This window comes from Crotalus tigris, unplaced genomic scaffold (genome assembly GCF_016545835.1).
Source record: "Crotalus tigris isolate CLP2741 ecotype Arizona unplaced genomic scaffold, ASM1654583v1 scf7180000019143.106728444:792265, whole genome shotgun sequence".
Classification (NCBI taxonomy): Eukaryota; Metazoa; Chordata; class Lepidosauria; order Squamata; family Viperidae; genus Crotalus; species Crotalus tigris.
Window position 1 is genome coordinate 21,508 of NW_024097400.1, and position 69,483 is coordinate 90,990.

The 69,483-nt window shown below is 51.0% G+C and overlaps 3 protein-coding genes across 13 annotated transcripts in view; 1 reads left to right on the forward strand and 2 right to left on the reverse strand.

Moving 5' to 3' along the window:
• Positions 1-3,393: 3,393 nt before the first annotated feature.
• Positions 3,394-37,278, reverse strand: VANGL2 (VANGL planar cell polarity protein 2). Of its 2 annotated transcripts, none has more exons than XM_039359910.1 (9): positions 37,184-37,278; positions 27,208-27,394; positions 16,166-16,439; positions 13,846-13,966; positions 11,836-12,443; positions 10,712-10,848; positions 8,446-8,581; positions 6,832-7,063; positions 3,394-4,936 (listed from the first exon to the last, which is right to left on the reverse strand). In XM_039359910.1, exons 3-9 carry the CDS (start codon positions 16,234-16,236, stop codon positions 4,676-4,678), a joined length of 1,566 nt encoding a protein of 521 aa, XP_039215844.1. In that variant the 5' UTR covers positions 16,237-16,439; positions 27,208-27,394; positions 37,184-37,278; the 3' UTR covers positions 3,394-4,675. The 2 variants fall into 2 exon arrangements, with proteins under 2 accessions (XP_039215844.1, XP_039215843.1); XM_039359909.1 differs by lacking the exon at positions 37,184-37,278 and adding an exon at positions 36,853-36,992.
• LOC120315498 (protein FAM71B-like) lies at positions 35,913-58,279 on the forward strand. 7 transcript variants are annotated; one of them, XM_039359918.1, is made up of 8 exons: positions 35,913-36,068; positions 46,427-46,476; positions 51,048-51,215; positions 54,076-54,275; positions 55,434-55,677; positions 55,806-56,140; positions 57,193-57,251; positions 58,104-58,279. In XM_039359918.1, the coding sequence occupies exons 3-8, from the start codon at positions 51,072-51,074 to the stop codon at positions 58,226-58,228; spliced, it is 1,107 nt and encodes a 368-aa protein (XP_039215852.1). In that variant the 5' UTR covers positions 35,913-36,068; positions 46,427-46,476; positions 51,048-51,071; the 3' UTR covers positions 58,229-58,279. The 7 variants fall into 7 exon arrangements, with proteins under 7 accessions (XP_039215852.1, XP_039215846.1, XP_039215848.1 ...); XM_039359912.1 differs by lacking the exon at positions 35,913-36,068 and adding an exon at positions 45,207-45,547 and having other exon boundaries at positions 51,052-51,215; XM_039359914.1 differs by lacking the exon at positions 35,913-36,068 and adding an exon at positions 45,207-45,547 and having other exon boundaries at positions 58,104-58,276.
• Positions 58,280-68,704: 10,425 nt separating this feature from the next.
• NHLH1 (nescient helix-loop-helix 1) overlaps positions 68,705-69,483 on the reverse strand; it is an 8,169-nt gene continuing 7,390 nt past the window's right edge. For all 4 annotated transcript variants that reach the window (XM_039359968.1, XM_039359967.1, XM_039359969.1 and 1 more), the window contains one exon: positions 68,705-69,483. This exon is cut by the window's right edge and continues 579 nt beyond it. In XM_039359968.1, the coding sequence (XP_039215902.1) occupies positions 69,456-69,483 (28 nt within the window). In that variant the 3' untranslated portion in view covers positions 68,705-69,455.

Here is a 69,483-nt window from a genome sequence, read left to right on the forward strand (position 1 = left end):
GAGGTCTTCTAGTCCAACCCCCTACTCAGGCAGGAGACCCTATGTCAGAGGTAGGCAACCTTGGCTCTTTGATGACTCGTGGACTTCAACTCCCAGAATTCCTGAGCCAGCATGGGGGAACTATGGCCCCTTCATGACTCGTGGACTTCAACTCCCAGAATTCCTGAGCCAGCATGGCTCAGCTTGGAAACCTCTCCCTTTCCCCTCAGCATGGCTGGCTCAGGAATTCTGGGAGTTGAAGTCCACAGTCATAAAGCAGCCTAGGCCTAGGCCAGGGGCAAGGCCTTGGCTGTTTTATGACTCATGAACTTCAACTCCCAGAATTCCTCAGCCAGCAGGCTCAGCTTGGAAACCTCTCCCTTTCCCCTCAGCATGGCTGGCTCAGGAATTCTGGGAGTTGAAGTCCACCAGTCATAAAGCAGCCTAGGCCTAGGCCAGGGGCAGGCCTTGGCTGTTTTATGACTCATGAACTTCAACTCCCAGAATTCCTCAGCCAGCAGGGCTCAGCTTGGAAACCTCTCCCTTTCCCCTCAGCATGGCTGGCTCAGGAATTCTGGGAGTTGAAGTCCACCAGTCATAAAGCAGCCTAGGCCTAGGCCAGGGGCAGGCCTTGGCTGTTTTATGACTCATGAACTTCAACTCCCAGAATTCCTCAGCCAGCAGGGCTCAGCTTGGAAACCTCTCCCTTTCCCCTCAGCATGGCTGGCTCAGGAATTCTGGGAGTTGAAGTCCACCAGTCATCAAAGAGCCAAGGTGGCCTACCCCTGCCCTATGCCATCCCAGACAAATGGTTGTCCAAATTTGGTGGGCCTCTCCTCTGTGGCCAGGGATGCTCTCAATTCTAATAAAAACCAGGGACGATTCCCCAGCTGGACCAGCCCCCACAAGCGCCCCCGGCCCCTCCCTCCCTCCCTGAAAACATCACCAGGCCAGGCAGAACAGAAATACCCAAAGCTCCAAAAGATGTTTATTTAATTTTTTTTTAGAAAAAAATGTACAATTTTACTTCCTATTATTTATGAAAAAAACCCTCGACTAACATTATTGTAATGCTTAGTACCACTGCAAACGGTAAAAACAAAATTTTATATATTAAAAAAATTTACATTTTACAATTTTCTACATGCATGCACAAGGTTTCTCTGCTTTTATTTTTTGGGGGGAAAATGTCAGAAAATGGGTTTCCTAAATTCGGTGTGCATGTGCGTATGTGTGTTTGAGCTAGGGAGAAGAAAAGTGGTCTCTGTCTTAACGCTTCCAGCGTTAAGAGGGGAGGATGGGCCCTTGAACCCTTTTCTCCAACTCTGAAAATCACATGGAAAGGGAGCAAAGAAGTTACTTCTCAGAGACTAGGTCTGGATGTGCTTTCAAATTTAAGAGGGTCAAGGGTGGGCAACAAATACAAGACCCCCTGCCCCCCCATGAAGATTAGAAAGTTTCTATAGTCCTCGAATTATGACCACTCATTAGCGACCACTCCAAGTTACAACGGTGCTGCTGAACGACCGCCTGACAGCCCTTGCACTTAACACTACTGCAGGGTCCCGTGTCCGAGGGAGTCACAATCCCGCTTCTTGGCAACCAATTTGCATGTGCAAGGGGTGGCAGAGTCCTAAAGTCACGTGATTCCCAGTTGTGACCGTCCCAGCTTCTGACAAGCAAAGTTGATGGGGAAGCCGGCAGGGAAGGTCGCAATTTTGCCCGTCGTGTGACGCCTCCCTTAACAAAGACGATTCCATTAATGGCCATGGCAAGAAATGTCATGAAAGTCAGACGTGGTCATGTGATGCCTCACGACGAATTTTCCCAATTGTGGTTGTAAGTCAAGGACTACCTGTGCTTGGATTTTCCCAAGTGCAACTGATTGGGGGAACTCCTATTCTGTTATCAACCTGTATCCTCTAATGCAGTGGGTTGGGACCCCATTTGGGGTCGAACGACCATTTCACGGGGGTCGCCAAACAACGCAGTCCGCCATTTTTTCCCCCTTTTCCTTAGCTGTGCTCCTCCCTTTTATTCTATTGGCTTTTGAAAGCCAATAGAAGAGACTCTCTTGAATAGAGTCTAATTCTATTGGCTTTCCAAAGCCAATAGGAATTGTCCAGGCTGTCTCTGCCCTGCTGAGCCCGCCAAACGTCCCATTCTGCAAACGGTGCTGCACCAGTCGAGTAGTCCTCGACTTACGACCGGTTGGGGGTCGCGGCATTAAAAAGGTTGAGAACCACTGCTCTAACGGCCACCCAAAAATTCCTCCAAACTGGGGGGGGGGGATTCCCAAGCTTGGCGACTTCGGAAGACTTGTGGACTTCAACTCCCAGAATTCCGCAGCCAGCACAGCTCTAAACCAAGAGACCACCCTCCAAAGTCAAGAGTGGATCGCTGGTGGAGCCCAGAATTTCCATCGTTAAGACAGTTAAGTGGGTTGTGCCTCATTTTACGACATTTTTTGCCACAGCTATTAAGCCACCGCAGTTGTTCAGTAAATCATGTGGTCATTAAGCAAATCTGGCTTGGTCCACTGATTTTGTTTGTCAGATGCCAGCTGGGCAGGTGGTGATCATGTGACCTCAGGACAATGTAACTGACATAAGTACATGCCAGTTGCCGAGAGCCCCATTCTGTTTATGGGATCATGGGGATGCTGCAACGGTTGTGTACAAGCCGGAGATAAGCCACTTTTTCAGTGCCGCTGTAACTTCAAACTGTCACTAAGCAGCAGTAAGCCGAGGACTATCTGTAGCAGAAAGCTCTCCTCAAAGGAGCTCAGGCTAGTCTCCATCAGTCGCTCACTTCAGGGAATGTTAGGGGAGGAATGAAGAAAACGTATAAATATATAAATATAACGCAAGCTCCAATGTCAGCACTGATTTGTTTTTAAAAGGCATCACCCTCCAAAGCCAAGGCCATGATTTAGATAAAGGCTTTAAGACCATTTGTTCAAGGCAAAACCACCAATGCAATTTCAATAGGTTGCTTACGGTGGCTGGATCCTCTCCCAGGAATTAAAATTATTTTAAAAAGGCGAATCACAGTGATATACCAGGAGGCCTCTCCCCCCCCCCTTCGATGCAAGACCCCCAACTGGAACAGCAGCCCCAACACCAGCTGAACACCCTATTTGCAACCTCTACCAGATTTTTGTTCAGAAAGTCATTTAAACAATAACAAAAAACCCACATTAGATTAAAAAGAAACAGCTGTCAACAAAACCCCAACATAAAAACTGGGATATTATGGTGACATTAAAAAAAAAAAATCATGAAAAACGAACAGCAAAAAAAGTGTCTTTTTAGGACCTCAAAGTCACCTTAAAGTAGTGTTTCTCAACCTTAGCCACTTTTAAGATGGGTGGACCAACTCCCAGAATTCCCCAGCCAGCCATGTCGCTGGCTGGGGGATTCTGGGAGTTGAAGTCCACCCATCTTAAAAATGGCTAAGATTGAGAACAGTGGCCTCAGAGTGATGCCATCACTCTACTGGTGAGTGATTGGTCCTCAGCTGATCAGTAACTTGGGGGGTGGGACAGGAAAACCCTCTGCAAGCTGCTTTGTGCTGGGTGGGGGGGGGCTCTGAAATTTAGGGACGGGTAAGTCAGAATGCAGATCTTCCCACAGGAATCTTCCCAAAAAGAACAGCCGGATCGAGTTTCTGCACATGCAAAAGTGCAAAAAAGAAAAAGAAAAAAAAAGTCCTGCTGTCTCAAACGCAGGAAGCGGGGACCTTGCTCACCTCACCCCTCATGTGCCACCCCCACCCCCACCTCACACCAAAGCTTGCTCAAACCACAGACCAATGACAGAGCGAGTGACTCAGAGGAAAAGTATTTACAACACACGGGACTTCTCTAAAAAGCACAGAGATCTTTTAACAAAAAAGCCATCCTCGTCTTAAACAATCTCCCACCCTCTTCCCCCTTCCAGCCTTTAAGTACGTTTTGTGATTGACCTGTTGAACTTCCAGCTCAAGACCTCGAGAGGCTGAATCGATGGCTCCAGGGCAGGGGTTGGTTCTCTCTCTCTCTCCCCTTGGACCACCAGATCTTCCTGGGGGATCCCCCCAAACCTTGTGCAGTTGGACCTCAGAGACCCAGGGAGACGACAACAGCCTTGAGCGACGACGTTGTGTTGACGTTGGGCTTGGGTCTGGGTGTGCACGTGCCGGCGTGTAGTTTTGTAGAAAACGACATTCACAAAAGTTCCATAGCCCAACTATGTTTGCAGGTGCTGGTGAAGAGCGCCAACAGAGTTAGCCCTTAGAATTTGGCACAGGTAACTTCCAGCAATTCCTCAGGGAGGGAGGGAGGGGTGATGCTGTCCTTGTCACCCACACGCCTCCTCAGTTCCTGGGGCGGGCTTTGCTACAAAGGAAGGAAGGAAGGAAGGAAGGAAGGAAGGAAGGAAGGAAGGAAGGAAGGAAGGAAGGAAGGAAGGAAGGAAGGAAGGAAGGAAGGAAGGAAGGCCCCTGCCCTTCCCCTCAGTTGGGGTCATAAAGGGGAGGGGGGAGAAGGAGGGGGAAGCTCTGGCATCCAGAGACGCCCTGGAGGGTCTCCCACCGAGCCCAGGGACCCTCTCAAACCGGAGAGATGCAGGCTGGCACCAGGCCGTTGTCCCCCCCCCCGTCCTGGCGGGGCACCTCCTCCCCTGGCCTCCAAGCCCCTCAGCTGCGCCGCCGTGGGTCACACTGAGGTCTCCGACTGCAGCCGCATGACAAACTTGTGCGATTTGGGGTCCACAAACTGCTCCGAGAGCTTAAAAAAGGGGATCTTTTTGGTGCTGACCACGAGGCTGAAATCCTGGCGTTTCAGGACGAAGACCACCCCGTCCTTCAGCCCGTCGGTCACGGGCTCCTCGCTGACCAGAGTCCACTGCTTGGCCAGCCAGCGGTCCTTGTGGTACTGGATGGTGGGGCCTGCGCTCAGGTAGCGCTCCAGGAAGGCCTGCGAAGAGGCAAGGAGAGCAGAGGCGCATCAAACAAGACCACCCGGGGTTTCCAGAAACGTTTGCAATCCAGAGCGGGAACGCTCAACCAAAGTCTATTATTTCCAGGGCCCACATCCCCAAAGCTGTAGCTCAGCAAACATTTTGAGTTGATAACGATAGAGGGAATCCTCGACTTACGTCAATTTGAGCCCAAAATTTCTGTTGCTAAGCGAGACAGTTAAATGACTTTTGCCCCATTTTACAACCTTTCTTGCCCTGGTTCTTAAGGGAATCACTGCAGCTGTTAATTTACCGTAAATGCCGGCGTATAAGGCGACTTCCGCGAGCGCTGAAATCGGCGCCAAAGACGGGGGTCGTCTTATACGCCGGAAATACTGGTAGTTTCCGGCATATAAGACGACGTTCTAGGAATGCGGCCCAGCTATAGACGGGGGTCGTCTTATACGCCGGGTCGCCTTATACGTCAGCATTTACGGTAGTAACCCAGTCGTTAAGTGAATCCGGCTTCCCCGTTGACTTCGCTTGTCAGGAGGTCGCAAAAGGGGATCACGTGACCCCGGGAGACGCTGCAACCGTCATAAATATGAATTAGTTGCCGAGCGTCCAAATTTTGATCCCTTGACCCTGAGGAGGCTGCAAGGGTCGTAAGTGTGAGAAACGGTCATAAGTCACTTTTTCAATGCCGTTGTAACTTTGAACGGTCAGTAAATGAACAGTTGTAAGTTGAGGACTACCTGAAATAGTTAACACCAACAATAATATTTAAAATGAACCTAAAGATTTGCTAAAATCTGGTTATCGGATGGCTTGAGTTAAATATTACCCATTTCACCCTCTTTTTGATTAGGTCCTTGGGCGCCCCCTGGTGGTGCTGTGGCTCCCCTGGCGCCCTTGAGCACGGGCCTTAAGTTAAATTGCATGCTGACTCCTAAATATGTTAAATCTTTGCACTCCAAACGGAAACACTGGCAGTCCTCAACTCACAACACAATTGGGGCAGGAATTTCCGCTGCTAAGCGATGCGGTCATTAAGGGGATTCGTCGTATGACCGCGCCCAATTTTACAATCCCCTCGCCACAGTCATTAAGCGAATTCAGCTTCTCCCCCCCTCCCCCCATTAACGTTGCTTGTCCGAAGAACCCCAGGAAGGTCCAAATGGCTGTTGTGCGAGCGAGGGGACACCGCGAGTGTTGTGAGAGGACTGGTTGTACGTCACGGACTATCTGCACCAGCAGGGGGAAAAAAATCTTAAACCGAAACTAAGAAGCCAATAATTCTGACTCCACAACAGTTCCAAATTCAGGACGGTTCACTATCCTGCTTTAGTGCATTTGAACCTCCATGTTCAAAAGCATTCTACCTTGGACTATCAGATGAGCTGATTTGAAAATCTGCCCTGCAGCTTCTTCCCAAATATCCTCTCTGCCTGGGCAGCTTCACTGGTGTGCCTGCATTTCCCCATCGTGCTGAACCCTGCACACCACGGCCTGGGCCTCACTGGCAGCACCGACTGGAAGGTGGGGAGCCAGAGGGGACTCCCACCCACCCACCCGTCCAAGCTACCCTATCATTAAAGAAGCAAGGAGCACCCTGATCCTGTCAAAATTCTCTTTTCCTTTGGAAGAAAACTCCAAGAGCAATCCCCAAGATCAACTGGATCATGGAACAGTTTCTCAGGCTGTAAAGGAGACACGGGGAGATTCGTCCTTTCCGACTTGCAAGATTCTGTTAATGTAGCCTTACTTGGCCAAGTTTCCTGGCTGGCCTACCTGGTAAGGCTGATATTCTTTCTGCAGAATAATTCAACTGAACCAGAGGACCTGCGATGGAAACCACCATCTGCCTGCAGCCATGGTTCCCTTCCCTCCCACCCCCTCCCCGCCCGGCTACCTTAGGCGTCATGTCGTGGGTGATGCAGAACTCCAGGTGCTGAAGGATGCTCTCCATCGTGTGGTACGGCTGTTGCTTGGTGGTGCGCAGGTACTTCTGCATGGCCCGGGCCATGGAGGCGAAGATGGCCTGGGCGGCCTCCCGAGGGTCCATGATCTCCCGCGGGTTCTTCTGGTCCTCCTCCTGGAGCCGTTTGATGTGCGTGAAGGCCTCTTCCACAGCCACCACCAACCTGCAGAGACGGAGGCCTCGTCACAGCAAGCCACGGTCTCCAAAGCGTCCCCTCCCCTTCCTCCTCCTCCAGGGCCAACCAGGATGGAGAAGAGGACGGAGGTCCATCTTCAGCACAGACTAAGCTGCCCACCAGGGCTCACACATTCACAACCTCTCATTTGAGGTTTTGCCAGCACAGGGGAGGAAGTAAAGGACCCTAAAAGGGGCTCCCAAACAAGAGGAACGGAAGGAAGAAGGAGGGGGGGATGCTGGGGGAGGGCCATCTGCACCCTAACTTCTCTAACAGATTACCTGCACTCACTTCGCCCTCCAGTTTGGACCCCGCCAGGATTTCCAGCACTTTGACGGTGCAATTTGTCTTTCTGCATTCTAATCTGCTTACCGGGTACTTACAACTGTGATGTGGAAAGCACATTACTCTCTCCTAAGCTCGTTAATCCTATTACTGAGGATGGCAGCCTATATGAAGCTCGTAGGGGCAGAAGCTGTTTCAGTCAGGACTGAATCTGTTTTCCAAACTGACAGAAGAGAATATTTTCAGCTTGGCTTTGAACTGTAAGGGCCTTGCTGCTCCCAGAGATTGGTGGATTTTTTGCAGTTTTCTCATTACCCAGTTAGGTAACATCATCAGTGTTAAAGGGACTGGGGCTTGAGGAGGAGGAGGAGGAGGAGGAGGAGGAGGAGGAGGAGGAGGAGGAGGAGGAGGAGGAGGAGGAGGAGGAGGACGACGACGACGACGACGACTGTGGGATCCTGGGTGCTCTCTAAGCCTGCTGGTTTTCTTGCAGACGTTTCATGATCCAACTAGGGAACATCATCAATATTAGAAGGGAGGGGGTTTTGTGGAAACAGGAAGAGGAGGAGGAGGAGGAGGAGAAGGACAACGACTGTGGAGTCCTGGGTGCTCTCTGAGCTTGGTTGTTTTCTTGCAGACGTTTCACGACCCAACTAGGTAACTCCATCAGTGCTAGCAGCAACTAGTAGCTAGCTAGGTAAGGAAACGTCTGCAAGAAAACAACCAAGCTCAGAGAGCAACCAGGATCCCCCAGTTTTCCAAATCAAATTCCAAAGCTGAAGCCAATTAACATTTGGGGGTCATTGGATACAAGATGGGCAGCAAATAAATTTCATAAATGGGACACCTCCAAAACCAATTTGGCTATTCCTTGGAAGTGGAGTTGATCCGAGGATTTTTCTCCCAAACCAACTCAAGAATTTACACACCTACAAGGGTCCAATTTCAGCTGTCAGGAATCTTCCCTCTGTGGGAACCTGAGCTTGTTTCCTTTCTCAGTTAGGAAAGACTCATCACTCCTACACACACACACAAACACACACACACACACACACACACACACACGCCCTTTTGATGGGACGCACCTTGCTCGCCGTTTGCGCACCCGGCGCTCATGTTCGGCTTCCTCGTAGTAGTACTCGTTGTGGCTGTTGTCCCGCCTCCGGGCAGCTGCAGCAATAACAGCTCGCGATTGGCTGGTTGAGTTGTTGGTTGTGTTCTCTGGACGGAGGAGAGAGGGAAGATTCAACGGAGTTATTGAGATGCCTCTAAAACCTGATGTCCTCAAAGTGGAGGATCATAAGCACCATCATTACAAGCAGGGGGTTGGACTAGAAGACCTCTAAGGTCCCTTCCAGCCCTATGATTCTAAAGGAAGAGTCTGTCTCTTCACTTAGGTGGAGAATAATGTGCCTTGCTAAAAAATACAAACCACCCCCAAAAACTGGGCCGCCAAATTCTCTGTTTCATGCTCTACGTCAGCGTTTTTCAACCTTAGCAGCTTGGAGATTTTCGGACTTCAACTCCCAGAATCCCCCAACTTATGATCACAGTTGAGACCAGAATTTTGGTTGTTAAACAATGCAGTCATAAATCAAGTCACCATGTGACCAGAGTCAATTTTACAAGCATTTTTACCACAGTTGTGAAGTGAATTGGGCTTCTCCCATTGACTTAGCTTGTAGGAAACCAGCCAGGACGATGAAAAGTCGCGCTCACACAGACATAAATGCAAGCTGGTTTGCCAAGTGCCGAAATGTGATCACGATTGCAGGGATGGTGTAACCGTCATAACTTGGAGGATGAGCCTAAGTTGCTTTGTCCATGGCTGTTATATCACCAAAGTATTGTTGAACAGTCACACGTCGAGACTTTAGACCCGCAACGAGTGGATAAATTTCCAAGTGAACTCCCAAATAGCCAGTCCACGTTTGATCTCGGGGGGGGAGGGGGAGAGGACATGGTGGCTGGGGAATTCTGGGCGTTGAAGTCCACACATCTTCAAGCAGCCACGGCTGAGATCGACTGGTTTAAAGCAATCAACATTTCTGTCCAGCTGGGGTGATCAGCTGCCCATCTAATCTACCGTTCACAAGAGAAGTAAGAACGCAGCACCCTTTGCTGGGCTGGCACAGACATCAGCACACCCTTCCCACAGCCTGGCACCCCCTAGACAAGCTGGGACTGCTCTGCCGGCAGCTGGGAACTCCAGAATTCGCATTGTAAGACATCTGGAGGGCACCAGGCTCGGGATGCCAGCAAAATAACAGTTATCAGTTGGAAGGGACCTCGGAGGTCTTCTAGTCCAACCCCCTGCTAAGGCAGGAAACCCTATCCTATTTCAGACAAATGGTTGTCTAATCTTAAAAACCTCCAGTGATGGAGCACCCACAACACCCGAGGGCCAGCTGTTTCACTGGTTAATTGTCCTCACCGTTAGGAAGCTTCTCCTTAATTCCAAGTTGCTTCTCTTTCCATCCACTGCTTCTTGTCCTGCCTTCTGATGCGTTGGAAAATGGGTTGAACCCCCCACCCCTCTTCTTTGTGGCAGCCCCTCAAATGCTGGAAGACTGCTATCGTGTCACCCTGGTCCTTCTTTTCACTAGACCAGACAACTGTTGTTCTTTGTATATTTTAGCCTCTAGCCCAGTGGTTCTCAACCTGTGGGTCGGGACCCCATTTGGGGTCGAACGACCATTTCACGGGGGTCGCCAAACAACGCAGTCCGTCATTTTTTTCCCCCTTTTCCTTAGCTGTGCTATTCCCTTTTATTCTCTTGGCTTTTGAAAGCCAATAGAAGAGACTCTCTTGAATAGAGTCTAATTCTATGGGCTTTCAAAAGCCAATAGGAATTGTCCAGGCTGTCTCTGCCCTGCTGAGCCCGCCAAAAGTCCCATTCTGCAAACGGTGCTGCACTAGTTGACTAGTCCTCGACTTACAACCGGTTGAGTAGTCCTCGACTTACGACCAGTTTGGGGGGGGGGGAGTCGCGGCATTAAAAAGGTTGAGAACCACTGCTCTAGACCCCCAATCATCTCTGTTGCTCTTCTCTGCACTCTTTCTAAACTCTCAATGTCTGTTTCATATCACGGCAATCAAAACTGGATGCAGTACCCCAAGTGTGACCTTATCAAGGCATTATAAAGTGGTACCAACGCTTCACATGATCTTGACCCAGATCACACTCGCCCAGGACCGAGAAGGACCCGGCAATCGAGTTAGCTCTCCAGGAGACCTGGTTGAAGCATCTTGGAAGCTAAGCCCAAGAGCTGGAGGAAAGGAAATTCTGGCCTCTGGGCGGAGGGTTGAGGACTGAACCCCACAGCGTGGGAAGGGGCTGCCAACGCTTACCCTCCCCAAGGGAGTAGACCTTGAAGCCAGACATCTTCTTGGAGAGAACGGACTTGGGCAGGTTGAGCAGGGCCGGGTTGTAGACGGGGAAATCGTGGTAATAATTCTCCAGGATCCACACAGCGGCTCTCTGGATGCTGCGGAGAAAGAAACGTTAGATGCAGCTTTAGTTGGACACAACAAGGTAACCGGCGCGATCACCGAGGGATCCAGTTACACAGCACAATAAGGCAGAATGTAGCTTGTTTGCTTTCAGCATGATGGGCTTTAGTGTCCCTTTTATATGGCTGAAGGCTGGGCATGAGGGAGGCCACTCTGGCTTCTTCCACAAATGCAATGCAAACAATAATAACGATAACAAAAAAAAAAAAAATCTGGATAGTGGACTTTGTAATACTGGAGACCAGGGAAGAAAAAGAACTGGAGAAAAGGGGCAAAATACAAAGAGCTGCAAATACAGATAGTCCTCAACTTACGACCACAACTGAGCCCAAAATTTATGTTGCTAAGTGAGAAATTTGTTCAGTGAGTTTTGCCCCATTTTACGACTTTTCTTGCCCCCTTTGTTAAGCGAATCAGTGCAGTTCTTAAATTAGTAACACGATGCTTAAGTGAATCTGGCTCCCCCATTGACTTCGCTTGCCAGAAGGTCACAAAAGGGGATCGTGTGACGGCCCCTCCCCGGACGCTGCGACCCATCATAACTGTGAGTCAGTGGCCGAGCGTCTGAATTTTGACCACGTGACCCTGGGGATGCTGCAACGGTCCTAAGTGTGAAAAATGGCCAAAAGTCGCTTTTTTCGGTGGCATCGGAACTTGTTACAACAGCCACTAAATGAACTGTTGTAAGTTGAGGACTCCCTGTAGAAATGAAACGACTGTGGCAGAAGCGGGCAAAGGTGGCCACAGGCCCCCTAGGGTGCAATCCCAAAACACCCAGAGGCAGCCTCCACCCTGGGACGAGACCTTCAACACTGAAGCCCAAAGACCACCGACATCCCCTGAAGACCACTCAAGGGAAGCCCCCCACGAGCTTAGAGAATGAACCTCAACCTTTAACAGCATCCAGCCACAGCCTCTGCCCATCCCCGACTGCACCAAGGCACCCCGCCCAACCCACTTACCTGAGGTGTCCCACGTTGTAGAAGCGGCTGGCCCCGTCGGTGGAGCGTACCACCTTGAGGGTGAAGTGGGGCTGCAGCTGGCGCAGCTCCAGCAGCACCACGGCCAGGTAGTGGACGAAGAGCAGGGCGTCCACCAGCGAGACGGCGTACTGGACAATGCCCTGGTAGTTGGTGTCGCGGGAGTCCAGGATGCGGACGCCGTAGAAGAGCCAGTAGGAGGCCACCAGGAGGAAGACCAGCACCATCAGCAGGGCGCGGAAGACGAAGACCCGCGGGAGGAAGGCCTTGGGGCGGCGGAAGAAGAGCGCCCAGCTGCCCAGCAGCAGGATCAGCAGCTTGAAGGCCACCGAGATGAAGAGGCCCTCACAGGGGGTCCCGCAGGGGCTCAGCTGCTCCCCCCACAGCAGCTGGGGCAGCAGCATGAAGGCGATGGGGGTCAGGAAGGAGAGGAGGGCCAGGGCCCCCGCCAGCGAGACCCCCAGGTGGCGGGAGCAGTCCAGGTGGGCGCTGTCCTCCATGTCCTTGGTGATGCGTGTGATGTCATCGTGCGAAATGCTGTGCTCGGACGTGCCGGTCACCACAGTGGTCGTCTCGCCCCAGTTGTCATCCTGCCGGGAAACAAAGGCCACGGGGGGAGGGGGTCAAGGGGGGGGAACTGTCCCCTCCAGTCGCAAAGGTTCTGGAAAGGACCCCTGGGTTGAAGGTGTCCTGCAAGGATCCCAAATAGACAGAAAGCAGAACTGTGGAAACCCTCCTACCCACACATTCAGGCTCTTCCCCCTGCTGGATGATGATGATGATGATGATGATGATGATGAGAGAAATAGAGGGAGGGAGGGAGAGAAAAGGAGGAGGGGGGAGATAGATGGCTGCAGGGATGGAGACAGAGAAATGACAGATGTTAGAGCAGACATGTCAAACCCAAGGCCCGGGGGCCGGATGCGGCCCGCAAAATGGTTTCATGCAACCCACGAAGCCATCCTGGAAACAGTGAGGGAACGGCCCCCGCTGCCTTGATCCTGGCCCAGGCCAGCCGGGAGCCAATGTACAATTTTGTGGTGGCTATCTAGGCTGAAACGCATTCAGTCTTAGCTCCACAAGGCCGTCTGGAAACAGCCAGGAACCAGCCCCTGCCGTGCCGTGCCCCCCTGGGTGCATGCTGGGGAGGGGTCACCCTTTGTGAGGAATGAAGAAATGGACCATCGCCTGGAAGTGGCGCCCCACTTGGAGAGGGAATGCGCCTCCCTCTGACTTTGCCCTCGTACCCATCATGAGCAACCTGGCTAAGGAGAGCAAGCACAGCAGCAGCAGCCTTGAGGAGGAGGTAAGTGCACCTGGGTGACCCCTTGGGGAAGTGGGGCTGGGCTTGGTGCCACGGGTGCTCGAGAGCCAGGCTGGGTGTTTGACCTCTGCTGTCCAGGGCTCCAGGCAGCCCGTACCACCATCCAGCCCTCCCACATGGCCTGAGAGGAACGGTGAGGCTTCTCCAGTGGACCATGCCTTGGCACTTGCCCTGGTCCCTCCCCCCTTCTGCAGAGACCCTCAGATCTGTCCCACTCCTGCCCAGGCCCCCACAGGCACCCTTGACGCGAACGATGTAGCCACGCCCAGCCAATAGGCCACACCCACTCCCTCCATGCCCACCCAGTAGGCTGCATTCCCCCTGGCCACCCCCGCAGGGCAACCGCAATGCTGATGTGGCCCTCAGTGAAATTGAATTTGACACCCCTGTGTTGGAGATAAGAGAGATGAAAGATAAATGGATGGAGGGCAGGCAAAGGAGGAGCAGGAGCAGAATTCAAGCCCGCCACACAGGCGCCAGAGGTGAGACCACCTGCTCTTCCCGCTTCCACCTCAAGCCCAGGCCGGAAAGACATCCGCACAGGGAAGCCTCCCCAAACTCCACCGAGGGACCCTTTCACTCCATCCTGGGGGAAAAGCCGTACCCCGGAGCGGACCCGGAGGCCAGAGGGGGGGCCAAGCGGGGTCCCGGCCCGTCTGCTCGCTCACCCTTTCGTCGCCTCGCGTCGACTCGTTGTCCAGCAGGGGCTCTCCAGGGGCCTGGATGGTGACCGACTTGTCGCCTCGGCTCCCGTCTCGACTCTTGGAGCGGTGCCGCTCTCGGCGGTCTCTGCGGGGCGAGAGGGGGGGGGTCCCGGGAGTTAGGGGGGCTGCTCCGTTGGCAAGCACTGCAGCACCCACCTCCTCCCTAACCGGCTGCTCCATGGGGACGGGGAGGCGGGGTCCCCCCTCCAGCTGCTGCTCGTGGAAGAAAGACGAAGTTAAGGATCTGGCAGGCAGGCAGTCCTCGACTTACAACAGTCTGTTTAGTGACTGATCGAAGAAAGTGACCTTTGATCATTTTTCACAGTTAACAACCGCTGCAGCCTCCCCCAACGGTCACGTGATCAAAATGAGGACACTCGGTTCTCAGTTATGACGGTTGCAGCCTCATGTGCTCACATTTTGTGCCCTTCTGACAAGGGGACAAGTCATGGGGAAGCCAGACCCGCTTCACAGCTGGGCTACCAATTTCATAACGGCAGTGATTCACTTAACAGCAGTTTCAAAAGAAGGGGTTAAAAAGGGGTAAAACTCGCTTAACAAACGTCTCGCTTAGAAATGGAAATTTGGGGCTCAGTTGTGCTCGTAAGTCGAGGGCTGCCCATCACCCTCTTTGGAAGCCTCTGTCACAGATTTTTTTTTTCTCTTCTCTACCGCCAAACAGCAAAAACCCTTCCTTACACAATCCACAAGCCCAGGGGTGGCTCCGAGAGTCACAAAAAGGGGACTTGAGGTATCCCTTGCATGGAGTCGTAGGCCAAAGAATTTGAATCCAGGACAGCCGGGATTACTCGTCACACTACACCCTGGGGGTCTCCAAACTTCAGAGCTGAGGAACTGGCAATCAGTCAGTCGAGTTTCACACCAGATTCAGCCATATAGCGCAGGTCCTCAATTCAGCTTTCTGACTCCCGAATATGTTGCAACGTCATTATTGCAAACAAGAAGGAAGCCTCCAATGCGACAATCCATTGTTCGGTACAGCGCAAAGAATTCACAACCCTCAGACAAATCTCTGTTCTCAATCTCAGCAACTTTTAAGACGAGTGGATTTCAAATATGGAGCGGCAGGCGGGGGAATTCTGGGAACGGAAGGAAGTTGCTGAGACTGAGAGATACGACTGAGAAGTTTGCTGAGTTTAAATTTTAGGCTTCTTCCTTTTGCCCTCCAGAATGAACTGACCCTTGGAGGGTCTCCGGGCGCCCCCTGCGGAAAGGGGAACATTTCCGAGCCGGACTGAGAAGGAGGCCACCAAGTCCAAACCGCAGCGTTCCAGATCATCACTAGGTGGCAGCAAAGACTTCCGGTTCTCTGGCATTCAAATTTTGAGCCAGGCGGCTGTTCCCAGCGCCTGTGAAGCTGTTTCCATTCTAGTGTTAGCAAACAACGGCCATAAAGGGGAATATTTGTGGCTCTGGATTGAAAGGAGAGGTCTTTGGTGCTCTCTGAAGTTGGTGCTCTTCCTGCAGACGTTTCATGACCAAACTAGGCAACATTGATTAGTATTAATGATGTTACCTAATCTGCAAGAAAACCACCAAGCTCAGAGAGCGCCAAGGACCCCTTGCAGCAAGCAATACTGAACAGAATAGAAGACCACCAGGGTTGGAAGGGACCTCAGAGGTCTTCGAATCCAACTCCTTGCTCAAGCAGGAGCCCCTATGCTGGAAGTCCCCAACCTTTGGAGCACCAGGGACCAGTTCCGTGGAGAGAGGTTTTTCTGCAGACCGGAGGGGGCCCGGTTTCATGTACTGCCTGCATCCCGCAGATGGGGCTGTGCTCGTTTGTGTGGACCGGTTGCTGGCATGCCGCAGCCTGGTGCCGGTCCACGGACAGGGGGTTGGGGACCCCCATCTCCAGAGATGCAGCACCCACAACTCTGGGAGGAAAGCTGATCGATCGATCTATCTATCTATCTATCTATCTATCTATCTATCTATCTATCTATCTATCTATCATCTACCTATCTATCTAGCTATCATCTACCTACCTACCTACCAATGTATCTTATTTATCTCACAGAATCACAGGAGGTCTTCTAGTCCAACCCCCCTCCCAATCAGGAGACCGGATACCATTTCAGACAAGTGACTGTCCAGGTTCTTCTTAAAAACCTCCAGCGATGGAGCGACTTCTCAAGGTAAGGCCCCTGACTGATATCCTTGCTGAACCTCTACCAAGGTTCTCCAGATCTTTCCAGTCCCCCCCCCCGGGCACCTCCTCCTCCTCCCCCTGCCCCAAACACAGCCCGGCTGGCCAGCTCACCTGGGCTTCCTGGAGCTGCGCGAGTGCCCCGACTTGTAGGAATACCCTGAATATTGCGATTCGTTGTCCATGTTGTCTGAATGCCGAGCCTTGTAGCGATTCACGCTGCTGGATTTGGATCTGGCCGGCCCCGGGACAGCCACCAAGGCAGCCGCGGCCTCCTTCAGAGTCGGCTTCTTTAGGCCGAGGGGCACCTTCAGAAAGTCAACTTTCACCTTGAGGGACTCTATTTTGATCGGCTGGCTGGGCACAAGCTAGAAGAAAAGAGACGCACCTGTAGGGGAGGAAGGCAGAACGGGTTAGCCCCCATCACCCAACCCACCAAAAAGGACGACCCAAAAAAGGAGCTGAGGGACCAGGAGCCAGACTGACTGTGGGGTGGCAAGTAGAACAGCAGCACCGCAAGGAAGCGAAGCTGCAGCCTTTTGTCCTGGCACACTAGCTTTCTGCATGCAGGGATTTCTAATGCATCTTTGGGGCACATTATAACTTCACACGCACACTTTCTGGAGAATACGGGTAGTCCTCGGCTTACAACCCATTCATTTCGCAACCATTCAAAGTGACAACAGCACTGAGAAAGTGACTTACAATCAGTCCTCGCACTCACAACTGCTGAACACCCCCAGGGTCACGTGATCAAAACTGGGGTGACTGGCAACTGGCCTGCATTTACAACGGCTGCAGAGTCCAGGGAGTCACGTGATCCCCATTTGCGACCTTCTGACAAGTCAATGGCGGGCAGCCGCATTCGCTTAACGACTGTGTGATTCACTTAATGACTGCAGGGAATTGCTTAACAAACATGGCAAAACAGTCGTAAAATTGGGCATGGCTAACTTAACTGCTTCACGTAACAACAGAAAATTCTGGTCTCAAATGTGGTCATAAGTCCAAGTCAATCTTTACCTGTGTGATGCTAGTTCATTTCTCCAAAAACAGCCCTGTGAGCTGTCTCTACCGTCTTTGGTTTCCCCTTCCTAAATCCCACCCCCTCGCTTTTCAGAAGGAAAAAGGGAACTTTTCCCAGAATTCCCCTCTTCCCAGGACGCCTGCAGTTCCCTAGAAAGAGAAGACTGGGGATGCTCAACTCTTCCGCGTCACGGTGGTTGTCCCCAAGGTTTTTTTCCTTGTTTTTTTCCCCTTTTCACTGCTCATCCGGGAAGCTTCTTCAATTCTTTTTTTTTTTTCTTCAGCTTCCCTTCAGAACTGAAGAAGCTTCTCGGATGGGAAGTGAAACGTTTTCAAGGGAAAAACCCCCCAAGAAAATCCAGGTGCCTTTCGGACAAAGCACATTTCATAGGCAGAGAATTAAGCACCTTCTGAGCGTCTCTGCCTGGTTTGGGCAGGGAGAAACTGGGCGAGAGATCACTCAGGATCCCTTCAGGGGAGGGAGAACTTCTCTAGCAGGTTTCCAGGGCAGGGATCCAGATCAGCCCCATGGGACCGAGCACAGAGACATTCACACGTATCCCTTAGCTGCCTGGTCACACGTGTGTGCCAAAACTTAAGTGTACATTTATAACTATGGAAGTGCAAAGAATTTCACACTCCACCCTGCAGAATTCCACCCAAACCCTCTTCATTGGGCAACTAACTTTCTGAAGTGACTTCTCCAAATTGTCCAATGTGGGAACCTTATTCCAAAATAAAATAATAATAAAATTAAGGGATCTTGGCGGTCTTCTAGTGCAGTGGTTCTCAACCTTTCTAATGCCGCGACCCCATAATACAGTTCCCCATGTTGTGGTGACCCCCAACCACTTATACATCACTGGGTGCCAGGGGCGTGGCCAAAGAAAAGGGGGGAAAAATGGCGGACAGCCTTGTTTGGCGACCCCCGTGAAATGGTTGTTCGACCCCAAATGGGGTCCCAACCCACAGGTTGAGAACCACTGTTCTAGTGCAACCCCCTACTCAAGCAGGAGGTCCTATGTTGCTGTTATTATAACAACAGGAACAGCACAACATTAATGCAGACCGTAAAAAAAAAAAAATCCCCTGTACATTTTAATTCTTGTTTATCCTATCAGAGAAGTGTTTTCCTCAGAGACTCAGGGCAAGCTTTCTCCAGCCACAAGGATCAACTAGCCACATTCCTGGTGGAAGAGAGGACCTGGGCTGGGTCTTGGTGGTGGAAGAGGACAAGGAGTGGACCAAGCAAGAGGCAGAAAACATCCTGGCCAGATCTAGAAAGTCAGTCTGAGCAGGGTGCCAAAATTTCACCCAGAACTGCACGGCACTGCATCCTCCTGGAGGTCTCCAGCAGAAGAACACCAAGCACCACTGATGCGCTCATTAAGGATCCGCTCTCCTCCATGTTCAGCACCTCAGAGAGAGAAGCCAACTGGCAGATGGTTCCTCCTCGTGCGAGGCTGGAGCTTGCTCTGCTGGCAGGGCGTCAGGACTCTGTCAGAACAAGTTGGGCACAACCACTGACTCGGCAAAACTCCGATCCTCCCCAAAGGAAAGTCCCAGATCCGGTTCTCCTGGGGGAGAGGGGCAGGGCCAAATCTTGGCACCACCAAGTCCCGGATGAAGGAGGTTCCCAGACTGCCAAGCGAAGATCCTGCAGGGTCCCCAGTTCCTCCTCCACTGAAACATCTCCTGGGGTCTAGACAGCGGTTGGCGCATTCAGAAGCCACATGGCGCTGGGGGATTTCAGCTCCTCTTCTACGAAAGAACCAGCCAAGGTGGCTAGAACAAACGAGAGGAGCCAGGATGCAGGCCAGCAGGGAGAAAGCTTAGTGGAAGTCAGTTCCAGCATTGGGCGCCACATTTTTGCAGACTTACAAGAGTAAAAATGAGCTCAGACATCCTTTAAAGCAGGGGTTCTCAACCTTGGCAACTTTAAGACTTGTGGACTTCAACTCCCAGAATTCCTCAGCCAGCTTTACAAAGCTGGCTGAGGAATTCTGGGAGTTGAAGTCCACAAGTCTTAAAGTTGCCAAGGTTGAGAACCCCTGCTTTAAAGGATATATATTTTATCCTGGTCCACATTTACAGACTTACAACAGTTTGTTTAGTGACCATCCAAAGTTACAACAGTACTGGAAAAAGTGACCTACGACCATTCTTCCACTGCCGCATCCCTAGGGTCACGTGATCCAAATTCAGGAGCTTGGCAACTGACTCGTGACGGTCGCCGTCTCTCTCGGGGTCACGTGACCCCCCCTTTGCCACTTCCTGACAAACAAAGTCAATGGGGAAGCCGGATTCACTTAACAACTGTTCAGTGATTCTCTTAACAACTGTGGCAAGAAAGGTCGTAAAATGGGACAAAATTCACTTGACCACTGTCTCACTTAGCCACAGAAACTCTAAGCTCAGCTGTGGTCATAGGTGAGGGACCACCTGCACTGATGGCCGGAGAAGCCGCCTTTGGACCTGTCCTGGTTCAAAGAAGGGGATCCCGGTGCTGTTGGGCTGTATCACCCCATCATTTCATTCTGGAGGAAGATTCGCCCATTTCTTCAAACGCCCAAACCTCCTTCTGAATTCATTAGCGGTCGCTAAATGAGCGGTGGCAAGTTGAGGACCGCCTGCACCGCTTGCAGATTACAGACACCCGCCTATCAGCTAATGTTTGGCCAAGCTCCAAGAACTGCGAGGGCAAAGGACGAGAAGCCACAGAAAAATCAAGGGAAGCCAAGTAGAAGCCGGGTATGGACAACGTGGACACAAAGGAGCTCTGCCCCCTTTCCCCAAATGCTAGAACAGTGGTTCTCAACCTTTTTAATGCCGCGACCCCCCCCCCAACCGGTCGTAAGTCGAGGACTACTCAACCGGTCGTAAGTCGAGGACTACTCAACTGGTGCAGCACCATTTGCAGACTGGGGCTTTTGGCGGGCTCAGCAGGGCAGAGACAGCCTGGACAATTCCTATTGGCTTTTGAAAGCCAATAGGATTAGACTCCATTCAAGAGAGTCTCTTCTATTGGCTTTCAAAAGCCAATAGAATAAAAGGGAGCAGCACAGCTAAGGAAAAGGGGGGGGAAAATGGCGGACTGTGTTGTTTGGCGAGCCCCGTGAAATGGTCGTTCGACCCCAAATGGGGTCCCGACCCACAGGTTGAGAACCACTGGGCTAGAACCCAACTCGGGGGTCTCCACCCTTGGCACCCTCAAGACTTGTGCCAACCCCCAACTCCAACTCTGAGATTGAAGTCCACAAGTCTTAAAGTGGCCACGGTGGGAGACCCCTGACCCAACCGAACTGCATCCTGGAACAAACCGAACCGACAAAAGGAACTACTTTTTTTTTTATTCAGTGTGTAAATTCCGCTCGGAATCTGCTGCCAGATGCGATGCGGCTACCAACTTGGCTGGCTTCAAAAAAGGGCTGGACTGACTTGTGGGAACCCTGTTATTAAGCGATTAGCCTCCGCAGTGGCACGCCTGCCTGCGAAGGCTGGGAGTCTAGCAGGCTTCCTGGTGCAGCTGGCTGGCCACGGGGAAGACAAGGGCCAGGGGTCCGATCCAGCAGGGCGCGGCTTATACAATCATGGAACTCTAGCTCTGAAAGGGACCCTCGGAAGGCTTCTAGTCCAGCTCCCTGGCCAAAGTCATAGAATCTCAGGGTTGGAAGGGACCTTGGAGGTCTTCACAACTGCAACTGGAAGGAGCTACAGTCCCCCCTGCCCACAATCACCAGAATCATAGAATGTCAGGCTGGAAGGGACCTTGGAGGTCTTCTACTCCAACCCCCAACTCATAGAGTCATAGAACAACTGGCTGGAAGGGACCGTACAGGTTTTCTAGTAAGCCCCAAGTCACAGAATCATAGAATCACAGGGCTGCAAGGGGCCTTGGAGATCTTCTAGTCCAGTGGTTCTCAACCTTTTTACTGCCACAACCCCCAACCGGTCGTAAGTCGAGGACTACTCAACTGGTGCAGCACCGTTTGCAGAATGGGACTTTTGGCGGGCTCAGCAGGGCAGAGACAGCCTGGACAATTCCTATTGGCTTTTGAAAGCCAATAGAATTAGACTCTATTCAAGAGAGTCTATTCTATTGGCTTTCAAAAGGCAATAGAATAAAAGGGAGTAGCACAGCTAAGGAAAAGGGGGGGAAAAATGGCGGACTGCGTTGTTTGGCGACCCCCGTGAAATGGTCGTTTGACCCCAAATGGGGTCCCAACCCACAGGTTGAGAACCACTGTTCTAGTCCAACCCCCTGCCCCAGATGTTCATCCATAAGATCAGGAGAAGGGGCATGGGATTGAGAGATAGCGAAAGGAGGACGCCACAAAGTGCTTTGAAAACTGCACTGCTTAGCAATGGAAGTTCTGATCCGAATTACTGTCGTAAATCAAGGACTACCTGCATTTGTGAAGCAGTCCTAGAGACAGGCCAGCGCACTACGCCAACTGGGTCATGCAGTCAAGCTGCCATCCAGGTGGCAGCTCTGCTAGCCACACACGGATGGCACCCAACCGCTGCTTATTAACATCTGCCAGGCCTCCAGGTATTCCGAGCGCAGACGTCTACCTGGGCAAGGTGGGAACTGCTCAGCTTCCTCCTCCCCCCACCTGCAGGCCAGGCCCCAAAGGACAGCCCCAGACACCCTCTCTGTATAGACCTGACTGCATAGCCCTCTGCTCTCCGAAACTCCGGAGACAGATCCTCACCACACCCTGCACTGTGAGCACAATTTCACAGCCATCACCAGCCTTTCCCTGTGGCCACCAGCTCAAAAACTATTTCAATGCTTTGTACATGCCCAGAAGTGACAACCATTTCGGAGGGTGGGACTTCAAAGATTGGACCTCTGGCTTGGCCTGCCTGCAGAACGAGGACATCCCAAATCGGTGTTTGAAGAAGGACCTCATTTGCAGCGCTGAAGCACCACACCTTCACACAATGCAGGAAGCATACAATTACAACAGGATGAAGCTACAATCTACCAAGAGTAGTAGTTTGGAAGCAAGGGAGATGAGTTTTTTTTTCAACCTGTGGTCACTTTAAGATGGGTGAACTTCAACTCCCAGAATTCTGGAAATTGAAGTCCACCCATCTTCAAGTGACCACTGTTGAGAAACACTGTCCTAGCCTATGGCTTCAGTTCTTGACCAGTTTCTCCACCCAGAAGTATGACCCAACTGGTCAAATCACAAGAAATCAAAGATTAATTTGCTGGTTTTGCTCACCCAACAATTGTAACACCGATTGTTGTCCATCACACCTTTCTTCCCTCAAACCCAGAGTCCCCCAGCCTTTCCCCGGCTCCTTCCCCCTTAGCCCCCCCTCCTTTGCAAGGAAGGCCCTAAGCCTGTAAGCCTGGGCTGAGCAGTCCTCTTCAAAGAGAGGACGATGCCTGTGAAAAGATAGAACGCTGAGAGATTCATTCTCTCTCTCTCTCTCTCTCTCTCTCTCTCTCCCCCCCCCCCCATTCTGTTTTCGGAGAACAAGGCTTCCTTGGAAGAGGTTTATGGAAGACTGGAGACAGGGGAGGGGACCAGAATAAAAAGAGAGCAGAAGGCAGTCTAGTGTCCTCCACGGGCAATCAACACGGAGGCTCAGAACAGAGGAGACCATGTCCCAAAGGGGCTTTTCCAAAAGGCAACTGGGCTTTTGTAGGTTTTTTTCTCTGAAAAACATTTCACACAAACATTAGAATTGAAGATGCTTCCTGGATGACAAGTGAAATGTTTTCAAAGAAAAAAAAACTAAGAAAAGTCCAACTATCTTTTTTGGAAAAGCATCTTTGGGACAACTGTGACCTGTCCTGGATGATTGAGAATCTCCACAGAGATGGCCATGATTGTGTTGGGTCGAAGGCCAGCTAGCAAGGAGAAATCGGCTAAGCCTTAAAGGTGCGGTGTGGCATGCAGGAAGCCCAGGTTTTATACCCAGGAGAAGGCTGTAGATGGTAGATGATGGCCTAGGCCAGGGGTAGGCAACCTTGGCTCTTTTATGACTCGTGGACTTCAACTCCCAGAATTCCTGAGCCACCATGGCTCAGCTTGGAATCCTCTCCCTTTCCCCTCAGCATGGCTGGCTCAGGAATTCTGGGAGTTGAAGTCCACCAGTCATAAAAGAGCCAAGGTTGCCTACCCCTGACTAGGCTGCTTTATGACTTGTGGACTTCAACTCCCAGAATTCCTGAGCCAGCCACACTGAGGGGAAAGGGAGAGGTTTCCATGCTCAGTCATGCTGGCTCAGGAATTCTGGGAGTTGAAGTCCACGAGTCATAAAAGAGCCAAGGTTGCCTACCCCTGGCCTAGGGCAGAGGTCCCCAACCTACAGGCCATGGCCCACTACCAGGCCGTGGCCTCTTGGCCACCAGTCCACGTGAGTGGCTGGCCAGTGCATGCGCACACATGCCCCCTGCCCTTGTGCCAGTGCCAGCTGAGCTGTGAGTGTCGTGCCGACGCAAGCCAAGCTGCAAGTCGTGAGCCTCTCACCGGTGCAAGCTGAGCCATGAGCTGAGAGCCAGCACTAGCTGAGCTGTGAGCCTCTCGCTGGCACTAGCAGCCCCATTTGCGGAGCACGCATGCTCACGGCCCTGTTTGCACACATGCACACGTGGCCACATTTGCGGGTGTGCGCATACGTGCATAAAGGCGCCTGCCCCTCCTTTTCCCAGAAAGGTTGGTGACCCCTGGCCTAGGACCTTCTCTGCATGGAACCCAACACCATAACTACTAGAAGCAGGCATCAATGTGGGGTTCACCAATATCACGTAGCTTCCAAGGGGCTATGAATGAAATCCTGAATCCAGCAGAGGCTTTTAAAAGGACATCACAATTTATAAAAATGATAAAAACAACACAATAGTGATGAACCCCCAGACTGGGGAGTAACCCAGTCATCTTGCTGAGGAGACTGAGGTCACCCCAAAGAGGGGGAAAGAACCCAGCATTATGAATTTGCCCTATGGCCACTTGCGTCCTTCTCCTGATGTTTTGGCCTTCCTGGTCCATTACACCAGCTACTAACAGCTGTAGCCCCTCCGGTCTCCTTGGAGGATGGTTAATTAAAGGGTCTCAGACATTTCCCTCAAGGGCAAAATTCACTAAAACCCACATTCAAAGGTACTGCAAGCGATTCTACCGTTCTGAATCGCATCTGTTGAAGAGGGCCATATGTTTGTTCAAGTTGAAATTAACCTATTACATCACTACTTCTCAGTTTAAAAGGGGTGGACTTCAACTCCCAGAATTTCCCAGCCGGCATAGCCAGCTAGGGAATTCTGGGAGTTGAAGTGCACCCCTCTTAAAGTGACCATAGTTGAGAAACATCCAGAGATGTGGAAGTCCTCTATTTTTGAGCTCCCTTTTCACACCAGATTCTTTTCTCCTGCCTGATCCCAGGCAAGAGTGAGAGATTTGCAGCAGAGAAATGCAATGGAGCAAATTAACCGAGGGAGGATATAAAGTGTTTGAGATGTTCAAAGGTCTCGGTGCCACAGAGACACATTCTTCATCTTGGTTGAAGCTCCCTTTGTAACCATCCCTGTCCATTGATGTGCAGGCCACCAAGAACATCTGCTGATCTTCTCCATCCTGGAGAAACCAAAGGATGAATCTGTGCAAAACCAGGAACTGCTGCAAAAGGGTCTGATGTATCAAGAGATCCACCATAATGCTGGTGCTGATCCTGGCTTTTTGAAGCCTCTTCCTCTTGACCCCAAAACTCCCTGGTGTCAATTTAGAACATAGAATCACAGAGTTGGAAGGGGCCTTAGAAGTCTTCTAGTCCAACCCCCTGCTCAAGCAGGAGACCCTGCACCATTCTAGACCAATGGCTGTCCAGTCTCTTCTTGTAAACCTCCAGCGATGGAGCACCCACCCTCCTAAATTCCTGAGGCATTTAGGGTCAGAGGCAACTAATACCATTTAACATTTTAAAACTCAGTTTGTTTTCTGCTCCTCTTTGTTCTACTTTGTCCTGCCTATCTGTTCTTTTCTTCTCTGTAAGCCACATGTAGTTGACAATGTTTTATTCAGCCTCAAGTGCCCTTTTATTATGCATGCAGATAGAAACTAACACATCTGCAAATGAAGGCCATTGTTTAAGAAAGGCCTCTGCTAATCTCTGGCCAGCGCTGAACCTTGAGTAAGAAAGTGGAATGTCCTTATGAAGAGCAGAATTGGGTTTTTTTTCTAAGCACTGTCTTAAAAAGAAATTTACAAATCCTTCACCTTTTAAAACATCTGCCCTTTAATTTAACTGGTTTAGCCCAGGGCAGCGGTCTGCAACTTTGAAACTTTGACAGCTTTAAGACTTGTGGACTTCAACTCCCATAATTCCTCAGCCAGCTAGGAATTCTGGGAAATGAAGTCCACAAGTCTTAAAGTTGTCAAGGTTGCAGACCCCTGGCCCAGGGTTTGTCAATCTCTGCAACTTTAAGAGGGGCTGGGGAAGTCTGGGAATTGAAGTCCACCCTCTCAAAGTTGCAGAGATTGAGAATATAATATAGAAAAAGAGGATTGGAAGGGACCTTGAAGGTCTTCTAGTCCAACCCCATGTTCAAGCAAGAGACCCTTTACCATTCTGGACACTGAACCTGCCAATACAGGTAGTCCTCAACTTACGACAACTGAGCCCAAAATATCTGTTGCCAGGTGAGATACTTGTTAAGTACGTTTTGCCCTGTTTTATGACCTCTCTTGCCCTTTTCTCCAATGCAAGGCGAAATTTAGTTCTCCGTGACTCCCACTCCCCCCCAATACAGAGAAGGTGGGCTGAAATGGGGGGAGGGTTGGGACCCTCACAAAGAGGGGGAGGCTGCTGCAAATTAGGCTCATATCACTTGGGTGGGGGGAGTGTGGATAAATACTCTGCCCCCCTCCCCACGATGCACAAAAGGCAAGAGAGAGGCCAGCCTTTTGTGCAAAGCCCCTGGAGAGTTCTGCACATTTATCACGGCCAGGGAAACAAAGCCGGCCTGCGAAGGCGCGCACCCGGTTACCTAGGCGATGGCAACAGGGCCAGGGAGCGTGCAGACCAACATCCAAAGCAGCCAGATGAAGTGGGGTGGGGAGATGGGGAAGGGGTGCCAAAAGAGGGGGGAGCTGCCCCCATTAGCCCCCACCCCCCTTTGAGCTTTGTTTTGCTGGAAAAAAATAAGGGTTTCTGGGGAAACAAGGCAGTGCGGACAGCTGGGGGCAAACATTTTGAGCTCGGTTGGGTGGGGGGGGGCTCCTTTGAATAGCAGGGGGTGGGAAGGCTGTCCTGGACTGAGCTTTATTCAGGCTGGCCTTTGGGTGAGGGAAAACACAGAGGGCCACCTCTGTTACCCCCAGCCCTCTGGGCTGAGCCCCCACCCCCACGGGGAGGGACCCTTTGCAACAGGCCCATTCGGAGCAACATGCAGTCCCTTGCAGAAGAAAGATCTTTGCACGGCACCAGGCTTTCTTTCCAGGCAGCCCCAGATGCAAACGCCCCACTTGTTCCCAGCAGCTCCAGTCAGTGGGGAGGGGGCAATTGGGAGCTGGATGCACCCGCTGGAGAAGGCAGCCACCTGCCTGCATTCCACAAGAGCCAACAAAGAGGGGGGGGGGCAACATCCCTGAATGGTGGGGGTCCAGCTTCCTGACCTTGAAACTCTCAGTCAAGAGGAGGATGGCTCACAGGCTGGCTAGGGAATTCTGGGAGCTGAAGTGCTTGCAGCTTAAAGCAGCCAAGGTTGAGACTTTTTCCTCCTCTCGGTTAACACGCCCAGGACTTTGTTAAGACTTAAAAAGAACAACTCACCCATTATTATTCAATATATCTCTATACACACAGCTCAAAGTCCTAGACTCAAGACAACTACAGAGACAAAATCACGATTCTTGATCGGAACCGCACTCCATCACTGATTAAAAGCAGCTTCAACTAAGCCTCGGGAATCACAACCAGTAGGAGAGCATGTACAACTACGCTGGCCAGTTGTCACAACTTAAAAGAAGACATATCCATGAGATTTTATAGCTCCACCTGAATCCAAAAAGTGAATTTTAACAACAGGATAAAATAAAGTGGGAAACAAACAGCCCCCCCCCCCAAGTTGAAAGTCCATCTTCCAGGCAGGCCTCCCCAACGAAAGCAACACTCACCAACCCAAAGGGTGCTGAAGAACCGTCTCTTGCCTGCCCACTCAGCCCCGGCAGCAGCTGCGCATAGCCGGGCCGCTGAAGAGCTCAGCCGCTGGGCCGGACGCTCCCTCCTGTCCCGGTTAGCGTGGCAAGTCCTGGATCTCAGCATCCACAAGGGCTACCATGTGGTCCAAGGTCCAAAAGTGAGCTGCAGAAAGAACCAAGACCAAGTATGAGATATATATGCAAGTAGGGTTGGTTGCTGTTATGATTCCTTATTTTAGCTCTGGGCCATATAAAGCAAGAATTGGGTGTATCTGGAACGGTTGGAGGAAGTAAAGGAGAAGCTCGCTCGAAGGACGAAGGAAGGACGAAGAGACTCTGGGCATGTTTTGACCAGCTGGTAAAGGTGCCCAGAATCAAACTGTGGGAGGCGGCACCTCAAGGCTGGCTCCAGCACTTCAGGATACTGAAAGCTCCACAAGATCGGGCATCCCAAGTCCAACCAATGGGGGAGTCACAAAGACGGGGGGAGCAGGCCCCCAGAGGGACAAAGGTGGAAGATGCTGCATGTCCCAGCAAGAACAGAATTAACAAATTACGTCAAGGTTTAATGGGTTGAGAAGTTTTAACATGCACAACTCACTTAACTGCCTTGTTTAACAACAGAAACTCTAATCTCAATTGTGGTTGTAAGTCGGGGAGGGGAGAGAGGGAGGGAGGGAGGGAAGGAAGGAAGGACACGAAGGAAACCATGGCAAAGAAGATCATAAAATCAGCCCTGCCTGATTAGTAACAGCAATTCTGGTCCCAGAATTTACTTGTGGACATAAGTCAAAGACTGGCATTGCAACCCCAACATTGTTTGGCAGTTCCCAAAAGAACAAATAACCAGACCATTTTGTTCTCAGCTACCACATCCATCTTCTGGGGAGATCATTTCAAAAAAGGTTCAACCCAGCGCAAGGAGGCCGATTGGCAGGTGGACAACGGGAGACTGAGGGACCAGCTGGGCAAGTTTCGGGTCCTTTGAAGAAGACAAGAAGGGGACACAGTAGCGTCTCCCAGACTCTTTCTCTCTTGGGAGGACTGAGTAAACGGCCTGGCTTCCTTCGACGTCTGCCTCCCAGCTCCCCAGAGACCCCCATAAGCCCCTTCAAAGTCCAGGGCTCTGCTGTCAAAATCAAGAAGCACCTGGGTCTTCTCAGCTCCCCCCCCCCTTGTGGCCATTAGGGAGGCGCCTCTCAGCCCAAACAGCTGGAATTTATATCCCGCAATTTTATGGGTTTGTAAACATTATGGGGTCTCTACAGCCAGTAAAACCCAACGGATACCTCCCCTTCGTCCCCCAGACCCAAAGCTTCAAATTCCCATCCACCTTTTTCGAGCCCTCCACGAAGGGGGCGGACTGGACTGAAGAGGGTTCAAGACATTTGAAACCCTTTTAAAACTTTTTTATCGACCTAATGAAGATTGTCCCTGAATATGGGGTCAGCCAGGGAAGCTGGAGAAGGGGGGAGGGACTTTCAGTCATTTCTCCCCATGACTGCAGACCATGAACACAAGACCCGGGACCAGGCTTCAACGGGATCAGGGCTATCCTCTTTTCTAGATCTATCTGCAAGTCAGTCTAGAATAGAGGCTGAGGTCATCCAGACCAATGGAAGTCCTACCGACCCATCCCCAAGACTTTCCTGCCTCTCCAGTTAGGGTCACACCTTTTCCAAGGTAATAAACCTTTTTCACCTAATAATACTGGAACGCAACCAGGAATGGGTTGCACAAGACCTCACCCTGTTCAGACCCATTCTCTGCACTGAGCCATATTTGATCATGATTTGTTAAATAAGCCACCTTGGGTTAATTCCACCCTAGATGGCTGAGTATGATTCTGGTGCTGAATAGCCATGTTTGCACAATGCTAAACTTGACTAGTTCTAATTTGGCCAGGCTTTCTGACCAAATAACTGTGGAAATACTATGATGGACGTTAAGTGGGACAGTTGGTTGTAAGTCACTTTTTTCAGTGTCGTTGTAATTTTGAATGTAGGGCTGTATTGCTGTTACCCTTCTCCTCTTTCCTATTAACTTCTCCTATTAGTATCTTATGGGTTATCACTTTATTTGTATCTTATGTTTTATGACTATTTTCTGATTTATGATTTATCACTTTGTTGTTTGTATGTACACTGAGAGCTTCTGCACCGGAGACAAATTCCTTGTGTGTCCAATCACACTTGGTCAATAAAGAATATTCTATATGGAATGAATGATTGTAAGTTGATAACTACCCACAAATTCTTGAAGTTCAGCAAACAAGTGTCTATCAATTATCAGAATCACAGAAGAGAAAAAGAGACCACAAATCTGTGTGGGTTTTTCTCCTGACACTTGTCTGCTTTGGAAATCACTTGCAGGTCTTCCATGAGGCCTGCAAGGCCTTTAGAAGTTCTACCTATAGTCTAGCCAGAATGTGACTTCTACAATCTGTTCTATGAGCAGAGCTTTATCCAAGTCCTATTAATAGATAAAGACATCCTAGTTAAACAAACAATACACAACTTGTGTACGGTGCCAAGCCTTTGTTGCGTTCACTGAACCAATATTCACCATCTTCGTCAGGAAAAGTAGGCAGGACTTCTCGCAAGTGAGGAGGTGATAGCTCCTCTTTTTGGAGTTGGGACTTCAGCCAAAGGTTTCCTGTCCTCGTGCATCATACGCATCCCCCAGGAGATATTCTGGCCCCTCCTTCTTTTCAAAACAGCTTTAATTCACGGATATTGGGGGACCATCTTGACCAAACTCGTCTCTTCAGTTCATGCCACCCTGTTTCAGTTGGGTTAAGATCAAGTGGTCAACTCAGCCATTTTCAAATGCAAAATTTCTTTGGCTTCAACCCTTCTGTGGTAAATGTATTCGTGCATTCAGGATTGCTGCCATGTTAAGTTTCAACTTATGGACGGACACCTTGACATTCTCCGATAAAATATTCTGGTACAATCCAGAATCTACCATTCCCCCAAGGGTGAAGACCATCCAGATTCTGAAGCTGCAAAGCAACCTCAAGTTAGATGCTCACACCGTCTGCTTTATGACAGGAAGGAGAGCTTCTTCTGTTGAAATGAATGGACTTCTCCAGATATATCATTTCTCGGCAAAGCCAAAAAGTTCTCCAATGGCTCATCTGTCCACAGAGCATGGTTCCAACCGCTGCTAAGTCATCCAATATTCTTTGGCAACCTTGAGATGAAAGCAATGTGCTTTCTGCAGAAGACAGTCCTCCTTGATGTCCTCCCATGGACACCACTTTTTACCTCATGCTGATGGATTCTGAAATTAGACCATACATAACTGCTCTGCAGATCTTCTGCTGAAGTTCTTTAAGACCTCCATGGAGTATTGCATTTCCTGTTTTTGGATGCCCATTAATGGGAAGACTAACAATGGGTTAATGGCCATGGATTAATAGAGGCTGTTTTTGGCAATGGTCCAGCCATAAACTTGAAGGGTAGACTCCAATCATGGCAATCAAACAATGTAGGTTTTTCTATAGGGAAGGTCTCTCAAACATCCATCCAATTGCCCTCTTCCCTGAGAACTGGTTCCCTGATTTACCCTCTTAAGAGTATCAGAAAGCCCATATTTTCACCCACAAAGACAGCGACTATTAGTGCACCATTTTCAATAAAGATTAACACAAAGCATTATTTTGCAGGTTGTTTTGTTTAGCCAGAATTCCTTTATCCATTAACAGCGTTCAGATGAAGCTCTAATTACATTGCATGTCACAGTCAGCAACATTATGGATCACCATAATTAAGCCTCACCATAATTAAATCCCTCCAGCCAAGGGGAGTCCACCATTTCCCTTTTTGAACAGCGTTTGCCCTAGGAAGTTTTTCTTGAGGTCCCATCAACATTTGCTTCCTTGTAATTTATACCCATTGTTCTTCTGAACAACTCTGCCTTCTCTTCTATACAAATCCTGCTCATACACGTAGTCCTTGACTTATGACCACAACAGAGCCCAAAATTCCCATTGCTAAACAAGTTGGTTTTAAGTGAATTTTGCCATTGTATGACCTTCCTTGCCACAACTGTTAAGAGAATCACTGCAGTCATTAAGTCAGTCGCACGGTTGTTAAGTGAATCCCGCTTCTTCCCCATTGACTTTGCTTGTCAAACGGTCGCGAAAGGGGATCACGTGACCCCGGGACACGGCAACCATCGAAAATATGAGCCAGTTGCCAAGCATCTTAATTCTGATCACGTGACCCTGAGGATGCTGCAACGGTCATAAGTCACTTTTTCCAGTACTGTTGTAACTTTGGTTGCTCAACAAACTGTTGTAAATCGAGGACTGCCTCTATTTGAAGCCAACTAACCTGAGCCACAGTTTTTATTTTCCTCTGAAGGCAAAACAACCACGAAGTTTTTTTTCCTTCCAGGTCCCAGTTCATCTTAGTTGCTCTCCTTTGGACCTGCACCGCTTTGTAAATTCCTGAAATGCACTGTCCAGAACTGGACACAACTGTGTAAGTGGACTCTGACCCAATCAGACCTTATGCCAGCAAACAAGCGTGGCCATAATTAACATGGCAATGGCTACGATGGCCACGCAGCTGTCCTAAGAAAGCTGCACAGAAAATACGCAAAAAAACATCTTTTCCAAGGTGGCTCCTGCAGATGTTGAGACTACCACTCCCAGAATTCCACAAGGCTGAGGATTCTGGGAGCGGTGGCTTCATCCAATCTAGAGGCTAAGGCTCCTCCTGTCAAGACAAGGGCTTGGGTGGGGGGGAGGGGGGATTGGACCACAAGGACTCCACGGTCCCTTGCAGCCCTGTGATTCCGACTTTGATGAGCTTGATACCCATTTATTATCGCCGGGAAAGGGAGCAGCCCAGCTGTTGGGCAACAGAGATGAAACGCAGGTTGCCAGTTTGTCTGCGGGTGTAGCCGAGATGGGAGTTTTGACGGTGCAATCAAAGCTCCCTTGGTCTTTATGCGACACCCAGGCGCATCTGCCAAGTTTTGGGCAAAGGGTGCCCTCCCCTCCCTCGAGACAGGGCTACTTCCACCAACTGAGAGGCCACCACTCCCAGCCCCTCAAAGTGTCCAAGGAGAGCATGCCACCCCCTTCTACAGGACCCCAGCACCACACGCCCCGCCCCCTGGCTGTGAACTTCCATCATCCCCAGCTGGCAGAGCCAAGAACAGTCCCACTGCAACTGGGAGCCCCAGGCTGAGCTACAGGCACTCCTCACTTTAGGACTGACTGCTTAGTGACAAAGTTACGGCAGACGACCCAAAAAGGGACCTACGACCTGGTTTGGAAGTTCTGACGTCTCACGGCTGCCTTTACAACCACCACAGCTTACAACTGTAATTGCAGGGCTCAGTTAAGGGCGTCAGGCAAAGACCTCGCATGGAAGCGGATTCCTGGTGACCTCAAGAAGACGTCCAGGGCGTTTCCTTGGCAGCACAATGCCAACATTTAGGTGCAGTTTTCCACTTACAGCCATTTCTTTAGCAACCGTTCTAAGCTATGACAGCACTGGGAAAAGTGCCTTGCGACAAGTCCTTGCACTTATGACCGTGCCAGTATTCCCATGGCCACACAATTTCAATCTGGGCAGCTGGCAACCTGCTTGCACATTTAGGATGGTCACAGTGTCCCATAGTAACACAACTGACACTTGCGAGTTTCCCAGCCGTCTTCCGACAAGCAAAACCAACGGGGACGCCAGCAGAGAAGGTCACAACTCTTTGTCACGTGATGTCACACTTAGCAATGAATTTTCCAGTCCCAATGATTGTCGTAAATTGGGGACTTCCTCCATTCCTCCAGTCTTTGGGGGGGGGGACTCTAACGAAAAGTCCAGCCTTTTCTGACCCTCTCACACCTGTAAAATGATGACAGAAAGCAGGCAGGAATGCCTTCCACGCAGCCCCTTCCAGAATCTGCTTCCGCTTAATGACTGAAACCGAGAAGCAACTTCCTGTCTCATCTTACACTTCCTGGTGACCAGGATAAGGATTCGTGTCCAAGCCCTCCAACTGGGGTGCCCTCCAGATCAGGGTTCTCGGTGCAGAGTTTTTACACCCTGATCTAAGTTTTTCGAACTTTGGGGTTCTAGGTGGTCCATTTTAAAAGTTCATGAAATCTTATGTTTTTCTATACAGCGAGTCGCCCGGGCTTACATCCGTTTAGCAACTGCTCAAAGTTACGACAACACTGAAAAAAGTGACCTGGGACCAGTCCTTGCACTTCTGACCATCACGGCAGCCAACGCAAGATCGCGCGATCGAAGTTCGGGCGCTTGGCCAACGGCACATACCGATGGCGGCTGCAGCATCCCTGGAGTCAGGAGGTCACCCCCTTTCCGGCAAGCCAGATTTGCTTAACAGCCACACAAGTATCTTAACCAACACAGCCGGCGGTATCAAGCACAACCCACTAAGTACGAGAGAAGATATTCAGCAACGGAAATTCTGCGATCAAGAATTATCTGTACATTATGTTGTAGGTATATGCAACATCTCACTTTGCTGCATCACTTAGTGACCGAAATTCTGGTCCTAACTGTGGTCGTAAGCTGAGGAGCATCTGTAGCTTTATGTACTACCTGTCAATAAATAAGTAAAAAATAATACAGCTTAAAAATGATTTATTATGATTTTTGTTGTGTTTTTTTTAAAGAAATCCTGCTGGCGCCCTTGCTCCAGACTTCCAAGTTCAAAGGATTAGGGTGGGTGGAAAAGGCTGGGAAATGGGGTGACAAACACCCCCCAAAGGGAGCCCGTCATGCAGAGCTTTTGTTTCTCCCTGCTGCAAAGCTACTCCCCAACACCTGGCCCATACACCTCCAAACCCAGCACCTCCTAAGCAACAACCGAGGCCAATGCCTCCAGCCACACGGAGGAACCCCATCCCGTACCTCAATATTCTCCCCATTTCTTGCAAAGGGGCGGAAGTCAGAAATGAAGGCTTGTCTGATCGCAACGATGCTTTCCCAGCTTCTCCCTCCCCCAAAACAACATTTACATTTTTTTCAACAATGAAAAGCGAGTTAAATGCATTTTAAAGCATGAGAAATTCTGTATTCAGCTCTCCCTCCCAGCATTCAGCCCCAGCCTGGCCCTGAGGCAGGGGGGAGCTGCAGCCTAGCAATCCGTTGCAAAAACAAAAAGGAAAATAATTTTATATTTGCGGTCATTTTCAGAAGAATAGCGGTATGAATTTCCCACAGCAAAAACATGCCTGACATGCTGAAGCCCAAATGCGGTTTATTTTAGCTCAGCCTGCTGCGTGAACCTAGCCAACTATGGTTTATTCAACACACCAGAGTTAAACCGACTTCTTTGAGGCCCAGAACCTGCTTGAAAGAACTGGCCAGGTCTCCCGTCAGCCTGGAACAGGACACAAGGCCGAGTCACAAAATGGACTCTACAAATGTTTCCAGTTAAATAAAAATTAAGTCCTTCATCTTAGGAACTCCAGCACCGTGTGGCAAGTCACACAAAAAAGGCTGAATCTGCACCATCCGGAGGGAACAGCTTGGTGAGCCCCAGAAGTGCCAATCACCCCAGAAATGGGGGGGGGCCTTCTGGCCCCTGCCTTGACCCAGGCCAGATTCCAGGTTTCAGACAACCATCATCTCCATTTCAGAAACAAAAAAAGAGCATTTTTGCTAAGCAGATGGAATTTGCTGCAACCAGTTACCCCCCCCCCCTTGCGCTTAGCTGCAGCCCCCTCCCCCACCCATTGCAATAGATCTAACTCAGATCCTCATTCTCTCCAGACCCTCCAACTGGGGAGAAAAAGACCCCACCCCAAAAGGCCTTACACACATCCTGCTAGAGAAACAGATGGGTTACACCCCCCCTGGCACGCTTCACACCCAGACCCATCCATCTTTCCAAGCCAAGGGGGGATTTCTTGCAGCCAGAGGACACAGACACACACAGCTAAACTGCACCCTCCCCATTCTTGCAGGGGGTGGGGAAGTGCAAAAGAGCCAAACACAGACACACACACAGACACACAAAAGCTGGGGAGGGGGGGGGAAGCTCTGTGCCCAGAAAAAAGGATTCCCCCATTCACAGTCAAGACACAAGTTCCTCCCACCCACCCCCCAAATAGATCTGATAAGGAGGGGAGGTTTTACACCCCCCCCCCGCCCCCATATACTGAACCACAGGTTGTAATCTTCATGGTTTAATATGCTGGGGGACCGTGCCCTGCATTCACACTTTGCACTAAGCCAGAATGGCACTTCGGGGTTTGGGGCGAAGAGGGTTGCCCGATCCAAGGCTAACAGTCCCCCCAACGCTGCGTCTGCCTGCCCCAGTGCTCGTCTTCACCAGACCAGGGCGGAGAGCAGAGGGGAGGAGAAGGGGTGGGGGTGGGGGAAGGCCCAGATTCGGGGTTCTTCTCCCCCAAAGTGGCCTCGCACAATTTCACAACCTGTTCAGACCAGAAGTGGGGTTCCCACCTCACTCAAACGGACCCACGCATCCTCCTCGCCCTCCCTGCAGGGCCGGCTCCCCCCTCCCAGTTCCCGCTTGTAATTTCAGCCCTGGGGGGGTCCCAGCCGCTCCCCCCCCCGTTTCCTAAGCCGCCAAAGAGGAGGCCTGGGCGAGCGGGCGGCCTGCGACTCCCCGGGCCCAGGAGGGACCCACGGAAGGGGCGCAACTAAAGCCGCGCAACACCTGAGCTCGCGCATTGCACCAAGTTTGGGCGACTCCAGCTTGGCGGCGCCGCGGCCGTTTCAGTGCCTGGCGGGTGGCCCAGGTTAGCCGGGTGGTTAAAGCCAAGCGTGGCTTGTTGTCGCGGGAGAGCGTGGAGGAGCCCACGCAGGACAGAGAGGCAGCAACAGGTACGTGAAACCAGGCGAGGCCCCCTGACGTCACCCCAAGGCCTGCCCGGAGCGGCTGCTCACCTGGGCCAGTTGCAAGCCACCAAGGTTGCATTGCAGTCGGTTCACACGTGCAACCCCCGACCCACCCCCGCTAAGACCGTGCCAGGCCCCGGGCAGGACACACACACGCGCGTACCCTTTGCAACATGGCCCTGATGCCAACTGGCAAAGGAACCCACCACCCCAGGCCCAAGGGGGCAAGACCTCCGCCCGCTTCACAGGCCAGGCCGGGCGGGCGGAGGGCAACCGGCCAGCCAAGGAAGCCGCAGCCGCCGGGCTCCGGACAGGGCAGGGCCGGGCTCCGGGCAGAGACCGGGGGGGGGAGGCACGGGGGCTCCCCTGGGCAGGGACACCCATCCGGCCCCGCGGCCGCTTCCCACGCCAGCTGGGCTGGGCTGCTGAGTCGGCCACGTCCCCTCCAGGCCAAGACGGGGCGGGTCTCGCCCCTCGGAGCAGCGCCCGGGACCGGACGGCTCCCTCCCGGCCCGGCCCGGCCTTCCCCTTCCCCGCTGCCCGGCGCCCAGCCAGGGGCCCGTCTCCTTCCCCGCGCACGGCGGCCCGTCCGGGGAGAGCCTCGATCGGCCCCTCGGCGCGGCCGCCCGGCCTCGCAACCCCGCCTGCCCGGCCCCCCAACGGCCCCGCGACCCCCGGGGGGAGCCCGCCCGGGCAGCCCCGCTTGCAACGGGAGCTGCGGCGGTGCAAGGCGCCAGAACAAAAGGCGGGCGCGCTCGATCCGAATTACCCTCGGGGCGAGAGCGGCGGCTGCGGCTGGCGTGCTCCGGTTCCCCCGTCTCCGGCTTTTGTCCCTGCCCGGCCGCCGAATCCCCGCGTTCTCCCTCTCGGGCGGCTCCTTCCGCTTTCCATGCAATTGCAAAAAGGAAGCGCGGGGGGGGGGATCCGATTCAGGCGCTTGGAAAGGGGACCCGCGCGGGGCGAAGCGGAGCCGGGCTGCTCCTCGCCTTGGAAGGGGCAGAATCCGGCGCAAAAGCAGCGCCGCAGGGGGGCCCCCCGCCCCAGCTCCGGCCTCTCTCCCCCTCCCGCTGATCCGGCGTGTGAACAGGGAGGATTCGAACCTGCGGACTCGGCGCGGCTGTTCCCAGGGCTCCGCGCGCCTCCCTCCGGCGCTTCCATTGTCTCCGCCGCGAAGTTCCCAGCGCCCGCTCTTCCCTCGCCCGCTCCCGCCCCCTCCTCCTCCCTCTCCTCCTCCTCCTCCTTCCTGGCGGCCGGTTAGTTTTATGGTTCGCTCGTTCGGGAAAGCGGAGTGGGCGGGCGGGGAAAAAAAAACTTTGCCCTCTTTGTACAATGCAAGGGGTCTTAATCCCCATCTCTTTTTAAGGATTTTTTTAAAAAGGACACAGAAGGAAATAAATCAGAGATAAGTTAGTCGGGAGCGAAAGGCGCAGCAAGGCATTCTTTCTCACCTCTGCAGTGTTTTTTTTTAAATCCTAATTCTATCCTAAACTAGATGACAAGCGAGTTTCAGAGAAATACCATGATGGTTTGCCACATCTACCAAAGCAAGGAGGGACTTCCCCCAGCCCCAGGGTCCCAAATCACCCACCCCACTTGAACCTACCCTGGTCAGGGTATATATTTTATCCTGGTCCATAGTTACAGATAGTCCTCAATTTACAATCATTCATTAAGTGACGGTTCGAAGTTACAATGGCATTGAAAAAAGTGACTTACGACAGTTTTTCACACCCACAATCTCTGCTGCATCTCCCTGGCCAGAATTCAGAGGCTTGGCAACTGGCATGTACTTATGACGGTCGCAGTGTCCCGGGGTGATGGGATCCTCTTGTGACCTTCTGACAAGCCAAGATTCACTTAACAACCGGGTTCCTAAGTTAACAGCTGCAGGTTCACTTAACAACTGTGGCAAGGAAGGTTGTAAATTAGAGCAAAATTCACTTGACAACTGTCTCACTTAGCAACATAAATTTTGGGCTCAACCATGGTTGTAAATTGGGGGTTATCTATATAGATTCTCCTGCTTGAGCAGGGGGTTGGACTAGAAGACCTCCAAGGTCCCTTCCAACTCCATTATTCTGATTTGTTTTGCAAATCCTGCTATTGCCTGTCTGGTTGTTTTGGGTGGGCTTCACTACGTTTCACAATACCAAGAAATCCGGATTATGGGGGGGGGGTTGAGAAAAGAGGCAGTAAATATTGTATTATTACTAGGGTGTGACCCAGATTCCCCTGCAGGGGTCAGCTAATGGATCTTCTCAAGGTCTGATCAGAAGTCTTGATTCTCCTAATCCTGGGATGGGATCAGATGATTCGTTGTGATGCATTTTTCCCGAAAACTACCATTTGTCAAGGTTGACGGGCTGCCCTGGAGAGCTTAAACCGCCCTCTCCCCATTTTGTGACATTGTGACTGAGGTTGGCTGACAAGGAGGAATTGTTTGTTCAGTTTATCCCACTAATGCAGCGTTTCTCAACCTTGGTGACTTTCAGATGGGTTGACTTCAACTCCCAGAATTCCCCAGCCAGCTTTTTTCTCCCAGTCCACCCATCTTAAAGTCACCAAGGTTGAGAAACGCTGCATTAAGTGGGTGAGCGTTTAGGAAGCAATAGACACCCTAACTTAATAGCAAGATCTAGTAAGCAACAGACACATTAACAAGGGCACAACAGAGTGTACAACAGCTTCCTATCCTTGGTATGGTGAAACCAATTAAGAATCTAAAGTTCTTTAACTCAGCTCCGATGGGGGCCATGCAATTTACGATGCAATTTATTGGCTGGGTTCATAAAGAGCATATTTATCCATGTTTCACCTAATCACAGTCTCAGGGATTAGCCAGATTTTCTGGTTTGGGACAACACTGCGATCCACAAACTAAACACAGGCGTTTTATTTGCACAAGCCCTGAGGCCAAAATGCAGCTGGTAGGTTTGTGGAGGGGAGTGGTAGAAAAGAAAGAGCCGTCTTTTCTTACGCTATATTTTCTTAAGACTCCTTTTGGGAGGAAACTCCATCATTGTCTGGTTAAGGAAACCTGCTAAGGGGCAAAGCGTAGAAAGAAGGAGACGTGAGTTCTAGTCCCGCCTTAGCTACGAAAGCCGGCTGGGTGACTTTGGGCCAGTTCCTCCCTCTCAGCCCAGCCTCCCTGGCAGGTAAACCAATATACATCTTGAAGACAGGGCTGAGAGCCCACCTCCCCTCCCCTCCCAATTCGCAGAATTTGTGACCAGTGAATTTATCTGCAGGTGGCCCTAACTTAAGATCACGACGACTCAGAATTTCCAATGCTAAGCAAGATGGTTGTTAAGCGAGTCGCCTCTGATTTTACAACCTGTTTTGACACAGCTGCAGTTGTTAAGTGAATCCAGCTTCTGTCACTGACTTTGCTTCTTTGGGACGGTCACAAGGGAGGATGTCCGGACGCCGGTCATAAATATGAACCAGGTGCCAAGTGCCTGAATTTTGGTCATCTCTGACCCTGGAGATGCTGCAACGGCCGTTAAGTGTGAGGACCAGTCCTAGGTCACTTTTTTTCAGTCCTATTGTAGCTCTGAACAGTGGCTAAGCGAATGGTCGTAAGTCGAGAACTACTTCCACTCGGCTTATAGGACCATCTAGTCCAGATTTCCCAAGCTGACCTAGCCAGCCTTTTTAAAATCATCACGCAAACAATACAAGACCGAGCGCCACATGGGGACCGTAGTGCCAGGCCCGGCCCTGCCTTCACCTGCACCCGTGCCGGCTCTAAGCCAGGCTGAACCTTCAGCCGGCCGTGGGGGGCTGCGGGACAGAGCCCCTGGGGGACGCCTGGCGGATTCTGCGGTGTGGTTATGGCAACCTCCTTGGCCAAACATCTCCCGCTATCGCCTCTGAGCTATGACAATGTGTTGTGTAAATATATCGCACACGAGGTTTCCTGTTTCACGAGGCTTTCCGAGGGCAGGGAAGGGAGGGGGGGACGCTGAGGAAGCTGATCCCAGGGTGGAAATTCAGAGAATGAGAACCAAGAGCCAAAGAGGCCTCTGAGGGTGGGAGGAAACGGGGTGCCATGGGGCTCCGAACCCTCAAGGCAAACAAAACACAGGCGGTCCTCGCTTAACGGCCTGTTGCTTAGGAACTGTGCGAATTTACGACAGAACTTCCCCAGAGTTACTTGACCTGTTTTGGAAGTTTTGACAGCCATGCACAAACACACACACACAAATACACACACACACACACACACACACACACACACATACACACGGTCATTTCATCCCAGTCACGGGACTGATTTTCTATATTTTTTGCCGGAATTCTAGCAATTCCTTCTGGTTTCCAATAAAAAATGCCCATTGGGGAAAATGAACTTGTTTAACGACCATGGTGTTTGCTTAACGACCACATTGTTCACTTAATGACCAAAGTGTTTGTCTAATCACTGCAAATTCCCCGTGTTTGGCTGGGGAATTCTGGGAGTTGAAATACAGACGTCTTCAAGTTGCCAAGTTTGAAAAACGCTGGATAGAGCCTGCTAGGTTGTGCGGTGAGGCAGCCTTTCCAATCAAGAGAACGAGGGACTGTCCCACTGAGCCTTTCTGGTCCTGATGCTGCTCAACACCTGCACAAAGGTGCCGGCGGAAGTCACTGGTGGCCTGCAGCTCCCCAAGCTGATTCCAACACAGGTCTATCCACGTCTCATTTGCAACGGGTTTCCTCCCTCAGCAGGGGGATGGACTAGATGACCTCCAAGATCCCTTCCAACTTTATTATTATTATTATTATTACTCCTACAACCTGCTCGTTTGAAGGGCAGCTGGAAACGTCTCCAGAAATTGGAGCTGAATGGCTGACATCAGCAGCTGGCTGAACTCTTCTCCAAAGCGCCCGAGAGCAGGACAAGAACCACCGAGTGGAAGGTCATTAAAGAGAGACTCCAGTCTGGAACGGAGGAGGAATTTTAACCAGTGGAACTGCTTCCATCCAGAGGTGGTGGCTGCTCCATCGCTGGAGGTTTTCAAGAAGAGACAGGATAGCCATTTGCCTGGAATGGTATAGGGCAGTGGTTCTCCACCTTTGGGTCAGGACCCCATTTGGGGTCGAACGACCATTTCACGGGGGTCGCCAAACAACGCAGTCCGCCATTTTTTTCCCCCTTTTCCTTAGCTGTGCTACTCCCTTTTATTCTACTGGCTTTTGAAAGCCAATAGAAGAGACTCCCTTGAATAGAGTCTAATTCTGTTGGCTTTCAAAAGCCAATAGGAATTGTCCAGGCTGTCTCTGCCCTGCTGAGCCCACCAAAAGCCCCATTCTGCAAACGGTGCTGCACCAGTTGAGTAGTCCTCGACTTACGACCGGTTGAGTAGTCCTTGACTTACGACCGGTTGGGCTCGCGGCATTAAAAAGGTTGAGAACCACTGCTCTAGGGTCTCCTCCTTGAACAGGGGTTGGATTAGAAGACCTCCGAGGTCTCCTTCAACTCTGTTATTCTGCATCCTGATGCCAAATGCAGCTGCCACACAGCTGGTGCCGGATGCCAGGAGCCCATGATGCTCTCCTGAAAGATTTGCCCAGGCTGCCAATGGCCAACGGACACACTTCAGATGGCTGGTGCTTCCTAGCACCACCTGCCTTCAGGAGAAGCCCTTCCGAAGGTGCGCCCATGCCCTGAAGGGTGACAGGTGAATGGGACAGGTGAATCTTCTGCCAGGGAGATGCCAGGCTCTGGAATGCAGAGTGTAATGGCAGCAGTTCTAGTCTTCTTTTCCCCTCCCTATTTTTGGCTTTGCCAGCTGCGTTGAGAGTTGGAAAGCAGGAGGTCCTCAATTTGTGGCCACAATTGGGGAACAGAGTTTCTTTTGCTAAGCAAGCCGGTTATTAAGTGAGTTGCTCCCAATTTCACCTTTTTGTCACAATTGTTAAGTAAATCTCTGCAGCTGTTAAATGAATCACGTGGTTGTTAAGTGAGCCCAAGTTTCCCCATTGACTTTACTTGTCAAAGGGGGGGGGGCAGCATAAGGTCGCACCTGGTGATCACAAGACCCCAGGATGCTGTAACCATTGTAAACACGTGCCGGTTGCCCAGCACCTGCATTTGGATCATGTGACTGTCATAATGGTCATAAGTGTAAGGACTAATCAGTCAAAATAGAGCTGGAAGGGACCTTGGAGGTCTTCTAGACCAGCCCCCCACTCAAGCAGAACCTATACCATCTCAGACAAGTGACCGTCTAGCCTCTTTTTAAAAATCTCCAGTGATGGAATGCCCACGATTTCTGGTGGCAAGCTGTTCCCCTGGTTAATTGTCCTCTTTGTTAAGAAGTTTCTCCTTAATGCCAGGTTGCTTCTCTCCTTGACTAGTTTCCATCTGTTGTTTCTTGTCCTCCCCTCTGGTGCCTTGGAGAATAACGTGACCCCCTCCTCTTCTTTGTGGCAGCCCCTCAGATACTGGAATACTGCTATCTTGTCCTCCCAGCCCTTCTTTTCTCTAGACCGGTCAAACCCAAATTCTTATTATGACCAGTCATAAGTCACTTTTTTCAAAGCCATAACTTGAAACATTCTTCAAAAGAAAGATTGTAAGTCGAGGACTATGTAAATGGCTGAATATTATTTCAATAAAAAATTAATAAAATGTTTCAATTCCTATAGATTTTTTCCTGACACAGGTTTAAGTATGGCTTTATTTATTCATTCGGTTTCTATAACCGCCAGTCTCAGTTCACGACTCTGTGAATCGTTCACCGTCTCCCATACACAAAAAGACATATTACACACACAAAAAAAGAAATAATACTTTTTGGGTGTGAATGAGGAGGGGTTTGGGGATTCAGTCCCCTGACCATTTAATGCCTGCTGGGTGTCCTTTGTGCTCCTTCCCACAATTCGAGGCTACACAACGAACAGAGAGCCGTTTGTTTCCTGCTCTGTTCATTTGCACATCTGTCCCACATTTCAATCCCCGTGAGTCATCTTTTTTGGCCGCAAAATCTTTTTCCAGGTAAAAAATGCCTGAGAGCTGATCTCTGGATATTTGCTCAGGGTAAATTTTTTGGAAGCTGCAACTGACAAACCGGCTGTGCAGATAGGTAGTCCTCCACTTACAGCCACAATTGGGACCAGAATTTCTGTTGCTGAGCGAGGTCGTTGTTAAGGGAATCGCGCCCAATTTTGCAACTTTTGTAGCCACAGAGGTTAAGCAAACCACAGCAGTCGTTACGTAAATCACATGGTCAAATCCAGCCCCCCCCCCGTGGACTTTGCATGTCAGAAACTGGCCAAGAAAGTCACAAATGGTGATCGCATCACCCTGGGAGACTGCAACTCTCGTAAATGCATGCTGGTTACCAACTGCACAAACTTTGATTACATATGTGGGATGCTGTGACAGTAGTAAGGGTGAGGATCAGTCAGGGCTTGCCTAACTTCAAACGGTCAATAAACAAATAGTTATAAGTTGAGGACCACCACCTGTACAGTACGTGCAAGCTAGAGAATTCTGGGAGTTGAATTCCACCCGTCTTAAAGTTGCCAGGGTTGAGAAACTGGGCTCCAAACGCTCAGATGTATTGCGTTACCCATTTTCACAACCCCAGAAGTGGCTGCAATCCACAAAAATGCCCTGCAAACAACCCAGCCCCCACTCCCCCTTGCATTTTCTCTTCTTCCAGGGTTTTCTGCTTTAGATTCAAACTTCGCGCTGTTACTGCAGCTTGCAGATGGCTTTATCTGCTCTTTGGTGGGGAGGGGGCCACCCCAGGCGTGGGAAACCCATCCGGGCACCCCTCGCCTGGAAGGAGGGTCCAGGGGACTTCAGGGGCGCCAATCAACGGAACGACTTGACTCCTGGGGTTGTGGGTGCTCCATCACTGGAGGTGTTCACGAGTAAACTGGACAGCCCTTTGTCTGGGGTGGAATAACGTCTCCTGCCCTGAACAGGGAGCTGGACTAGATGACCTCCAAGGTTCCTTCCAGCCCTAGGATTCTATGAGCTCATTACCTCTTTCCTGGCTAGATCAGCCTGCCACGCCCCCTCAGCCAGCCAGTCCGCGGCCCGAGAGAGCCATTGATAAAAGACGAAAGGGGCGTGGCTTCCTCAAACTGGCCAATCCCACGGCGGCCCAGGCTCCGTTCATAGTTTTCCAAGCGGCTTTCCGCTTCGGAGGGCGGCGGCGACGCGGCGCCCCGGGCAGCCCCGGCCCGCGGGAGCCCAGAGGGGCCGCTGGATGCCGGCCGCAGATGGCGCGGGAAGGCGACGAAGCAGGGCTCCGGTGCACGTGAGAAGAGGGGCGCTGGGCTGTCCACGGGTGCCGCGTCCCGCCCGAAGGGGGCCCGTCCAGATGGCCTCGGGCCTTCCGCAGAGCTCCTGCCTTCGCGGAGCGGCGCGGCCGCGCGTGGCGCTCAACCGGCGGGCGGCGGGGCAGCCGCGGGGCGAAGTGGCTGCTCCCCGCCTCGTGTTCCGGGCCGGCCAGCGGCTTCATCCGCACGGGGCCTTTGCGGCCTCGCTTCCTCCGGCTTTCTGGTCGGCACCGGCGGCCGATTGGGAATCCCGGGGCTGGAAGGGGCCTTGGAGGTTGCCGAGTCCAACCCCCTGCCCAAGGCCTTGTTCCGTCCCAGGCAAAAGGCCGTCCGGTCTCTCCTTGAAGACTCCAGCGAGGCTGCCCCTGTCTGGAGGATCCCACCATTTCTTGACCTTTGCTGCTGCCTCCAGAGCCGAGAAAAACCTGACAAAAGGGGAGGCAAATGAGTCAGACCCCCCCCTTCCCAAACTGTGCTTTCCCGGGGAGGGGGCTGGCTTATGTCAACTGGGGGCCTGTAGCTTCTGCCACCGTTCTATGAAACCTTTGTCAAATTTAAATTTAGAACAGAGTTTTCCAATCTTGGCGATGGGTGGACTTCAGCTCCCAGAATTCCCCAGCCAGCATGATTTAAGACTGGTGGACTTTATGTCTGGCTGGAGAATTCTGGGAGTTGGAGTCCACCGCTCTTCAAGTTACTATGGGTGAGAAACACTGCTCTAGAACAGTGTTTCCCAAACTTGACAATTTTAAGGCGTGAGGACTTCAACTCCCAGAATTCCACAGCCAGCGTTGCTGGCTGTGGAATTCTGGGAGTTGAAGTCCACATGCCTTAAAATTGTCAAGTTTGGGAAACACTGCTCTAGAAGTAAAAAAAAAACTACATCTCCCATGAAGCCCTGAGCCCCAGCAGAACCCTCACTGCAAGGGACGTGCCATCCATCCTCTTATCTACCCATTGGCTGGAATGAGAAAAAAAAAAAAGGCGGCATCCGTTGCCTCCTGCTGCCAGCGTCTCCCTGCCTGCAGGAGAGGTGCCAACCTTTCCTGGCAGATGAGAAGTTACTCCCTGGCTGAATTTGTGAAGCTCGTCTCCTTTGAGCAGGCCCGGAGTGCAGCCTTGACGTCCCGTGTTCGAGCAGAAAGGCGGGGGCCCCTTGACACAGTCATGAAAACAGTAATCAGGTAGGAAAATTCCTGCCAGCCCAGCCTGCAAGTCTGGGCATGAAGCCCTGCCCGCTGCCTCCTTTCTCTGTGCTTAGCAGAGCTTAGTTGGATGAGTCTTGCAAATGTGAAGTTAAATTCTTCTGCGTGAAATCATCTCCCGCCCCAAACTTTTGCAGCATGCTTTAGCAAATAGAGTAGAGTAGATCGGACGTTTTCAAAAAATTCAGTTTGATGCCACCCAGCTCTAAGTGACTCTGTGGGGTTCACAGTACATCAGACCGGGGGTGTCCTGGTCTTATAACAACATAAGAAACAACCTAATTAGAAGAGAATCCACGCGTGCAAAAGTGTGAGGTTGGGGCAATCACGAAGAGAGTGTGAGTTCTAGTCCTGCCTTAGGCACAAAAACCAACTGGGTGGCTTTGGGCCAATCCCTCTCTCTCAGCCCAACCCACCTCACAGGGTTGTTGTTGTGGGGAAAACTGAAGAAGGGAAGAGAAAGTTCACCACTTTGAGTTCTTTGTAAAAAATAATAAAGGCAGGATATTCTTGAAAGCAAAAAGGTTGTGTGTGCATGTGAAGGTGGACGGGATTTGTAGCTGTTCACGGGGGCTTGTGTACAACCCGGTGCCAGCCAGCAGCCGGAAGGACGTGCCCCCCCCCTCCTCCTTCCTCTGCCCCTGGTACTTGCGGCTCTCCCTGTCCCCCCCCCCTTTGCACATCAGAGGGGGAAAAAGCCCCGAACTTCACAACTCCTGGGATAAAGGTTGCTCTGTGCCCTGCTCGCTCACTCGCAGGCAGCCTGTGGGTTAACAGTCCCGGTGTGGTGGGTCCTTCCAGCCTCCCTTTCCTGGGGGAGCCCATCAAAAGCTGGATCTTTGCCTACTGTTTCCACAGGAGAGCCTCGGAGACCTGCAACCTGCTCCTCAAAAAACGTTGGAAACCAGGTTAGACGTTTGGCAGGGGGAGAGCCTTTGCCAGCAGCCCCCCCCGATCTTAACTCGGGGGACTTAGGATCGGTCCTTGTACTTACAGCCATAGCAGCCTCTCCATGGTCACGTGATCAAAACTTGGCAACCAGCATAGATTTATCAAGGTTGCGGCATTCCAGGTCACGTCATCTCCATTTATGACCTTCCCAACCAGCTTCTGAAAAGCAAAGTCAACGGGGGAAGCCAAATTCACTTAACAGCCACATGATTCACTTAATAACAACAGTGATTTGCTTAACTGCCATGGCAAAAAAGATCACAAAATTGGGTGCATCTCCTTAAACCAGTGGTTCTCAACCTTTTTATACGGCGACCCTGGACATAAGCAGGCGGCGCGCATGCGCGGTGGCGCCCCCTGTGCGGCACACATGCATGGCGGCGCCCCCACGCACCGCCCCCTGCGCGGCGCGCATGCACGGTGCCACCCCCATGCACCGCCCCTTGCACGACGGCGGCCCCTGCGCAGCACGCATGTGTGGTGGCGCCCCATGCACTGCCCCTGCGTGGCGTGCATGCGCGGCGGCACCCCATGCGTGGTGCACATGCACGGTGGCGGCCCCATGCGTGGTGTCCATGCGCGGCGGCGCCTCCTGCGCCGGCTGACAAAAAAAATGGCGGATCGCGTTGTTTGGCGACCCCCATGAAATGGTCGATCGACCCCAAATGAGGTCGCGACCCACAGGTTGAGAACCGCTGCCTTAAACTGCCTTGTTTAGCAATGAAAATGCACCAAATTTTACCAACTGTGGTGTTTTCAGTTATGTTCACCACCAGGGGGCAGTACAGACCAGTTTCGTCCTCACTAAGAAGCCTCAGAGGAGGTCTTCGTCTTAAGACACAGCCACGTGTCTTAACCTTGGATCCTTGAAGAAATGTGGACTTCAATGCCCAGAATCCCAGGCTGGCTGGGGAACTCTGGGAGTTGAAATCCACAAGTCTTAAGGTTGGCAGGTTTGGAGACCCCTGATTTAATTGGAGGTCTCTTCTTGCTGTAATTCCAGACACTATTTTGTTAACCATATTTAGGATTTAGCATGCTGTGTGAATGCACCAAAATATTATATATTAAAATCTGACTTTTGTAGCCTCAGTTAAGACTAGACTTAGCATTTGCGTTTATGTAAGTAAAACCTATTTGGTTTAATTATCCCTAAATATTGCCCTACAAAACTCAGAACATTTGCTTTCTCTGGTTTTGCTTTTCCCGCTAGGTGGCGCCAGCCTCCATGCTTTAGAGCAGGGGTCTTCAAACTTGGCCCTCTTATGACTTGTGGACTTCAACTCCCAGAATTCCTCAGCCAGGCATGCTGGGAGTTGAAGTCCACAAGTCATAAAAGGGCTAAGTTGGAAGACCCCTTTAGAGAGTTTCTAATTTTCAATTCATAAATATTAAATAAATACCTGCAAAGCACTAGAAGCAGGACAAAGGAGTAATGGATGAAAACTCACCAAGGAGAGAAGCAGCCTAGAACTAAGGAGGAATTTCCTGACAGAACAATTAGTGGAACAGCTTCCCTCTAGGACAGTGGTTCTCCACCTGTGGGTCGGGACCCCATTTGGGGTCGAACGACCATTTCATGGAGGTCGCCAAACAACGCAGTCCGCCATTTTCCCCCCCTTTTCCTTAGCTGTGCTACTCCCTTTTATTCTATTGGCTTTTGAAAGCCAATAGAATAGACTCTCTTGAATAGAGTCTAATTCTATTGGCTTTCCAAAGCCAATAGGAATTGTCCAGCTGTCTCTGCCCTGCTGAGCCCGCCAAAAGTCCCATTCTGCAAACGGTGCTGCACCAGTTGAGTAGTCCTCGACTTACGACCGGTTGAGTGGTCCTCGACTTACGACCGGTTGGGGGTCGCGGCATTAAAAAGGTTGAGAACCACTGTCCTAGAACATTCCAGACAAATGATTGTCCAATCTCTTCTTTAAAACTTCCAGTGATGGAGCCCCCACAACCTCTGGGGGGAAGCCATTCCAATAATTAATTGTTCTCACCTTTAGGAAATTTCTCCTTAGTTCCAGGTTGGTTCTCTCCTTGATTAATTTCCATCCAGGTGCTTTGGAGAATAGTTGACCTCCTATTGTTCTCTGTGACAGCCCCTCAAATATTGGAAGATTGCTGTCATATCACTTCTTTTTTTTTTTTTTGATCAAAGTAAACATACCAATTCCTGGGACAGTTCTTCACATATTTTAGCCTCCAGGCCCCTAATCTGATCATCTTGGTTGGTCTTTTCTGCACTCTTTCCAGAGTTTCAACATCTTTTTCATATGGTGATGACGAAAAAGGTTTAAGGCAGGGGTGTCAAACCCGTGACGTATCACGACTTTTTTGCTATTGCCGGCAATGGGGTGGGCGCGGTCTTGCTATGATGCATCCGGCCCGCAGGCCGATAGTTTGACACCCCTGGCTTAAGGCATTTTTCTCTCCCTTTGGGGAGAAAAAGCCTTTGCTGTTGACCATTTTGGGATCAAGGGGGTCTTCAGTGAAGGGGGCCTTTTATGCCCAGCCCTCTCCCTCCGTCTCCAGCCCCCCCACCCGCAGTTTCTCCTGTGCTAAAGGAAGGCATCAGGAACTATTTCCTTACTGGGGGGGAGGAGGATTTTTTTGGGAAAAGAAGGTGTCATAGCCAGAAGGGGTCAGCCATGGGGCAGAAGGAAGCAGCCCCCTTGGTTCAAGAGAGAACTGAAGACTGAGCAAGCAAGCTCTCCAAGGCTAGCGGAAGCATTGTCTGCAAGGAAGAAACAGTCTGGGGGAGCCCAGGGGAGAGTTGAGCTCAGCAACACCCCAGCCAGATGCTCAACCCTCCTGGTTGCTGGAGGCAAGCTTGGGAGGTGCAGATCGGATGGCCCAACCTGGCCTGCTCTCTGCCGAGACCCCCAGCGCTGCTGACCAGGTGGGAGAGCCTTCGTGCCTGAGTTCTGCAGGGGTCTCCATGGCAATGAAGGCAGAGGTCACAGAGGAGAAAGCGTGACATCGCCCCCCCCCCCGCCCCACAAGCACCATCAGCCATGGCCAGGGGGAGAGAGATGGCCCGGAGCAAGCAGGCCGGCCCACAGAAGACCCCAGGTCAGCCCTCACGGGGCAGGGGGCGCCATGGCCCCTTGGGGAGGTTGGCACCAGCTTGCCCAGCCCCAGTAGCAGGCAGGCTAACAGCCCAGGACTGGGGGGGCCAAAGTCCCAGACATCTGGAGAGGAGGCTGGGACCCTCCGGGGCCCCATGTGGATTGTCAAGGGCAAGCAGGACGACTCTGCGACTTCTCCAAAGGAGCGAGAAGGTTTTCTCTGTTGTGCATGTTTCTCGGAACTGAAAGTCCCCCATTATTTCCAACCACATTCCCTCCCTTGGGCAGCTGAAGAGCCTTGGGGACAGACGGGGAGAGGGCGCCTCTCTGCATGAGTTTCCAGCAAGATAGCAATAGCCGTAGCACTTGGACTTATATACCACTTTGTAGTGTTTTACGGCCCTCTCTAAGTGGTTTACAGAGTCAGTGTATTTGCCCCCAACAATCCGGGTCCTCATTTTACTGACCATGGAAAGGTGGAAGACTGAGTCAACCTGGAGCCGGTCAGGATCGAACTGTTGGCAGTGGACAGAGTCTGCCTGCGATCCTGCATTCTAAGCACTGCGCCACCAGGGGCTCAGTATGCCCTCTTGGTGAAGATCCTGCTCCACCCGTGCCCACGTCCCTGGAGATCTGGGACACCCGAGCCACAGAAAGCATCATAAGGAATCCACGTTCCCATGCTTCCCTGCCAAACAGCAGCCCGTTGGGCAGAGAGAGCAGAATGGGGCTCCCTGGGCAAAAGATACTCCTTCTCAGCCTTGCTAGCTCTGCCTTGCTCCGGTGCAGGCCTCTCCAAACGTGGCAACTGTAGGACGAGTGGAGTTCAGCTCCCAGAATTCCCCAGCCAGCATAGTTGGTGGCCATATAATTCCCCACTCCAGTTCTGGGAGTTGAAGTCCACACGTCTTAAAGTTGCCACGTTTGGAGAGCTCCGGAGCATCACCTGCTGGGAAGGATGGTGCCTAGGAAGGTGGAGGGCTGTGATGGATTACAACGAGGCAGCGGTTTCCCAAGGGGGAGGGAGCAGGTGCTAAGGAGGAGGGCAAGACGAGAGGCAGCGCAGTCCAGAGGCGAAGAGGAACTGGCTTAGGATAGCCGCTCCCAGCCTAGAATCTCCCAGGGTGTATCTTAGAGCAGTTAAAGCACAAGGCAAACTCTGCCCGCATGGCAGAGTCTGGAGTTCGAATCTCACCAGGCTCAAGGTTGACTCAGCCTTCCATCCTTCCAAAGTCCGTGAAATGAGGACCCAGATTGTTGGAGGCAAGATGCAAATAAAGTGTTGACATTGTAAGCTGCCTACGGGGCGAGATATAAGCCTACAATGATATTGCTATTTAGTCCGGCAAGAGTCTGTCGATTGTGTGCAAGCAAATGAACCAAACCCCGGATGGGCTGTCCTACGTCGTTCTGGGCCCCGGCCTGGCCCCGGCCCCCTTCCAATCGCTGCCCCCTCTTCCCAGGCAGGCCTGGAAGGAGCCAAGGCAATGGAAGCATCCAAGGCCCCCAAGAACCCCACCAGCAGCCGAGGCCTCTTCAACACCAACATGGGACCTCTGCAGCGCCAGCTCCGCCTGGGCGAGTACAACCTGCTCAAGTGCGCTGCCATGTTTGAAAGCGATTTCGTCCAGGTGAGAGGGCCGGGGCAGAAGGCAGAGGCACCCCGGGGAGGGGAGGGGCCCCTCCAGTCCCTCACACACACACACAGCGGGAAGCACCCGTGTTCAGCAATACACGCAGTCCTTGACTTAGGAGCGTTAGGACGGTGCTGAAAAAAGTGACAGTCAGCCAGTTCTGCCACTTACAACTGTTGCAGCCTTCCAATATCTGAGGGGCTGCCACAAAGGGGGGGGGGGTTGACCTGTCCTCCAAAGCACCAGAAGGCAGGACAAGAAGCAACGGATGGAAACCAGTCAGGGAGAGAAGCAACCTGGAACTCAGGAGAGATTTCAGTTAATCAGTGGATTGGCTTGCCTTCAGAGTTGTGGGTGCTCCATCACTGGGCAGCCCTTTGTCCAGGATGGTTGAGGGTCTCCTGCTTGAACAAGGGGTTGGACTAGAAGACCGCCAGGGTCCCTTCCAACTCTTGTTATTCTGTTCATTGCAGTGTACCCACACTCAGAATAGAATAGGAGCTGGAAGGGACCTTGGAGGTCTTCTAGTCCAGCCCCCTGCTCAAGGAGGAGGACCTCTACCATTTCAGACAAGTGACTGTCTAGTCCCTTCTTAAAAATCTCCAGTGATGGAGCACCCACAACTTCTGGAGGCAACTGGAGGACTGGTTAATTGTCCTCACTGTCAGAAAGTTTCTCCTTAATTCCAGGTTGCTTTTCTCTTTGGTCAGTTTCCAACCATTGTTTCTTGACCTGCCATCAGGTGCTTGACCCCCTCTTCCTTTTGGCAGTCTCCTCAAATACTGGAAGACTGCTATCATGTCTCCCCTATTTCCTCTTTTCTTTAGACTAGCCAAATCCAAGTCCTGCAGCCGTTCTTCGTATGTTTTAGTCTCTAGGCCCTGATCATCTTAGTTGCTCTTCTCTGAATTCTCACATGAGCACAATTCTGGCACTTGGCAACTGGCATGGATTTATGACATCCTAGCACCCTGGGATCACATGATCACCATTTGCAATCTTCCCAGCTGGTTCCCAATGAGCAAAGTTAGTGGGGAAGGTGGATTCACTAAACCAGGGGTAGGCAACCTTGGCTCTTTTATGACTCGTGGACTTCAACTCCCAGAATTCCTGAGCCAGCATGGGGGAACTCTGGCCCCCTCATGACTCGTGGACTTCAACTCCCAGAATTCCTGAGCCAGCCTGGCTCAGCTTGGAAACCTCTCCCTTTCCCCTCAGCATGGCTGGCTCAGGAATTCTGGGAGTTGAAGTCCACGAGTCATAAAAGAGCCAAGGTTGACTACCCCTGCACTAAACAATTGCATGATTCCCTTGGTAAAAAAAAGTCACAAAATTGGGTGTGGTCACCTGATGACTCACTTCACAAATTCACGGCTCAGTGACAGGTTCCAGCTGTGGTTATAAGCCAAGGACTACTTGCAGAGCAAGCTACAGTTCCCTGGCCCATCAGCCATTCTGAGATCCCATCCCTGTCCTCCCCCCACAGCCAGATATCTTCAGAGAGCAGGGATCCTCTATGACATCTCCCAGGTGATCCGTTAGGCTCCCCAACCTGCAGGAAAGGGATCCCAAGGGATTGCCAAGGCAGAGCAGCTCTCCCGAGGACAGCGACAGCAAAGGATGCCCGAAGGAAAGAGGTGGGAGGGAGGCTGATGATGCCAGGCGTCGGCAAATTGCTTGGCAAGGGTGGGCAGCGAGACGGCTGAATCCGGCTATGCCAAGGTCGCAACTGGGGTTTACCTGTTGGCAGGGAATGCAGGACAATTTGGGACTAATCCAAGGAGGATTTTTTTTTTTACACTAGAATAGTGGTTCTCAACCTTTTTAATGCCGTGACCCCCAACCGGTCGTAAGTCGAGGACTACTCAACCGGTCGTAAGTCGAGGACTACTCGACTGGTGCAGCACCGTTTGCAGAATGGGACTTTTGGCGGGCTCAGCAGGGCAGAGACAGCCTGGACAATTCCTATTGGCTTTTGAAAGCCAATAGAATTAGACTCTATTCAAGAGAGTCTATTCTATTGGCTTTCAAAAGCCAATAGAATAAAAGGGAGTAGCACAGCTAAGGAAAAGGGGGGGGGAATGGCGGACTGCATTGTTTGGCGACCCCCGTGAAATGGTCGTTTGACCCCAAATAGGGTCCCGACCCACAGGTTGAGAACCACTGGGCTAGAATAAGTTGGGCTGTGGAACAGATTGCCACTGGATATGAGGCTGGTATCAGCTGGGGTGGTTTTCAAGGAGGTTTACTTGCTTCCCTTTGGGGAGAGGGATGCTTGTTTGCCCTGGACCCCTGAGCTATGGGACCCCAGACTTTCGGTGTTTTCAAACTCTGTCATGGCTTTTCAGCTTGACTTTTGTCTCCTTTTAATGGAATACAGGAGAGGTGGTCCTCAACTTACAGCCACAAATGAGCACAAAATTTCTGGTGGTTCAGTGAGTTTTGCCCCATTTTATAACCATTTTGCCACAGTTGTTTAGCAAAACGACAGTCCTTAAGTGAATCTGGCTTTCTTCATAGACTCTGCTTGTCGGAAGCCGGATGGGAAGGTTACAAATGGCCCTCGCACGGCCAACACCGGGGTGCTGCGACCGTCCATACACCCGCCAGTTGCCAACTGCCCAAATTCTGATCACGTGACCATGGGAGTGGGGGGTGCGGCAATGACTGAAAAAACAGTTCTGGGTCACTTTATTCAGTGCTGGCTGTTGAGTGAGGGGCTGCCTGTGCCGTTTCTCAGCCTCGGCAAGGTTGATCCGGGTGGACTCCATCTCCCGCTTACGAAGGCAGAACAAGGGCGTGATTCGAACCAGGGTTTGCAGGTTAACAGGCTAGCCAGCTGCTCCATGTCTTCCAGGTCAGCAAGCAAGGTGGCATCCTCGATGTGCACAACCAGGTGCAGCAGGTGCGCGTCGCCATTGCCGCCACCAGCCCCGGTCTTCCGGTGCCCGATGTGCTGCTGCTGGCCCGGCCAGTCCTCCTCCCTCAACAGCTGCAACCAAACCTGCAGCACAGGTATCGCCCCCGGGCTCGGAACAGGAAGTTTGAGCTCACCAGGTAAGGCTCAGCAGCCATGCCCACGCCCCCCCCCCCCATGGCCGGGCTGCGTTTTTGGGGTCTCTCCCTTGGCCACACCTTAATTGTACTCTGAAGCAATCCGGATCGGCTTTGGGAAGAGGTGCTCAGCGCACCTTGCAAGAAAACGCTTCAAGCAGCTTTGTGAAAGGCGGATCTCCTGGACGTTGTTAAGAGCGGTTCGAATGCTGGCGGACTCGCTCCCTGTAGGCGCTGCAGGAGAGCAGAGAGCGGTTGCCCCTTCAGAACGATCACTGACCAAACGTTTTCTCAGCTGAGGACTAGCTGTGGGGTCCTCTGCGGTTGGTGGCTTTCTTGCAGACATTTCATTACCAAAGTAGGTGACTTCATCAGTGCAAGAAGAGAAGGGAGCTTGGGGGGGAGGAGGAGGACTCTGGGGTCTCTGAGCTTGGCTGTTTCCTTGCAGGCATTTTATGACCCAACTAGCGAACATCATCAGTGCTAGAAGGGAGAGGGGTTTGTTCTCTGTTTATATACAGTGTTGGCGGGGCACCCAGTTGCTTCTTCTCAGTGGTTCCTCCATCTGAGTTGGTAGTTCCTTGCTTGGGGTAAAAAAAAAGAGTAAACACCCCTCCCTTCCAGCACTGATGATGTTCCCTAGTTGGGCCATGAAACGTCTGCAAGAAAACCAGCAGGCTCAGAGAGCACCCAGGACCCCACAGTTGCCTCCTCCTCCTCCTCCTCCCTCCCTCCCTCCCTCCCTCCTCCTGTTTCCACAAAGCCCCCTCCCTTCTAATACTGATGATGTTCCCTAGTTGGATAATGAAATGTCTGCAAGAAAACCACCCAGTTCAGGGAACATCAAGAAGCCCACAATCCTCCTCTTCCTCTCCACAACCCCCCTCCCTTCTAGCACTGATGATGTTCCCTAGTTGGGTCATGAAACGTCTGCAAGAAAACCAGCAGGCTCAGAGAGCACCCAGGACCCCAGAGTCCAAACCTGAACTACGAAGATTCTCTTCTAAGAGGATCACCTGTACAGCAGCATACAAACCCCAGCAGATAAATCAACGAGACAGACAGGATGGAGGGAGGTGGCCCAGGGCAACAGTCCCTCCCCTCCAGTTGCATGAGCCAGCTGCACGACCCTCCCCACTGTCTTCCTCCCCCCCCCCTTAGGCTCCTTCCGTTGTGCTTCGTCAAGATCACCATCCATGACCAGGAGAAGAAGCAGCTGCGATTCAAGTTGGTGACCGGCCGCACCTTCTACCTCCAGCTCTGTCCCCCAGCCGACAACCAGAAGGACAACTTTGACTTGTGGGTCAAAGTGGTCCATCTTCTTCGCCCCCCCTCGGACATTCACCAGGATAAGTGGCGCCAAGACCCATGGAAGTCTGGGGATTTGGCTCCCCAAGCAACGGTTGTGAGTTGGCAAGCTGGTTGGGGGGGGGGTTGGGGAGATCTAGAGAGTGCCTGCTTGGAGAAGGCAGTTCTTGGGGAGAGGGCTGCCCTGGCCCCCTCCCCTGCATCACTTCTCTTCTGCCCCCGCAGAGCTCTGCCACCCAGGCCTCGGAGGAGAGAGAGATCTCCATCGCAGAAGTGCTGAGCACCCTGCAGGAGGAGATCCCGGACAGCCCCAGGAACACCATGGACTTCCTGGACACTCCCAGCGTCTCCACAAGCCCCAGCCCAACCTTGGTGGCCATCCAAGAGAGGCTGGAGGGCCCATTCCTGCTGGAGCCCCAGAGTTCCATGGAGGAGCCCTGGAGGGTCTCCCAGGAGAGGACGAAGGAGAGCCCGATGGAGCCGTCGCCCACCGGCAGATACGAGACCCGAGTTGCTCAGAAGGAGATCCAGGAGGGGGCCCATGGGGCAGGAGGTCAAAGGTACACCATGGAAACTGCCAGAGGAGGGGCAAGTGGGGGGGGTCCTTGGGGCACTCTGAGCTTGGCTGTTCTCCTGCGGACATTTTGTAACCCAGCTAGGTAACAACATCAGACCAAAAAACATCACCTTCAGTGGGCAAGCAGGGATTAACACCAGACAGAAAACAATACGCCAATCAAGGAAAAAACACACACACCCAACACTGGCAGGGCAAGCTACTGTGCATAAACAGGCAGCAAATCCCACACTCAATAGCACTGATGATGTTACCTAGTTGGGTAATGAAACGTCTGCAAGGAAACAACCAGAGAGCACCAAGGACCCCACAGTCTTCCTTCCCTTCTCCTCTTCCTTCGCTCTGGATACCCCACTCGCTTCCAGCACTGATGATGTTACTTAGCTGGAGAATTCTGGGCCTTGATGTCCACCTGCCTTGTTGCTGAAGTTGAGCGAGACTGCCTTACGCTGTGTGTTTATTCATCCCGGCACTGAACCGTCAGGGCCGACATGGCGCAGGGGGTCTAAACTTCCTGATCAAAATCGAACCATTTGCTTTGCATTCTGTTTATTCTCGTGCATGCTTTCTTTCCCTTGCATCCTGCTCTTCCCCCCTCTGGGAATCAGCTTTCAACTCAGAATTCAAACCCTCAACCGTCCCTATTTTGCCCAAGCGTTCCACCATCCATTATGGTGGCGCAGGGGTCGGAATGCAGCACTGCAGGCTACTTCTGCTGGCTGCCGGCTGCCAGCAGTTTGGCAGTTCGATCCTGACCAGCTCAAGGCTGACTCCGCCTTCCGTCCACTGTGAAGCGGTATATAAGTCTAAGGGCTATTGCTATTATCCTGAGTTTTTTCTAGCTCCACAAATGAACAGCCACCTTTTTTTTTGCATCCGTGTGTTTGTCAATGACACGATGAAGGGCAAAAGGCTTCAGGGTGCAGCCTCGCTGGATGTCCGGCGGCAGCAAAGGGCCAACGGGTGGCGTGGGCCAGCACAGGAACAGTCACTCGAAAAGGGCCGGAGTTCTGATTGAAACTCTTCCTCTTGCAGAAAGAGCAAAACAAGAAGCAAGTCGAGCCAATCTCGCCGAAGCCGTTCGTCCAAGAGAGGTAAGCAAGGCCGCTGGACTCAGAATCGCCCTTCATGATAAAATAGCAGAGTTGGAAGGGGCCTTGGAGGTCTTCTAGTCCAGCCCTCTGCTCAAAGAGGAGACCCTACTACACCAATCAAGGAACCACCAAGAAGAAGCAACGGGGTGCAGGAAAGCCACTGTACACAAAAGAGAACAAACGCCTCTCCCTTCTAGCACTGACGTTGCTTGCTAGTTGGGTCATAAACCATCTGCAAGGAAACAAGCTCAGAGAATGCCAAGGATCCCACAGACCTCCTCCTCTCTGCAATCCCCCCTTCTAGCACTGATGATATTACCTAGTTGGGTCATGAAACGTCTGCAAGAAATACACCCAGCTCAGAGAGCACCCAGGCCCCCAGAGTTGTTGTCCTCCCCACTCCCCCTCCTCCTTCTCTTTGTTCTTTCTACCATCCCCACTCCCTTCTAGCACAGTCATTCCCCCCCTCCTCCTCCCCGCAATCCCTCCCCTTCTAGCACTGATGATGTTACCTAGTTCGGTCATGAAAGGTCTGCAAGAAAAACACCTCTTTATACATCCCACACTCATTTCTAGCACTGAAGATGTTGTCAGGTAATGAATTGTCTGCAAGAAAACAACCAAGCTCAGGGAACACAAAGAACCCCACAATCCTCCTCCTCCTCACAAGCTCCACTCCCTTCTACACTGATGATGTTACCTAGTTGGGTCATGAAAGGTCTGCAGGAAAACTGCCCTGCTCAGGGAGGAGCACCCAGGACCCCACAGTCCTCCTCCCACCCTCTCCCTCCGCCCCACCGTTCAGCCCTGAGCTACAAACCTCCTCTTGTGTCATCTTCCCTCTCTTTCCAGTTGTGAGCCAGGCGTCCAGGAAACTCTCCTCCTTAATGGGCTCCTTGTCTGGGAGCAACCAGAAAGTGTCCAAGAGTTCCCACAGCAGCCGGAAGCCCCCGACCAGCAAAGAAAGGAAACGCTGAGCAGCAGCAGCACCCCCACCCACCCCCACCCCCCCTTGAGAAGAATCAGAGGCTTGAACCAGAAGACAGAAAAGGCGTCTTTCTTTTCTTGAATCTCTTTCACTAGTAAAGACGATGGCTAGAAACACCGTTCTCTTTGGCCCTGTCTTGTGGAGCTGGGTTTTTCCAACCACCACAACGTTTAAGGCAGGTAGACTTCAACTCCCAGGATTCCCCAGCCAGTTTCCACGGTGGCTGGGGATTTCTGGGAGTTGAAGTCCACCCACTTGAAATTTGTCCAGTTTGAAAAACACAGACTTAAGTAGCAAACTGTCCGGGGTCGGAGTCAGTCTTGGAGACCCAGGGTGTCGTGGCTTCCTAGCAAACGGGGGGCTGCCCCCCAAACTTGGAGGGATTTGCTTGTCTGCCATCCTCAAGATGGAGGAAGTAGAGCAGTGGTTCTCAACCTTTTTAATGCCGCGACCCCCAACCGGTCATAAGTCGAGGACTACTCAACCGGTCGTAAGTCGAGGACTACTCAACGGGTGCAGCACCGTTTGCAGACTGGGACTTTTGGCGGGCTCAGCAGGGCAGAGACAGCCTGGACAATTCCTATTGGCTTTGGAAAGCCAATAGAATTAGACTCTATTCAAGAGAGTCTATTCTATTGGCTTTCAAAAGCCAATAGAATAAAAGGGAGTAGCACAGCTAAGGAAAAGGGGGAAAAAATGGCGGACTGCGTTGTTTGGCGACCCCCGTGAAATGGTCGTTCGACCCCAAATGGGGTCCCGACCCACAGGTGGAGAACCACTGAAGTAGAGAATCACTTTGTTCCCCACAGCCCTTTCTCTAGTGCAGTGTTTCTCAACCTTGACCATTTTAAGGCATGTGGACTTCAACTCCCAGAATTCCACAGCCAGCAATGCTGGCTGTGGAATTCTGGGAGTTGAAGTCCACATGCCTTAAAATGGTCAAGGTTGAGAAACACTGCACTAGTGCTTTCAGTAAGGGTCATGCAACAGGTAGACAATGCCTGCGGGCAGTACAATTGATGAGCTTGACTTATTCTGACCCCAGAAACCTTGAAATCCGCCATGTTTCCCTGACGTTCGACCCCACCAACCTCTCGCTGCCCTGTCACAGCCAGGTGAAGCAGCTGCCCTCTTAGAGGAGCGCAAAGTTAACGCAAACTGTCGCAACAGAGATCCTGGGGCCGTCTCTTGCGCAGAGCAGCTTGCTCTGTCCGTCTGGGAAGGCCACTTAAGCACAAAGGAGCCAGGCTGGATGAGAGGGAGGCGCCCAAGCTGTCGCCTCCCAGGAAGTGGGCTGCCACCGGGCACGATCACAATGCCCTCCATATGTTGTGGGACGATGGACAGCCCCACCACAATGGGCGCCGCAGACGGACTGGGGAAAGCGACAGCATGTTCACACTTCTTCCCCCTGATTAATCCGTCTGCTCCCTCCTTGCAAACACAGACGGCCTGAGCCCCCCCCTCGGGAAGGGGGGGAGACAGTGAGGGACACCGAGCAGCAGAAGGGGAGGCTGCCAAAGCGGCCTTGAACTGGCCTTCTGGCGGGTCCCGGGAGCCCTTTCCACAGGCGTGGAGGATGAATGGGGATCGATCCGCTGCATCCCCGGGAGATTGTCCAAATGGAGAGCCACAAAGTGGTCCTGGATTTTCCAGCAGCAGCAGGATTTTTTGGGGGGGGGGGCTTTCTAGGAAAGGGCGGGGTGTTTTTACGGGTGCAGATACAGACTAGCAGGTCCCCCCTCTTCCCGGAAAACCTCTTTTGTCCAGCAAAGCGATGGCAGAGTCTCAGGAGCAGCCAGCTGGATCGATTGGGCAGCCCAGCTTCACCACATTGTCCCTGGTAAAAAATCTGAAATTCCAACCACCCCACTGATGTCAACCCGCTGGGCATTGGATGAATTAGGGGTAGAACGATCCCGACTTTCAAGCTTTTTAAATCCCGCCGATCTGGAGAACAGCCAGTTTGTGTCTTTTGGTTACTCGGTCCATTGACACAGCCGCCCAATTGGTAAACCGGACCGGTTTTCTGCAAAGTGTCACATTATCCTAGCATATGAATAATAAATACAAAGCCCTCCAAGCAGAAATAGAACGACTGTGGCAAATGAAAGCAAAGGTAGCACCAGCAATAAGAGGCGCACTGGGTGCGATCCCAGCGCATCTGGAGCACCACTTGAACACCATCAATATTGACAAAATCGCTCTTGGTCAATTGCAAAAGGCAGCTTTATTTGGAACAGCTTCCATCCTGCAACAATAACTTTAACACCATCAAAGATCCCCATTTGCCTATCCCAGCTCCTTGGAAAGGACTCGGTGGGTGGACAAAAACACCAAATCCAGTCTGAACATCTGGCTGATTGGCAGAAAATGATGATGATAATCTTACATCCTGTGATGGTGCCTTTATCACCACTGAACAACAACATCTGTCTATTCCAGATCCTTGGAAGGACTCGAAAAGTGAACAAAAGTGCCAAACACAGTCTAAACATCTGGCTGACAGTGCGATAAACCATAATAATAATAATGGCAATTTAAGTGAGAGAGTTATTGGCAAAAATGGAAGGAAAAGACTTTACTTTGTGAGGTTTCTTCACCTCTTTTGAACTCTGTGCAACAGAAAATTTCAGTAGAATCCTTTCCTTCTTGCTGACTAACAAATAATGCTCAACTTTTAAAAATATTTATATTTATAGTTTTCTATTTCTGTTTCCGCTGGTAATTTGTCTATTGCACTTGAGAGTGCTTAAAATGCTCCACGCACCATTGCTTCCCACATTTTCACGGACCCTGCAAAGAGGCAAATTCATCATCTCCATCTTGCGGTTAAAATATTTCCACATTTGCCACCGCCGTTCACCAGGGCAGTGTGAGACCTCACTGTCTCATTCACACAACTTGATGAATGCACGTGAGCTGCCTGTCCTGCTGGCCTCTGGAAGATGCCCAGGGATTTAGCAGCACCTGGCATAAAAGGGGATCCAGCAACATGCAGAGAGCTGGGGACGCTTTGCGCATGGACTGGCGCTCTGTGCTTTGGCGCAACAGCTTAGAAGGACACAGAATTTGCCTGCTACGATCAACAGTTGAGTCTTGTTCTGTTTTTATAGTAAAGCGAAAAGGAAGATTTTTCAGGCAACCTGGTTACATTTCTTGGAGTTTTCATCTTTCTTTCTGTTTTTTCATTTTTATTATTTGTTTGCTTCTTTATTATTATCCCACCTTTATTATTTCTATAAATAACTTATTCTCCCGCAAAGCCTCTGAAGTACCCAGGCATGATTCTCTTAAGACAGTCTCCCAGGATTTAACCGTTGAGAGCCCGGATAAAATCTAGAAGGCCTCCTTTATATGTTTTTCTTTCTTCCTTCACTTCTTTTGTATTTATTTATCACTTCCTTCTTCCTCTGTTTTTCTTTAGATGTGTATGACTTTTACTTTGGGGAAAAGAAAACCCTTCTTTAATAAATATATATATATATATATATTTTTAAAAAATCACTATCAGCCAGAACCTAGTTCTTCTTTCTAAAATACTGAATAAATGAAAATATTAGCAGCCGGGTCGGGCTGTCTAATTGTATTATACAGTTGGTGCCCAGACAGGGGGTTGGACTAGAAGATCTTCAAGGTCCCTTCCAATTCTGCTGTTCTGTATTCTGGTCATTGCACTTTCCGGTACATTTTTACAGGAATTGCTTTCGCCCCATTGCAAAGGGCCTTGAAATCCACAAACCCGCGGGGAGAGGAATGCAGGCAGTCCTCGGCTTACAACAGCTTGTCTGGTGATCATTCAGACTTGCGCCATTGAAAAAAGTGACTTAGGACCGTTTTTCCCTCTTATTGACCGTTGCAGCATCCCCCTGCTCATGTGATCCAAATTCAGAGGCTTGGCAACTGGCGTGTACTTGTGAGGGTTGCCATGTCCCGGGGTCAAGTGATTCCCTTTTGGGGACCTTCTGACAAGCGAAGCCAACGGGGAACCCGGGTTCACTTAACAACCGGGTTTCTGATTTAACAATGGCAGGGCTTCACTTAACAGCTGGGGCAAGAAAGATTGCAAAATGGGATGAAACCCACTTAACAATTGTCTCACTTTGTAACAGACATTTTGGACTCCGTTGTGGTCATAAACAGAGGAGGCCCAGTACATAACTCCCCCAGCCGCCTGGTGCCCCCCCCCGTCCGACTCGTGTGCGTTCAGCTCAGGAGCAGCCAGGAGGAAGGCCGGCTCCCTCCCTTTCATTAAAGCGTGTCCAGGCATGTCCCCCTGGGCCCCCCTCCGCCCCCCCTCCCAGAACAACCATCCCCATCCGCCAGAAACAAGGGCACAGCTGTTGCCATGGCCGAGAATCAAAAGCGTTGCCGCCTTTGGCCCTTTGCGATGGTCGGGGCTGCCAGGAGGGGGCTGTGGAAGAGGACGGGGCTCGTGGGGGGCAGAGGAATGGCCAGGGGGGGGACAAAGCACACACAAAATGCACAGCCTTCCAGAGAGTCTTTTAATTGGGACTCTGTCCTTCAGAGCGCCCTGTTGCCGAGCTTCTCCGATGAGGAAGCAGCGTGCAGCAGAGACAGCATCCAATGCAGCTCATAGTGAAGGCTTCTCTGGGGTGCCTGCACAAAATGGCCTCATCTCTTACCCCAAGGGGCTGCTGTGGCCCTTCCCGGCATATTCCTGGGTTAAGCCTCACTTTTGATCTCCTTTCCTGCTGGGCCCAATGGGTTGACACCACTGTTTTTCAAACGTGGCCGCGTGAAGGTGGGTGGACTTCAATTCCCAGAATTCCCCAGTCAGCATGGTGCTGAAGGCTATACATCTGAAAGCATGCTGGCGGGGGAATTCTGGGAGTTGAAGCCCAGCCATCTTGTGGTTGGGGAATTCTAGGCATTGAAGTCCTCTTGTAGGGGATGACCAGGCTGGGTCCGAGGGGGGGGAGAGGCCAAGCGGGCCATCAGCCATGAGTCCCTTCGTGCCCACAAGAGAGCTAAGTCCAGCCCACCTCGACTTCCGTTGGCTCTTATCTGCCGCCATTTTGCGTTGACCGTTAGTTGGGCAGATTCTTGTAGAGAGCGTGAGCTTGCGGTCAACTTTTATGTTCATTTGAACTGCCCAGATCTCCTGACTTCCCTGGCGCTTGACACTCCACTCATCTTCAAGTGGACAAATTGAAAAACATAGCTTTGAATGATGGGCCCTCCTCTCACTTTTAAAGAATGTAGCAATTATTCTCAAGTGCTTTTGAATGCACTACGGGCAGTCCTCGATTTATGACACAACTGAGCCCAAAATTCCTGATGCTAAGTGAGACAGTTATTAAGCGGCCTTTCTTGCCCCAGTTGTTAAGTGAATCACTGCAATTGTTAAGTTAACATGGTCGTTAAGTAAATCTGGCTTCCCCCTTGACTTTGCTGGTCAGGTCACAAAAGGGGACCACATGACCCCGGGCCCTGCGACCATCATAAATATGAGTCAGTTGCCGAGCGTCTGAATTTTGATCATGTGACCATGAGGGATCCTGCAATAGTCGTAAGTGTGAAAACTGGTAATAAGTCAGTTTTTTTCAGTGCCGTTGTAACTCTGAACTGTCACTAAATGAACTGTTGTAAGTCGAGGACTGCCTGCATTGATAATTGTTTCGTAGTGGAAACGAAGTCATAAATGGATCGAACAGGTTTAGCTACAAAAGGAAAAGACGACGCTGGAAAGACAGCAGTTCCTCACAAGAGTTTCCCAGCTAGGCCAAGGAGTGGTAGCTGACCCACAACCCTGCCAGCCCCCTCCTGCCTTTAGCGGTGGGGTTTTGGGGCAGGAAAAAAGCAATGTCCTGGGTGGGTCTTGGGCTGAAGCCCAATTCTTATGGCCTCTGGTGGAACGAAACTGTGAGAGATAGTGCCCACAGAGGGGTGTGTGTGTGTGTGTTTATGATGGACTAGGGAGCACACTGGGGGGAGGCTGAGACAAGAGGCAGCATAGTCTAGAGCTGAATCAAAGACAAAGGAAGAAAGTTGGGACAGACACTACCTAGAACCTCCCAGGTGCAAGTCTGTAAGGGTGAGAAAAGTAAAGGTTTAGTCTGGCAAGATTCTGCCTGTGGGCTCCTTGGTGCTCTCTGAGCTTGGTTGTTTTCTTGAAGACGTTTCATTGCCCAATTTTGTTTAATAAAACAAAGGAGATCATTGTTGATTTTAGAAAGAGCCGGCATAGTCATACTCTACTTTGTATCAAGGCTGCAGCTGTGGAGGTGGTCAATAGTATTAAATACCTGGGTGGTGCAGATAACTAACAAACTGACTTGGACTCTTCATACATTATCTTTAGTGAAACGTGCAAACCAGCATCTGCATTTCCTGCGTTGGATGAGGAGAGCACGTCTCTCTCCTTCTGTCCTAGCCACTTTTTACAAGGCATGATGGAGAGCATGATGGTTTGGTGATAGCAGAGCCTCAGATAGAAGGTCCATACAGAGAGCGGTAAGGACAGCTGAAAAGATTATAGGAAGCTCGCTTCCCATGATTCAGGATGCTGATTACAAGCACTTAGATGTGCTTAGAGCTTGGAGTATTGTTAGTAACCCCACACACCCACAATCTGTTCACAATCTGTTCTTGTTGCTCCCCTCTGGGAGGAGGTTTCGAAGTATTTATAGCCGAACTACTAGATTCTGCCACAGCTTTGTTCCTTATGCCATCCGTCTTGTAAATTCGCAGGATTCTCTTTTTTTGCCATGTATTCAAACTAGACTGTGATGTTTCTCTGTGTCATATGGGTGTGTGTATTTGGGTATATGCATAATGGTATTTCTTTGAGAGCTGAATGCAACGAAATTTTATTTTAATGTATGCTGATTAGTGTACATTTAAAGTGACAATAAAGTTTCTATTCTATTCTATTCTATTCTATTCTATATTCTATTCTCTATTCTATTCTATTCTATTCTATTCTATATTCTATTCTATACTATTCTATATTATTCTATTCTATATTCTATTCTATATTCTATTCTCTTCTATTCTATTCTATTCTATATTCTATTCTATATTCTATTCCAAAGGTAGGCAACCTTGGCTCTTTTATGACTCGTGGACTTCAACTCCCAGAATTCCTGAGCCAGCCATGCTGAGGGGAAAGGGAGAGGTTTACAAGCTGAGCCATGCTGGCTCAGGAATTCTGGGAGTTGAAGTCCACGACTCATAAAAGAGCCAAGGTTGCCTACCCCTGTTCTATTCTATTCTATTCTATTCTATTCTATTCTATTCACTAGGTAACACCATCAGTGCCTGAAGGGAATGGGGTTTGTGGAATGGAAGAGGAGCACTGTGTGGTCCTTGATGCTTCTGAGATTGGTGGTTTTCTTGCAGACCTTTCATGACCCAACTAGGTCAGTGCTAGAAGGGAATGGGGTTCGCAGGGAGGAGGAGAAAGAGGAGGAGGACGAGGAGGAGGACTGTAGGGTCCTGGTGCTCTCTGAGCTTGATTGCTTTCTTGCAAGGATTGCATTACCCAACTATGTAACATCATCAGTGCTAGAAGGAAGTGGGGTTTGCAGAGAAGAGGAAGAAGAGGACTGTAGGGTCTTGGTGCTCTCTGAGCTTGGTTGTTGTCTTGCAGATGTTTCATTACCAAATTAGGTAACATCATCAGTAGCACTGATATTACCTAGTTTAGTAATAAAATGTCTACAAGACGACCACCAAGCTCAGAGAGCACCGGGGGACCCGTAGAAATATGTGTCCAACGACCTGGAAAGAAAAGAGCTTTATGTGTGAATGGCAACAACAAATAGAAGAGAATTCTGACTGTGCACTCAAGAGCTGTGAGAAAAGGGGGTAAGTTTGCTTGGAAAGATTCTTGAGATCCAAACTCTGATCCATTCTATAAAGCCATGTTCTCCAAGGCTCTGATGGTGCACTTCTATCAGACAAACCTGTAGCTATCACACAATCTCTTACAACACTATGCTGCGTCCTCACAATATTTGGTGATCTGGAACTCAACAGGTTCCACGAACCAGCAATCATGGTCTGTAGGGCATATCATGGCTTCAGCTCTTGAAGTTTATTCCATAAATCTGCTTCAATGACGGATGAATCAAGGCTTTGCATATTGTCTAAAGCAGGGTCAACCTCATGCCTTGGGCAACCACCACAGCCTCAACGTGGCTTTTTCCCAACTGGTACCCTCCCAATTTTGGACTGGCTGTGCATTATGGACATTGTCACCCTATGGCACCTGGAAAACAAGAGCCAGATTCAAAGCAAGGGAAGTTAAATACTGTTGCCAGAAGGAAGATTTTTCAAGGTAACCAAGGTACCACCAAAGGCCATCATTGCACCGTTATTATCCAGAGCTCATGTCTTTCAACCTTGGCAGCTTTAAGATGCGTGGACTTCAATTCCCAGAACTCGTCAGCCAGCAAAGCTGGTTCTGGATAATAGTGCAATGATGGCCTTTGGTGGTACCTTGGTTAAAGTTCACATGTGCAATTGCATCTCATCCTGTTTAAGGATGGAACTGACCTGGTAACTTCAGGATACACCTGGAGAAAGAAGCAGCTCACCACTGGCTTGATGGAGGCTGGGGGGGGGGGCAGGAGCCCCCTCCAGTCCTATTTTTCCACTCTTGTGATTTCTTCACGCTTTGGAGTGCAAGATTTGATTAGGCTGCTCGTAACGGGCGTGTGACTATCAATTACTGCTCACGAAATTACCAGCTGCCACCCGGCGCCACAAATAAAGTGGGTGGAGGGACTTTTAAGGAGGGGAGGGAAAATGGGAGTCTCTCGCTGCCCGGCCCTTTGGCGATCAAATTAGGCTGATCTGCATGGAAGAGTTTAATATTTTGCCCGTCGGCTTACAAAATAAATAATAAATAGCGATCAAATCTGCTCTGCGCTAACTGAACAAGAAATGTACACGGAAATGCACACGTACAGAAGGACGTTCTGGATATGTTTTCGTTTCTTTTTCCCACCCCCTAAAATCTTCTCCCCCAAACAAAAGTGCATCGACACTGTAAATAAATAACATCTCAAAAAAATAAATACATCAAATAAATACATAAATAGAGGGTGGCCCCAACGGTGGGTCTTGATGTCAACCAGGTGGGCTCCGTTGCGCCGCTAGGAACGCCCACGAATTCAGCTCCACAGTGGGACCGCCACGACTTCAGCGGTGGGATGAAGACCAGGCTGTTTTGGGGGGCTGCAGGATCGGGGTGCAGTCTCTCGGGCAGGCTTTTGAGATTGATCCTCGGTGCGGGGGTTGGGGTGCCCCCAGCCCCCTTGGTGCTCCTGAACTACCACAATTAATGCAACCAACAGAGAGAGACAGAGGAAGCGCATTGCCTGCAATTAGTTGCTGGAACAGAAATTAAGTTTACATGAAACCAAATCAGATTTAGTCCTCGTCCAAGCTTCATTCCTTTCTGATTCCCAAGCTGCCTACCGTCTCGTGGAGAAACCTGCAACTTCAAGCAGAGCTCTCCGACCAGCCACTCTTAGACCTCGACTTACAGCCACAATTGCAGCCAAATTTTCCGCTATTAAGCAAGACAGGGAGACAAGTGAGTTGCCCCCGATTTCTTCTTTGCAAAGGCCGTCTAGCAAATCACTGCAGTTGTTAAGTGAATTACGAGGTCATTAAGTCAATCTGGCTTCCCCTGCTGACTTCCTTCATTCGAAGCCTGGTGAGCAGGTCACGCCTACTGCCAAGCACCCAAAGCTTGATCACATGACTGTGGGGAATCCTCTAATGGTCATAAGTGCGAGGACCAGTCATAAATCGCTTATTTCAGTAAGTTCAAACAGTTGCTAGGTGAACGGTTGTAAATTGAGGACTACCTGGACTTGTGTGCAGGAGACCCTCCACCTCTCAGGGCTGGGAAAGCCTCCCCTATCCTCCAAGGCCCCTACAACAGCCCACCTGAACTAGACGAACAAAGGGGTCATCTCAGGCTGAGGCAGGACTAATATCTAGCAGCACTAAGTATGTGTGTGTGTGTTTGTGTTGCGTGGTTGAAAAGACCAAAGCCCCTTGTGGCAACTTAAAAACCAACGTATTGCACATAGAGATTTGTGCTATGATGAGAAGATCTGCAAGAATAAAGCCACATAGGTTGCTTTGACTCCCAAGCCAGCTATTTTCAACAATCCAGTGCTTCTATAACTAAATCCACCGTCTAGGTCAGTGGTTCTCCACCTGTGGGTCGGGACCCCATTTGGGGTCGAACAACCATTTCACAGGGGTCGCCAAACAACGCAGTCCGCCATTTTTTCCCCCCTTTTCCTTAGCTGTGCTACTCCCTTTTATTCTATTGGCTTTTGAAAGCCAATAGAATAGACTCTCTTGAATAGAGTCTAATTCTATTGGCTTTCAAAAGCCAATAGGAATTGTCCAGGCTGTCTCTGCCCGGCTGAGCCCGCCAAAAGTCCCATTCTGCAAACGGTGCTGCACCCGTTGAGTAGACCTCGACTTACGACCGGTTGAGAAGTCCCCGACTTATGACCGGTTGGGGGTCGCGGCATTGAAAAGGTTGAGAACCACTGGTCTAGGGACAGTGTTTCCCAACCCTGCTTACTTGAAGATGGGGGAATTTTCAATTCCCAGAATTCTGGGAATTCAAGGAATTGAAGTCGACCCATCTTCAAGTGAGCAAGGTTGGGAAATGTTGATCTTGGAGATGAAGGAAGCTTCTCTTTAGAATTCCGGACTTTTTTTCCCCCTTGCTAATTTCCACATTATTATGTTCAAGTATTAAAGGGATGCACACAATGAGAGAAGGTCATTTAAACTGCGTTTCAACACACTGGAGATGGAAAGCAATCAGAATTCCAAACGTGTAGGACCCATCGGGAGATGCTTCCCAACCAAGCACCTTGACAATGTGAGGTTCTTGAGTACAGATTTCTGAGACGAAGGGTAACCAAAGTCCTTGTCTCCTTCAAGCTCATGATGGAACTGGAGAATTCTGGGCAGCTTCTTCTCAATTAGAGGGAAGGTGGAGAAGGTCTATGGTTGAGTTAGGATCACTCCAGCACGTATGAGAATCTCCATTTAGTAAGAGCAGGAAGGCAGAAATGACCGAAGAGAGAGCCAGCACCAGATTCTCCTAGATGTTTGTGTGTAGACCAAAAAGCCAGAGAGAACATTCATGATTTATTCTTGAAAACGTGGGTCATACTGGCAGGCGTAGCCCCCACGGCGCCTGAGACTCAGACATCCAGGACGTGGTTCAGATAC

What these genes read in the sequence shown, in the direction of transcription:
- VANGL2 (XM_039359910.1), bottom strand. Translation starts at nt 16,236, where the DNA reads ATGGACAACGAATCGCAATATTCAGGGTATTCCTACAAGTCGGGGCAC. An exon ending in CGCAGCTCCAGGAAGCCCAG is followed by an intron (nt 13,967 to 16,165) that starts GTGAGCTGGCCA and finishes CTCGCCCCGCAG; the next exon opens with AGACCGCCGAGAGCGGCACC. An exon ending in CGACGCGAGGCGACGAAAGG is followed by an intron (nt 12,444 to 13,845) that starts GTGAGCGAGCAG and finishes GTTTCCCGGCAG; the next exon opens with GATGACAACTGGGGCGAGAC.
- LOC120315498 (XM_039359912.1), top strand. Translation starts at nt 45,330, where the DNA reads ATGAGAAAAAAAAAAAAGGCGGCATCCGTTGCCTCCTGCTGCCAGCGT. An exon ending in TTGAAAGCGATTTCGTCCAG is followed by an intron (nt 51,216 to 54,075) that starts GTGAGAGGGCCG and finishes CATGTCTTCCAG; the next exon opens with GTCAGCAAGCAAGGTGGCAT. An exon ending in TGGCTCCCCAAGCAACGGTT is followed by an intron (nt 55,678 to 55,805) that starts GTGAGTTGGCAA and finishes CTGCCCCCGCAG; the next exon opens with AGCTCTGCCACCCAGGCCTC.